Source organism: Glycine max, chromosome 9 (genome assembly GCF_000004515.6).
Source record: "Glycine max cultivar Williams 82 chromosome 9, Glycine_max_v4.0, whole genome shotgun sequence".
NCBI lineage: Eukaryota > Viridiplantae > Streptophyta > Magnoliopsida > Fabales > Fabaceae > Glycine > Glycine max.
In genome coordinates this window covers 11,433,490-11,505,578 of record NC_038245.2, presented here as the reverse complement: position 1 = coordinate 11,505,578, position 72,089 = coordinate 11,433,490, and the positions used below count along the sequence as shown (strand labels likewise).

At 33.9% G+C, this 72,089-nt stretch overlaps 5 protein-coding genes across 6 annotated transcripts in view; all 5 read left to right on the top strand.

The window, feature by feature from the left end:
- LOC100806592 (pentatricopeptide repeat-containing protein At4g21300) overlaps window positions 1–5,938 on the top strand; it is a 6,567-nt gene extending 629 nt beyond the window's left edge. The window contains exons 1-3 of the mRNA XM_006587056.3: window positions 1–2,362; window positions 2,544–2,637; window positions 2,737–5,938. The exon at window positions 1–2,362 is cut by the window's left edge and continues 629 nt beyond it. Of these exons, the coding sequence (XP_006587119.1) occupies window positions 1–2,287 (2,287 nt within the window). The 3' untranslated portion in view covers window positions 2,288–2,362; window positions 2,544–2,637; window positions 2,737–5,938. The remainder of the gene's footprint in view (window positions 2,363–2,543; window positions 2,638–2,736) is intronic.
- Window positions 5,939–32,976: 27,038 nt separating this feature from the next.
- LOC102663545 (GATA zinc finger domain-containing protein 13-like) lies at window positions 32,977–33,883 on the top strand. The gene is made up of 2 exons (XM_006588007.1): window positions 32,977–33,026; window positions 33,565–33,883. Exons 1-2 carry the CDS (start codon window positions 32,977–32,979, stop codon window positions 33,881–33,883), a joined length of 369 nt encoding a protein of 122 aa, XP_006588070.1.
- Window positions 33,884–34,608: 725 nt separating this feature from the next.
- LOC100786092 (regulator of nonsense transcripts UPF2) lies at window positions 34,609–50,895 on the top strand. Its single transcript, XM_003533797.5, has 18 exons — window positions 34,609–34,837; window positions 35,044–35,118; window positions 35,485–35,572; window positions 36,953–37,155; window positions 37,276–37,620; window positions 37,856–37,960; window positions 38,102–38,229; window positions 38,840–39,016; window positions 39,195–39,276; window positions 40,018–40,305; window positions 40,415–40,612; window positions 40,711–40,812; window positions 44,975–45,226; window positions 45,320–45,538; window positions 45,879–46,049; window positions 47,931–48,116; window positions 49,015–49,488; window positions 49,887–50,895. Exons 2-18 carry the CDS (start codon window positions 35,074–35,076, stop codon window positions 50,388–50,390), a joined length of 3,567 nt encoding a protein of 1,188 aa, XP_003533845.1. The 5' UTR covers window positions 34,609–34,837; window positions 35,044–35,073; the 3' UTR covers window positions 50,391–50,895.
- A 13,704-nt stretch (window positions 50,896–64,599) lies between these two features.
- LOC100803934 (uncharacterized) lies at window positions 64,600–67,650 on the top strand. 2 transcript variants are annotated; one of them, XM_006587055.4, is made up of 3 exons: window positions 64,600–65,096; window positions 65,664–67,061; window positions 67,287–67,650. In XM_006587055.4, the coding sequence occupies exons 2-3, from the start codon at window positions 65,709–65,711 to the stop codon at window positions 67,308–67,310; spliced, it is 1,377 nt and encodes a 458-aa protein (XP_006587118.1). In that variant the 5' UTR covers window positions 64,600–65,096; window positions 65,664–65,708; the 3' UTR covers window positions 67,311–67,650. The 2 variants fall into 2 exon arrangements, with proteins under 2 accessions (XP_006587118.1, XP_040860826.1); XM_041004892.1 differs by lacking the exon at window positions 64,600–65,096 and adding an exon at window positions 65,205–65,403 and having other exon boundaries at window positions 67,287–67,633.
- A 3,917-nt stretch (window positions 67,651–71,567) lies between these two features.
- Window positions 71,568–72,089, top strand: part of LOC100785563 (photosystem I reaction center subunit psaK, chloroplastic) — a 1,529-nt gene continuing 1,007 nt past the window's right edge. Inside the window, exons 1-2 of the mRNA XM_003533796.3 lie at window positions 71,568–71,795; window positions 71,975–72,058. Of these exons, the coding sequence (XP_003533844.1) occupies window positions 71,709–71,795; window positions 71,975–72,058 (171 nt within the window). The 5' untranslated portion in view covers window positions 71,568–71,708. The remainder of the gene's footprint in view (window positions 71,796–71,974; window positions 72,059–72,089) is intronic.

Genomic DNA, 72,089 nt, shown 5'->3' with positions numbered 1-72,089 from the left:
TTTGGGGCTGTATGTTCTTTGTGGTAGGTTTAGGGATGCTGGGAACTTGTTTTTCGAGCTCGAATTGCGCTATGCTCTTCCTTGGAATTGGATGATAAGAGGGCTTTACATGTTGGGGTGGTTTGATTTTGCCTTGTTGTTTTACTTCAAGATGTTGGGTAGTAATGTTTCACCTGACAAATACACGTTCCCTTATGTGATTAAAGCCTGCGGTGGTTTGAATAATGTGCCATTGTGTATGGTGGTTCATGATACGGCTCGGTCCTTGGGGTTTCACGTGGACTTGTTTGCTGGTAGTGCTTTGATCAAGTTGTATGCTGATAATGGCTATATTCGTGACGCCAGGCGGGTGTTTGATGAATTGCCTCTGAGAGACACCATTTTGTGGAATGTCATGCTCCGTGGTTATGTGAAAAGCGGAGATTTTGACAATGCGATAGGGACTTTTTGTGAAATGAGGACCTCTTATAGTATGGTTAATTCGGTGACGTATACTTGTATTTTGTCTATATGTGCTACGAGAGGGAATTTTTGTGCTGGTACTCAGCTTCACGGTCTTGTTATTGGTAGTGGGTTCGAGTTTGATCCACAGGTAGCAAACACACTAGTTGCCATGTATTCAAAATGTGGGAACCTTTTATATGCCCGGAAGTTATTTAATACAATGCCACAAACTGATACGGTGACTTGGAATGGGTTGATTGCTGGATATGTACAAAATGGATTTACAGATGAGGCTGCACCTTTATTTAATGCTATGATCTCTGCTGGTGTCAAACCAGATTCGGTCACTTTTGCAAGTTTCCTTCCTTCTATCCTCGAATCTGGGAGTCTCAGACATTGTAAGGAAGTTCATAGTTACATAGTGCGACATAGGGTGCCTTTTGATGTCTATTTGAAGAGTGCTCTTATTGACGTATACTTCAAGGGTGGAGATGTGGAGATGGCACGCAAGATTTTCCAGCAGAATATTTTGGTTGATGTTGCAGTTTGCACAGCTATGATCTCGGGTTATGTACTTCATGGACTGAATATCGATGCTATAAACACTTTTAGGTGGTTAATTCAAGAGGGAATGGTGACTAATTCCCTAACCATGGCTAGTGTTTTGCCAGCTTGTGCTGCTGTGGCTGCTCTGAAACCAGGGAAGGAGTTGCATTGTCATATTCTAAAGAAACGATTGGAGAATATAGTTAATGTGGGATCTGCCATCACAGATATGTATGCAAAATGTGGAAGACTGGATCTTGCTTATGAATTTTTCAGAAGAATGTCTGATAGAGATAGTGTTTGTTGGAACTCAATGATTTCAAGCTTCTCACAGAATGGAAAACCAGAAATTGCCATTGATCTTTTTCGTCAAATGGGAATGAGTGGAGCCAAGTTTGATTCTGTGAGCCTATCATCTGCTCTCTCTGCTGCCGCAAATTTACCAGCACTATATTATGGTAAAGAGATGCATGGCTATGTGATTAGAAATGCATTTAGTTCTGACACTTTTGTTGCAAGTACACTGATAGATATGTATTCTAAATGTGGAAATCTAGCTTTGGCTTGGTGTGTGTTTAATCTGATGGATGGGAAGAATGAAGTTTCATGGAACAGCATCATTGCTGCCTATGGAAACCATGGTTGCCCTAGAGAATGCCTTGACCTATACCATGAGATGTTAAGAGCAGGGATTCACCCTGATCATGTTACATTTCTTGTTATAATATCAGCTTGTGGCCATGCGGGCTTAGTTGATGAAGGCATACACTACTTTCATTGCATGACTAGAGAATACGGGATCGGTGCTAGGATGGAGCACTATGCATGCATGGTAGATTTGTATGGTCGTGCTGGTCGTGTGCATGAAGCATTTGATACCATAAAGAGCATGCCATTTACTCCAGATGCAGGTGTTTGGGGGACATTGCTGGGAGCTTGTCGGCTCCATGGCAATGTTGAGTTGGCTAAACTAGCTTCAAGACATCTTCTTGAATTGGACCCAAAAAATTCTGGATACTATGTATTGCTTTCAAATGTACATGCTGATGCTGGCGAATGGGCGAGTGTTCTTAAGGTAAGAAGTTTAATGAAGGAAAAAGGAGTCCAGAAGATACCTGGATACAGCTGGATTGATGTTAATGGTGGAACCCATATGTTTTCTGCTGCTGACGGAAACCACCCAGAATCTGTTGAGATCTATTTGATTCTGAAGAGTCTCCTTCTTGAGTTAAGAAAGCAGGGTTATGTTCCTCAACCTTATCTTCCACTTCACCCACAAATCATGGGCAAGAATTGAGTGAAGAACAATTGATTTCTTTCTTATTCTCAGCAACAGTCATATCAAATACTTCTTGATGCAACTCCTATCATTGTGAGATAACTTCTATAAAAACTTATGGGTATTCTTTAAGTTGGGATTGTTCTTTATCATATGAATTTTTTAGCACTTATATATAATTCAAGGTTATAGTTTCAATAATATCATTTAAATTTGGTATTTACTTGAGAAGCTGCTGTTTATGGTGACGATTTTTAACCTATTTTGTACGCAGAGGTTGTCAAATCTTTGAATTCATGACAATTTTAATTGCAATCTCTGTCAAGAAGTTGCTCGGGCATGTGTTAATACAGGAGCTCTTGATTTTGGTTTGTGCACTTTACTGGTGTCTCCACTTGTGTCTTTTCATTTGTGAAACTTAAAAAGATATGAGATATTGAGGCTATGTGGATAAAATGTGTATGCAGGAAAGAAGGTTTTGTGGAAGCATAATGTCTATGGACTGAGCCCAAATATTGCATCTGCACACCATTTACTGGTACTGTTTACATGTTAATGTTCTAAGTTCTTTGATTCTGTCCCTGTTTTCCAATTGGTAAGTTACTGTCAATTTGCTGCAGTTGTATGCTAAGAACCACAATGATACTAAACTGTTGGTGGAAATAATGAAACTTCTGAAGAAGAATGATTCACCATTATTTAAATTTGAATTACATTAAAAAAGAATATAGTATTAGGATAGATTTAAATTTGAATTAACTTGCATACAAATTTATATGCCCTGCATTTATAGTGCTTAATGCTGACTGATGAAACAATTGGTTCTTCTTACTTGTTAACAACTTAAGATATTTAATTTAAACATAATTACAAAGGAATATGACTCAACTCATATGTAGTTTTGGTATAGTGTTTCTTAATACCTTGAGCTATCAAATCTTTTGCTATGTGGATCTTGTGTTTTGGGGCAGGTATTTATTAGTTCAGAAGTAGTAACTAGTCATTTAGTAGATATAATTATTCTTAGGTGCTGCCTGGCAGACTCATTTCAAATCCTATCTTGTTGTCAAGGCTGGTGTAAAACTACGACAAACCTCATTTGAGACATGAATGGAATTTCTCAGTTTTCGAAGTGCTGGATTGATTAGTAATTAGCAGCAGTGAGGGGTGAGGGAGGCGAACTCAAGCATAAAATAGAATAGAAACAAGGGAACTAAAATAGGAAAATCACTCGAACACAAGAGTAGACTTTTACTCCATCATTCAATGTGCTAAGGGTCCTATTCTAGACTTAATAATTTTACTTACAGTTTAATTGGAATTTACACGGAGGAGGGGCTTGAGCTGGTGTAAAACTACGACAAACCTCATTTGAGACATGAATGGAATTTCTCAGTTTTCAAAGTGCTGGATTGATTAGTAATTAGCAGCAGTGAGAAGTGAGGGAGGCGAACTCAAGCATAGAATAGAATAGAAACAAGGGAACTAAAACAGGAAAATCACTCGAACACAAGAGTAGATTTTTACTCCATCATTCAATGTGCTAAGGGTCCTATTTTTGACTTAATAATTTTACTTGCAGTTTAATTGGAATTTACACGGAGGAGGGGCTTAAGCTGATTAAGAGTGATTGATTATTTTACTCCTTTTATTGGTTTTTGTAACAGTAATTTCTTGATATCTTCAGTCTTAAAAATGGAGGATCCTTTGTATGTTTGCCAGCATACCACACACACACACATCTTCTAAAATTTTGAACATATTTGCTTTGGTACTCAGATTTTTGCAGCAGAGGACCTGAGCCAATGTTATATTCATCAAATGGCAAAGCTTGGGCAATTTGCTATCCAAGGATATAGCTTTTGAACCCTTTTACTGTTTCTAAGTAGTAGCTTTTCCACGCTTTCACGTATTTATAAGCTCAACTACTTAGTTTTCAGTACTGCCTGATTTGGTTTGTGCTGAATGTCTAAATATGCATTGGTTCCATCTGCATCCCCTTGTAAATAATGATTGCATTTGTGCATTATTATGCAACTATATACTAATTCTTACATCCTAAATTTTATGCAAACACACTGTCAAAAATTAAAATGGCTGATCATGATGACCTTTTAGCTTCAGAGATGGCTGAGCGTTCGACCCCTCCAACTGCTGTCTCCAACACTGCTAATGTGTTACCACCTTGCACTCGAGGTCGTAGAAATCAGTCTCGTGTTTGGACTGTTAGTATAGTTATTTTTGCTGTGTGCTTAAGGTCATTGTTTCTTTAGGGGTATTTCTTAATTGATATACTGAGTGTTTGTACCATTCTCTTGACTAGTAAGAATTTGATTACAACATTCTTATAGTCTGGATGCATTCCCTATAGTTATTAGGTGGGAAGGAACCGTATCATGGTTAGATTTATATATGACAGGCGTGTTACAACTATGTAGTAGTTCCGTCGTGCCTGCACTATAACGTAACTCTGTCTCAATTGCCCTGCTTTAAGAGTCCCTGCTGTTAAGTATCAATTTTTCTTTTCAAGGGTTTATTTCTTTTCTTGTATTGGAGATCAGATTATATAGCTATAAAGTATACACCATGAACTTTATTAAACTGGTCGATCTTAACATTCTAGTGAAACACATTCTAGTGTTTTATTAACATAAAAAATTCGGTTTAAAATTGATTTGCAAAGAACCAATATTCTAGTGTTTATTAACATAAAAAATCCGGTTTTAATAATATCCAAACTGCTTTCAAAAATCCATATCTATTTAAATGGTTTGGATTTAAAATCCAAACCATTTAAACGGATATGATTTGGATATGGATTTGGATAAAAAAATCCAATCCATGCCAACCCGTAGGTTCATGGTTCAGTGGTCAAATACATTAACCTATTAATCTGGCTATTATTGGAGGCTTAGGTGGATTAGTCCATTCCAAGTAATTACTATTATCACAGGTTGAATGACACAATCAAGCAAACAAAGGGTCTGAAAGGGATTGTAGGCCAACAAATAGGAAAGTGAAAATTTTTGGAAAAAGGTAACTAACGCGGTAACCTTTCTGGTCCAGTTTTTATTTAGATCACAGGTTATGACTAATGATACTCTATATTAGTAACTTCAATGGTTTCCATCAGCTTCTTAATGTTATTGTTGTCAAAATAGAATAGCAGGAGTTCTATTTCTATATAAGAAGAAAATTTTTAAAAATGACTGGAGTTACTTAAAAGCATGAAGGTGTGGTAGAGGTGCTATAAAAATGTGGCGTCAAACTATCTTTTTTTTTTTTTTTTTAATGTTGGTGGCCTCAACTTTGAATTCTCCTTGCTGTATATCTATTAATTCGATGCTTGTAAGTTAATGGCATTTTCCATGATACTGACAGAAAGAACAAATTGTTGAAACACTGATGCACATGGATCCTTGAAGACAGGTTTGTTGAATGCAAAGCATACTAGCACTCCTATGAATCCTAATATCAAATTTCAACCAGAACAGGGACAGCCTCTGTCAAACCCAGGAAAATACAGAAGATTGGTCAGAAAAATAAATTACCTTGTTGTCACTCATTGAGACATCTCTCGCAGTCAGTGAAGTTAGTTAGCTTTTAAACTCTCAATGTAAGGACCATTTGGATGCTATGATCCATATCCAAAATGTATTGAAGGAGCTATACGAAAAGGTTCACTATAAAGAGCATACTTTCATATGTTGATTAAGTAGACCTGAAAAAATAAGGGGAAAATGAACATTATTGTTTTTTAGGCTAAATATCACTTTTGGTTCATTATGGTTTAATGTTGTTTCACTTTTATATATTAAGTTCTAAAAGTTTTATTTTGGTTCTTTTATGTTTTTAAAATTTTTATTTTGATTCTTTATGTTTTAGAAAGTTTCATTTTGGTACTTTAAGTTTTAAAAGTTTTATTTTAATCCTTTATGTTTTTAGAAGTTTTATTTTGGTCTTTTCTTCTAATTCTGTTAGCAAAGGTTAGTGTTATGTTAAATGTTAAAATAATTAATCTAAAATAGTTGCGGATAAAAATTGCTACTATCTTTAAAATGCATTCAATAACACCTACTTTCACAACCTTTGTCATCTTATGCAAATTCCATAGCCTCCACAATAGAACACTAAAGCCATTGTCCATTTAGATTCTCAACCTCCACAACACTACATCCATCATCAACAAAGAACTATTTGCAACCTCCATCTACCAAACAACGCCATTGTGTCACCTTTTTAGCCACACTGTGATCCAACACCAACATAGATAAAAAAAAACGTTGGGTTTTGACGGTAATGAGAAACTTTAGATATGATGTTGTGTTGGTGATTTTGGGTCTTGCTTTTGGGTCTTGGTTTTTTTTTATATGTAGGAATTGGACACGATATCAGATGGTTTACAACACTCACATAGTCACATATCATGCTTAACCAACTGAGCTAGATCCTCTTGCCTTTTGGGTCTTGCTGTGATTTTTAATTGTCACTATTTTAAAATTTAAGAATTAAAATAACTTAAACATTTGCTAATTAATGGAAATTAGAAGAAATGACTAAAATAAAACTTTCAAAAACATAAATGATCAAAATGAAACTAAACATAAAAGATAAAAAATGAAACTTTCAAAAGCATAAAAGATAAAAAAAAATGAAACTTCCAAAAACATAAAAGATAAAAAAAAAATGAAACTTTCAAAAGCATAAATGATCAAAATGAAATTGTCAAAAACATAAAGAACCAAAATAAAAATTTATGTACCAAAATAAAATAACATTACAAATATATACTAGTTCTAACCATGTATATACAAAGAAATAATTCCACCGTCATAGTTATAGGAAATAAACATGGAAACTAAATTACGGGGAAATATTTTGTAACATGATACACATGTCAAATATTCAATCATCACATTTTTCACATATGTAAGATTGTAACACTCATTCTCAACAAGTCGGTGTATAGATATCTATAGTTTCCAACTTTGGGAGAGATCACGGAAGCTCTTCATGGGTATTCCTTAGTTAATATATCTACAAGTTGACCACTAGAAAAGGGACATACATATGTTGCTGCTATAATACTATTGCCAATTTTCTATATGTTAGTAGTAAAAGAATGACCGCTTCCTCCATGTGTCACCGCTATCCGTTTCTACAAATTTTTTTCCCGTGACACCTGTTAGCGCTTCCTGAAGCTTACAACCACATGTTAGCGCTTCCAACAGCTCCTGCACAAGGTTACTGCATTCTGCTTCCTCTGCTTCTTTGTTCCACCATTTTCGATTTCCAAATTTCAAATTCAAATTCAAAAGTGCAGGCTATGGTTCGTCTAGGTTCCAAGCTATGCTGATTCTGTAGTCTGAGTTGATTGATTCACGTCGTTGAGCTATTGTCACAAATATGAGCCTATGAAACATTGTGCACTAGCATCCAATTTCCGATAAATGTGAGTAGCTTCTGATTTTACCTCATTTCTACATTCTAGTTGCATAAACCGCAAACTTCTGATTTCACCTCACTTCCACCGGTGTTGGTTGAAGAACCTCACTTCACTTGTTAAGGTTCTTTCTCATTTTTTTCATTCCAGTTGCATGTTCTGCAACCTAACCAAAATCTTGCATTTTATTCTCTGGTGTATAGAGGTTGTCACCTATGTTGGTTGAAGAAGCTCACTTCACTTGATAAGGTTCTTTGTATATATCGTCTCAAGCTCTATGCACAACCTTCTTTTTTAGTTTCTGTCTTGCCGTGCTTCTATTTGCGGTAACTTATCTGCTTTGCATGGTTCATGTTTTAATGCTTATCTATGTTAGTAGTTCATCATGGTACGTAAGCTCAACTCCATTATGGACATTATTGCTGAAAAGGAGACTTGGAAAATTAGTGTGTGTGTGTGTGTGTGACTAATATGTGGGTTATTCAAAGGGCTTCAAGGATTAACATTGAAATGATCTTGATGGATGAGAAGGTATAATATATTATTCATGTTTATTGTCAAATGATTGCAATTTGATATCACTTTTTGAATTTTTTCATAGGCTCATAAGATTGTTGCTCAAATTAAAAATGTTGATCCTGGTAAATGGAATGATGTTAAAGTGGGTTAGACATATATGATAGAAAATTTTGAAGTTGAAAAAGAATACTTGATAGTTTAGGCCAACAAAGCATGCCTTTAAACTAAACTTTGTTAATGCCACAAAAATAAAAGAGTATTCTGTGTCACAAATATCAGAGGATGAAGATCCAATTATGTTATTATTGAACAAACTTCCTACATATGAGGCCAATATAATTTATAATCTTTATGGTTTGTAACATGACAATTCTGAATATAATTGAATTTTATTGTTTTTTCAATTTAGCTCGTTGAATTGAGCCTGAAATGTCAGATTCGTTTATGAAGCAGAGAGATGATATAGCCTACACTGTAAGTTATGGTCAAATCTATGTTTATTAATACTTAACTTACAATTAAGGTAACGTCTGTTGTATTTATATACTTCCACAGTAGCAATCCTTATCAACCAGTGGAGATTTTGATCTTGAATCATCTAAGTCAGTAACTCTTGCAAAGAGAGAATTCTTGATCTCTAAATCTCAACTGGAATCAGTACCATTTGAAGACTTGTCATCAATTCAGTTATCTTATTCCAGATTATCCAAGCATATCAAGTCTAAGTAAAACATGATTGGATAAAAGGATTTTGAAGCCTGGTTATATTTTGGGTTGTTTAATGTTGCCTTTTGTGTGTTGTAATATGTCAATAGAAATGGTGATGGTTCACCAAAATTGCTATATTTTAGGTGTTGTAATATGTTAACACTTATGCTCTATGTAGAATGCTTAAATTAAGATATAAAATATGTTTTCTTGACTATGAAATATTTCATATTGGACGTGAGCTTATGTATTTCTCCTCCTGTATACCACTTTCTAATACAATAGAGGTGCCTTCCTCATACACCAGAGCTGTGTTATGATCAAATCGAAACAAAAGTCATCAGTGTTAATTGACCCACTACATTATATCCTCTGTTCTAAAACATGTGTTGTAAACCTTACGAAATCATTACAATATAACACAATTTGGTATTATTATGAGGTTGTCACTTGTGTTGGGATTAAAATAGTGCTAAAAATTTAGTAATGTTTAGGCAGTCTCTTGACATATAACGTAGTCAAAAAGACCACGAGGAATAAAATGTAAACATAAGAAGTGCTCAAAGTGTTTTTTCACGATACGAACATGAATATAATAATGTAACCAAACCAAATGTATTTGAATTGGTAATTGATATGTTAATATTTGAGCAATTGGTTGATAGTCACATAGATGTTCTTCATTTTATTTACAAGAATCGTAGAGTAATAGTGATAGACATGATGGTTTAAGTCATATTGCAGTCAAAGTTATTGATTTGTGCACTACATAGTTGCAGACGAAGATCTTTTAGCGACATGGGTGTAGATTGCACACAATAGCTAATAGTAGAGCCTACTAATTTTTGTGCACATGAAATGACAGGTTAACACTCTCGACATTACACGATGTTTAGCCAAACGAAATTCAAATGCAGAAAGCACAGAGCAGATGGCTTTGCTTATACACTACCAGTAATAGTAGTTGATTTTGTTACAAACCTAGCACACTTGTATTCGTGATACTGTTGTCCTAAGGCGATGGCAATTTCAGGATACATGTTAATCCTAGTGAAGGCTATTACTCCTTCTATTACATGTTGGGTTGTAAAGGCTCAAGTCAGTAAGTTATGGAAAATAGTTGACAACGTTAATGTTCGAAATGATTTTGTTTGATAGCCAGGTATGAAGTTATTGTGTTTATAGCTTATTTGTTTGATACCTATGGAAAACTGTGTTTATTCCTTAATCCGAGTTTCATTTTTATATGAAATAAGGGTGATCAAATTGAAATATCCATAAGAGAAGATATTTGGAATCTCCTAAGTTTAAATATGGAAGAAGGGAAGCTTTATATTTTGCACAATGTTAGTGTACAGAGGAACAATGCTGAATTATGCTTGGCAAATCATGAATATAAGCTTGAAATAACAAGATTCTATATTGTTGTCAATGGGATCTGAATCATTAAGTGAACTATATTTCCTGAAACCAATTCCATTATAAGTCATTACTGAATCTTTGAAATTCCTGCATATTGCATAGATATAATAGTTGTCTTATTCTAATAGGATTTAGTTATAATGTTATGAGCAAGTTTGTGATTTAATTTGTTGGATATTTTATGTAATGAAGACATAGCTGGTGAATTTTAGCAATATCATTAGTGGAAAACTTTGTAAAAAATGGCACTACTATTCAGACGATATTTGGTCACGTCACTAATGGAGAGTATGATTCACTTTTCTTGAAATTACATTTTGTATACTACACAGTGTTTAATATTCAGTTCTGTATTATTGTGCTGACATACTATTGAGCGTTAGTGATGGAGAGTATGATTCACTTTTCTTGAAATTACATTTTGTATACTACACAGTGTTAATATTCAGTTCTGTATTATTGTGCAGACATACTATTGAGTGTGTTTTCTGTGATGAATATGTCAAAGTTATAATAGACTTAGTGAGAGATAGCAATGTTTCTGCTTCTTTTTTGGCAATTCAACATAGCAGACTGCAAGTATGTGGTGCATTGATTCACAGTAGGCATTAATATTAATGTTGAATGTCGTTTTCACTTGATGATACGACATGCATTTGTAAATATATTAACTAAAAGCATATCAATGAAACAGGTGAAATGTATATTGAAACGGTGACTAATGTAACAAACATAATATTGAATCCAAACTTACCAACCATGTCTAATTCTGGAATAAGGTATACATTCATTTAATGTGTACCTACTGCAGTTGCAATTTTGGCCAAATGTGTATTGCCTTTGTCATTGGTCAAATATGCATTCGTTTAAGATTAACATTACATGTGCCATAATAGAGTTAAGACTGAAAAGGTGTATGTGATTAATCTTGGACCAATTCCAAAAGACGTTTATTTCAAATTCTTGATTCTTAGTGCCCATAAAAGGATTGTAGATTTGTACTTATTTGGATGGGTCAATGTTTTTAATCCTTCATATATAACCGTTTAGTTGGACTGTTGAAGTTGTTAATATGGTCTTCACTAATATATACATATGGTTCTTTTCACTGTGAAGGATGATTTGTGTGTAGTTTGGGCTAAAATTGTTGGATTCATGGATAATACACATTGATGGGAGTTAGAAAATGGCCATCAATTGGTAGAATATAATGACGCGGGACATTACCAAACTGAAGTTAGTGTTCCACTAATTTCGAGGTAAATGTACTTAATTCATACATTTTATTCTGAACACAAATCATTCCTATGATAGTGAATTACAAAATAAGTTTATGATGACATTGCATCTACTCATTAATAGCTCAAGTTTATGATGATTCAGGAACTACATGGTTTAAATGAACAAATGCTAATGTAGCAAAGTTACTCAATGAAGACTGACATAATCTTATTTTGTCAACTGAGTTACTTACAAAATTTTCATATACCTCTGATTGTTTCAATAGTTTAACCAATGCTACATAACCTGTTTTTTTGACATTTTCAAGATCCTGATCCGAGAGTGTATCCACCACAAGTGATGTCGCTTATTGGAAAACATCTACAGTTTTTAATAGATAGAGAAAGTGCTGAAGGAAGATGTCTTCGAGATGCTGTTAATTATCTTAATGGATATATGGTACATTATATCTGTCATGACAAGCAAGTGCTAAGGATGTTTCATGCCAAGGAGTTCATAACAATGGCACAAGAGGTATGTGAAAAATTCAATGTTATCATAATTTAATTGTGTCAAAACTGAGACTTATTACTAATAATTAAACCCATTAGTATTGCCAGTTAGGTGCAAAGATAGTTGCACACAAATCATCAATTGAAAATGCTAAGATGATTATTGCACAACCTGCTCCACTTGTAGTGTTAATTGAATGGATTAAAAAGCAAAAAGAGGACCTAAGATATGAAGGTTTTGGTGGAAGCAGGAATGATGCACCCCAGGCTACAGAAAATTATTATGATATGAATCAACATCTTCTTAAGTATTGTAAATTACGTTGTGCTCAAACTTGGGCTTTGTTTTGTAAATTTTGGGATATTACTTTTGTTTTTTGTTCAAATCAAATGCAATGCAGTGTTCCTAAACAATATCAAAAAGGAAATTCAAAATCCATGGCAATTTGGTATGTTCAAAATGTGATCACTGTCAAGTAATTGTCATATGACCGTTTTTAATATTTGCATAGGCTCATAAGATTGTTGCTCAAATTAAAAATGTTGATCCTGGTAAATGGAATGATGTTGTTAAATTGGGTAAGACAAATATGAACCAAAATTTTGAAGTTGAAAAGAATACTGGATAGTTTAGGCTAACAAAGCATGCCTTTAAACTGAACTTTGTCAATTCCGCAAAAATAAAAGAGTAGGATTTTCCAATTGTTTGTAGCCTGTAATCTTTAGCCTTTGTTGTAAAACATGTGTTGCAGACCTTATGGAATCATAAGAAAATCATCTATTGTATGAAGTAATTTCTGGACAAAACCAAAATCAATTTTAACTTAATGGTCTTAAACAGATCACAACAAAGCAGATAAGTGTCCAACAAAAATCACAGAAGAGTTGGGAGTTGACTTGTGGGAGGCTATTATCTAAAGCAAAAGAAGGTTTGCTTTTAAGTATGTTGGCAACCTATTACCCATTGGATGAGATATGTCTAAAATTTGTTATGCCATGATTATAGTATTTTTTAGGAAATAAAAAAAATAGAGTCATAATCTGCTAACAAGTGGCTACAAGGTAGCTAAAAGCTATACTAAGTCTACCAGCTACCAAAAAGGTATTGTTGCCAACAAAAGCATAACAATCAAGAGTACTAAGTCTTCCAATAAGTCATATTTTCTATTCTAACCATTGTACCATCTAAAATCCTAATGAAAAGCATAAGATTTTCTAATTAATGGAGTTTGTGTATCATTTTTCCTGGCTAAATTTTTTTTAAATCACTGTCACAGCTGGTAAGTGAATTAGACTTGATGTAACATTGATTTTCTTCTAACATATCTTCAGTTCCTTATTAAAGTAGTATAACTTCAAACAAATTTGCCAATCTTCAAAGACTCATTAACATTTTTGTTTTATCATATTCTGCTAAGACATCTTCAGGTCATTATTGAAACACTTTCATTTCTAGTTAATGATTCATGGAAGAAGAGAGCTTTAACGTGAGATTCTGCTAAATCTGCTAGATTAAAAAGAAAACTAATATTGCAAGGAAAATGTTTAAGAAGAAGTCAGAATGACACAGCCAAAAAGGCACACATATTCAATGAAAATATAGGTTTTGCATCTCTATACTAATATCCTCAAGTTGTACTGTTGTTATAAGGTGTATTGCTACATATGCTGTGAAGACTAAGCTTCTATTATGAATGTCACAGGAACTGTTAATGTAGTTGGAACAAGTGGCAACAGCCAAAGAAATTTTCAAATGGCATTAGCAGATGTCACTAATACTCAGCCAAACAGTCAACACGTGCCAACCAGACAAAGGAAAACTATCAATAACATATGTAGGCTTCATAGTAATTTGTACAATGACTTTGTGGCTGCATCTTCAACTTCTACTGGACTACTAAATAATGAAATCCATGATCATTCCTTTGTACCTCAACATGCAAATGATCCACTTCATCATACTAATGAAGCCTCTTTAGATAACAATACTGAAAATGCAGGTGACAATAATTTGAAATATTATACCAAATGAATTACTCATAAAGTAATAATCATAATGGTGTCACTGTTGTGGTTATGTAGAAACATATGACAGTGTACTAGATGATGAGAATGAGCTATCAGATTATGTTGATGATTCTACTCATGACATTAGCACAGGTTTTATTGTCAGCATGCATAAGTTTTAGCTTAACCACAATGTTATTTATGTCAAACTAAACAACATTTATTTTGTAGGATATGTTGATCTAGGCGACCCTTATGAAGCATGTGCATATTGCCAAGTTGCTATGTGGTATCAAGAAAGGACGAGGAAAAATAGAAAGCTAGCTAATCCCAAATATAGTCTTTGTTGCAGCATGGGAAGGATACAACTTTCTTTTCTCAAGAATCTTCTAATGCCTTTGCAACAACTACTATGTGATGAAGAATCATGTAGAAGCAGAAATTACCAACAAATATCAGGGCTTATAATATGATGTTTGCATTTAACTCTCTTGGGGCCAAGATAGATGCAAGTGTGCTCAAAGGAAAAAGTCCAGCAATTTATAAAATTCACGGACAATCATGCCATTTGATTGGATGCCTATTAGCAATGCCTGGGAAACCACCAAAATTTGCCTAGCTGTATATATATGATAAAAAAATGAGATTGAAAATAGAATTGGTGCAATCATGTAAAATGTGTTTTTTGACTTTGTTTGCTTTGAATGGCTATATGCTTGTTTTTATTCAATTGTCACACAGTTAAATGATGTACCCAATTATTTAGTTTATATCACTCATGACATTTTCTGTATTTGTGCAAGGCAAAATATACTTGATTCAGAGCTTATGTCGAAGTTAAAAGATATGCTTGATGAATAGAATGTGTTTTCTAAGTCTTTTAGGATGGCAAAAGACAGATATGATAACTATCAGACAAATAATCTTAACCTATAATTGATTGCAGACAGGAAGAAGGATGGAAGCATTTATAATTTGCCCACGGTTTTAGAGGTGGCTGTAGTTATTATTGGTGATGCAAGTCAACCTATTAATCGAGACATAATACTTGAAAATCAAAGTGGACGATTACAAAGAATCAACGAGCTTCATCCAAGTTATCTTAGATTGCAATATCCTCTGTTGTTTCCTTATGGTGAAGATGGGTACCGCAATGATATCAAACATAGAGATATGGATGATTCTCATCAAAGGAAGAGAAACAAACTAGAAGATTATTTCAACAATTTATTGTTGATGGTTACACAATGATGGAAGCAGAATGAATATTGTTTATCAGAACTCATCAAAAGCAATTGTGTTGTGTTAAATATGATACTTTAAAAAACTCACAACACCCAGTTCAAAATCAGCATGCCAGTTGTCGAAAGCGTATTATTTTACCTTCATCTTTTGTTGGTAGCCGTAGGTATATAGATCAATTGTACTTTGATGGAATGACCATATGTAGCACTGTTGGATTTCCGGATTTGTTCTTAACATTCACTTGCAATCCGTACTGGCCTGAGCTTCAATGGTCTGTTTCAACTCTTAAATTAACTACATAGGATTGGCCAGACATTGTAACAAGAGTTTTTAAACTCAAGCTAGAACAACTAATGTCTTACTTGAAATATAGAAAAGTTTTAGGCAATGTGCTTGCATGTAAGTTGTCCATTCCTAATGTTCTTAGTACTAAACTGACCATTGTGTGTATAGTTGTGATTAAACTAACCATATTACAACTATAGATATTTACACAATTGAATTCCAAAAGAGAGGTTTGTCACATGCTCATATCTTTCTGTTTTTGGATGCTGCCAGCAAGTATCCATCTCCTGTAGATAATGATGACATAATATCAACTGAGATACCAAATTCTATTGAACAACCACATCTTTATGAGTGTGTCAAGAAACATATGATGCATGGTTCATGTGGTCATGCAAACAAAAAGTCACCATGCATGAAAGATGGAAAGTGTTCTAAATATTTTCCAAAAAAATGACAAGCTAAAATTGTTGTTGACCAAGAGGATTATCCTGTTTATAGAAGGTGTAATGATGGTAAATATATTCATAGAAATGGTATAACATTAGACAATAGATACGTGGTATCATACAATCCATACCTATTGTTGAAATATTAGGCTTACCTCAACATAGAATGGTGCAATCAATCAATGTCCATCAAGTATTTATTCAAGTACATTAATAAAGGTTATGATCGCATAACCACGACTTTTATGCCTGTCCAAAATGAAGATGGAACAACTGAACAGATTGTTGATAAGATGAAGCATTATCTTGATGGTATGTACATTTCTCCTTGTGAAGCTTGTTGGAGAATATTTTCATTCTAGATTCACAAGAGATCACCTGTTTTTGAAAGGTTGTACTTTCATTTGCCTGACGAAAATTCAGTAATATTTGAAGATGGTGATGGCATTGATGTTTTGTTGTCCAAGCCAACCGTTAAAGAGTCTATGTTTACCTCTTAGCTGCAAGCTAACAGCATTTTCTAGCAAGCAAAAGATCTTACATATCTACAATTCATAAGAAAATTTACATACGTTGCCAAAAAAGATGTTGGAAGCCATGTAAAGGAGGCTATGCAATTGGAAGGCTTAACTGGGTGCCTCCAAGTACTTGCAAATTGTATTATCTTAGGATGATGTCGGTTGTGGTTAAAGGACCAACCACTTATGAAAAAATTCATACAGTCAATGGTCAACTATATTCTACATTTAGAGAAGCTTGCTTTGCTCTAGGCTTCTTGGTTGATGATAAGGAATATATTGAGACTTTAAGAGGAGCATGCTATTGGGGTTCTGGCCAATTCCTTAGAAGATTGTTTGTAACAATGCTCATATCAAATAGCATTGAGAGACCAAATCATGTATGATCTGAAATAGGGGAGTGCCTAATTGATTGTATCCTTCATCATCAGAGAAGGATAAAAAACATACCAGGTAACATATATTAAACCATGACGTCTTTTTTCAGTTACAATTATTGTTTAGAACTTAAAAATTCAATTTCTTTTTTGTGCCCAAAGATTTATAGTTGGAAACAAAGGATTTATAAAATTTAGCATTGCTTGAGATTGAAGAGATATTACAATCAAACAAAAAATCATTAAAGGATTATCCAACCATGCCTTTTCCAAGACATGTGGTGTTGTCACATTTTGGTAATATATATATATATATATATATATATATATATATATATATATATATATATATATATATATATATGTGAACAAAATTATGACAAGGCTCAATTACAACATGATGTCAAAACATACTTTGCTTCTTTAACAGGCTAGCAAAAACTGGTGTTCTTCTTAATTGACTATGTAATATCAATACAATAGAAACAATGATGGCTCATGTAGTAGCTACCTTCCTTTTTTTTGTATGCAAATATAGATGAATAGAGACATATCTTTGGTAGTATCATCAATGTTGTCAATAGACAGGCTGGTGGAATGTTTTTCCTGTATCGGTATGGAGGTACTAGGAAGACTTTTATGTGGAAGACATTAGCTTCTGCATTACATTCAAAAGGTGATATTGTGTTAATTGTTGCCTCAAGTGGCATAGCCTCATTGTTATTACCAAATGTAAGAATTGCACATTTGAAATTAGTTATTCCTATTCCTACATCAGAAAACTCAACCTATAATATCCACCAAGGTACAGAATAGGTTGAACTGTTAAAGGAAACCGAGTTGATTATATGGGATGAGGCTCTTATGACTCATAGGTATTGTTTTGAAGTATTAGACAAAACATTGAATGACATCATGTGTATATCTAATTCTGACAATGTTCCATTTGGTGGAAAAGTTGTTGTATTTGGAGGCGATTTCAGGCAAATTCTTCATGTCATACCTAGAGGAAGTAGATAAGACATAATGCATGCTACTATAAATGCCTCATATCTGTGAGACAATTGTACTATCTTAAAGTTGACAAAAAATATGTGTTTGCAGTCTAACCTCACATTGACAAATGCACAAGAAATCAAGAGTTTTCCCAATGGCTGATAGATGTTGGTGATGGGAAACTAGGCAAAGGTGATGATGGGTGTTATGAGATACAAATTTCACTTAATCTTTTAATAACAAACTTCACTGATCCTATTGAAGCAATTGTCAGCCATACCTACCTAGATATCTAGAAGAAGTATAAAGATGAGGAATTTCTCAAATCCAGAGCTATACTTGCTGCAACAAATGAGGTGGTAGACCAAATTAATGACTAGATATTAAACATTATCCCAGGTGAAGAGAAAGAATATTTTAGTTGTGACTCAATTGACATGACAGATGCTGCAACAACTGAATGTTTTGAAGCAGTTACACCAGAGTTTATGCATTCATTGAAGACATCAAGAATACCTAATCATAAAATTAGGTTAAAACAGGCACACCTGTTATGTTGATTCGGAATTTAGATCAAGCTGAAGGCCTATGCAACAGGACTAGGCTAATTATCTCTAGAATGGCCAACCATTTTATTGAGGCATGAATAATTTCTGGAAAAAATGTAGGAAGTTTGGTTTATATTCCACGAATGTCATTATCACCATCTCAATCTCCTTGGCCTTTCAAGATAACTAGAAGACAGTTCCCATTTATTGTGTCATATGACATGACAATCAATAAATCTCAAGGCCAATCTCTTCAATGTGTTGGATTATATCTTCCTCAACAAGTTTTCAGTCATGGCCAGCTTCATGTGGCATTCTCAAGAGTTCAGAGCAAAAGTGGATTTAAAATTCTTATTCATGATAAAGAAGGAAAACCACTAAATACAACAACTAATATGGTTTTCAAGGAAGTACTACAAAATTTTTAGTTAACTACAGGGTTATTAACTGCATTATAAGTTGTAACAACTTCATGACATCTACTTTTTGCATAATTTCACCAAGACAACATTCACCTCAGCTTTATCCTCCTAAGCTTGCAACATGAGTTCTATAGATATGGTTTATTTACTTGGTTTTAGTTTAAGACTACATGCGTTTGTTAGTTATTGTGTTCAATATTGTATTGACAATGTAAGAGTTTGTTGTTACTTATTGAATAAAAACATCATTTTTGTATGCCTAAGTAAATTCAACTGATATTTTGATGCAGCAATGCTTATCAGCCACCAGGTTTCAGTTTTACGCTGAATGCATGTATACTTCATGCAATGTTTTTACTTAGTGTCTTAAACAAATGTGGTATAAGTCAAGTTTAGTGTGACCTTGTATTAAATCCTCTCTTGTGGTTAAATGGTATGACTGTGTAATGGTGCAACTTTTAATTTTGAGTCATGATAATCAACTTTTGAGGGCTTTTTTACCAAAAGGGGGTAAATTTTTTCCCAATTTTCCAATTGAGGGTATCTTTTAAAAAATTACCCAAAGGAGATAAGTCATAACAGGTGTTACGACTTCTGAGTTAAAAGTCGTAACACTTGTTAGGACTTCTTATTTTTTAATTTTTTTTAACAGAAGTCGTAAAATTATTTACAACTTTAGTTGAAACTTTTTTTTTACGACTCTAAAGTTGTAAATAATTTTTTTTTTATTTTATGACTTTAAATTGTGAAACCTTTTTAATTTTTTTAATTTTTTTTAAAGGTTTACAACTTTGAAGTCGTAAACATCTTTTTTATCTAGTTTTTAAGTTTTTTTTTTAAATTTAAAATCTTTTTACACTTTTTTGTATTTTTTTTAAAAAAATTATTTAAATGTATAATAAATAATATTAACTTGACTTATTTATTAGTATATTTTTTTACGATTTTATTTGATATGTTATTAATTTATTTTAATGTTTTATTATTTAAAGCATGTTATATATTTTGAATATTGTTTTATTTAATTTTTTTATTTAAAGTTTAAATAATCTATTAATAAAAAAATTAAAAGCAGATATTAAAAATTTGAAAGACTTTAATTTAAAAATTGATCACATTTAAATAAAAATTACGCATTTGTTCATTTGAATCACAGTATTATTATGGTCATTACCAACATAATCAAGTTTTATTTAAAAAATATATAATTTTTATTTAAATATAATCAATTTTTAAATTAAATTCTTTCAAATTTTTACTATCTCCATTTAATTTTTTATGTTTTTTAATTAATAGAGTATCTAAACTTTCAATAAAAAAATATTTAAATAAAACAATATTAAAAATATATAATATGTTTTAAATAATAAAATATTAAAATAAATTAATAACATATCAAATAAAATAATAAAAAAATAAACTAATAAATAGTTCAAGTTAATATTATTTATTAAACTTTTAAATAATTTTTTAAAATTTTAAAAAAATAAAAAAAGCATAAAAAAATTGTAAATTTAAAAAAGACTTAAAAAAAAAAAGGTTTACGACTTCAAAGTCGTAAACCTTAAAAAAATTAAAAAATTAAAAATAAAAAAAGGTTTTACGATTTCAAAGTCGTAAAAAAAATTTAACTGAAGTTGTAAATAATTTTATGACTTCAGTTAAAAAATAAAAAAAAATAAGAAGTCGTAACAAGTGTGAAGTCGTAACACCTGTTACGACTTATTCCTTTTTGGGTAATTTTTTAAAAGATACCCCCGATTGGAAAGTTAGGTAAAATTTTACCCCCTTTTGTTAGAAAAGCCATTTCTGAGGCTAGTATCTATAAGGTATCATCAATTTGCATATGTGATATTTTGAACACGACAAGCTTCATGTAACTTAGTAAATTAGCATGGTTATACCTTTTCTGCGTATATGATGACCAATTGTGATAATATCAATACATTTCCAAAGCAATCGGATTAAGATCATCTGTAGTTAACTATAGGGTTATTAACAAATTTGCAAGTTGTAACAACTTCATGACATATACTTTTTGCATAATTTCATACATACCGAAATTCACCTCAGCTTCATCCTACAAAGCTTGCAACATGAATTTTTTAGATATGGTTTATTTTTTGCAACTTCAATTTAACACTACATGTATTTGTTAGTTATTGTGTGCAAAATTGTGTTGCCAATGTAAGAGTTTGGTGTTACTCATTGAATAAATACTTAATTGTTGTATGACTAAGTAAACTCAACTGATATTTTGATGCATCAATGCTTATCAACCATGAGGTTTCAGTTTTACAATGAATGCATGTATACTTCATGCTATGTTTATACTTAGTGTCTTAAGCATATGTGGTGTAACTCAAGTTTAGTGTGACTTTGTATTAAATTCTCCATTGTTGTTAAATGGTATGACAGTGTAATGGTGAAGCCTTTAATTTTGAGTCATCATAATTATCTTCTAGAGAATATGGCAGCTAGTGATCACGCCATCCTTCGTGATCGAGCCTACATGCCTACTAAGAAAAGCCTTCTAGAGCTCACTTCTCAAGATGCTATGTTGGCTCAAAACAAGCTCCTAGCCAAGACCTTAGAGACTCTCATATCCACTCTGAGTAATCTTCCTCAACAACTACATGTAGTGCAACCTCCTCCATCCAGGCATAGTGGGGGATGCAACATTTGTGGGGGTGCTCATGAGTCAAGTTCATGCATGGTCCAAAACAACGCAGCCAATGAGGTCAACTACATGGGAAGTCAGAATTGTCAAGGATTCCATCAAGGAGGACCATCAAGATTCTATCAGAGAGGTAATTTTTCGCAGGGCCAAGGTTGGAGATCCCATCCAGGGAATAATTTCAACCAAGGAGGTTCATCTCATCAGCCTCCTAGTCAAGAACCCAACCTACAGGAGAAAACCACCAAGTTGGAGGAATTACTAATACAGTTCATGCAAACTACCGTGTCACATCAGAAGAGTATTGATTCAGCAATAAGGAATCTGGAGGTACAGGTGGGCTAATTAACTAAGCAAATGGCTGAAAGGCCTAGTGGAACCTTCGGGGCCAACACTAAGAAGAACCCCAAGGAGGAATGCAAGGCAGTCGTCACCCAAAACCTGAAGCAGGAGGACACTGAAGCTGACAAAGTATTGCAGGATGCGGCCAAAGAGGAAGAAAAGGATACAAAGAGGGAAGAAGATGATGATGGGGAGAAGAACAATGATGAGGTCTTAATCCCTAAGACCAAGAGTCAGTTAGCTTGGGAGGCCAGAAAATAGATACCACTGGCCTTACCAAAAGAGGCATCGTACCCTCTGGTGCCATCAAAGAAGAATAAGGAGCACTACTTTAAGCAGTTCCCTGAAATCTTCCAGAAGCTGGTGATTACTATCCCTTTTAGAGAGGCCTTACAGCAGATGCCGCATGGTGGACATGGGGAATGGAAACTTAGAGTTGAGTGTGGATGATTAGAAGTTAACCTTCAACCTCTTTGAAGCAATTAAGCATCCCAGCAATAACAAGCCATGCTTCAAGGTGAAGGTAATTGAGCAAGAGGTGGACCACACTATGCAACACCTGACTACTCACTCACCATTGAAAAAGGCTTTGATAAATGCAATTGATTGTCTGACCAATAAGAAGAAGAGAGATCTGGAAGCCTATATAGAAGACTTAGAGCGATTAAAGGAGATTCATGCATGGGAAGATGTCGTTGAAGATTTAAAGAAGGACAATCCTCCAGAAAAGCCAAAGTTGGAGTTGAAGACCCTACCCACGCACCTGAAGTATGCCTTTCTAGAGGAGAATGAAGTCAAGCTGATTGTGATTAGTAGTGACCTATCATCAGAAGAGGAAGCTCGGTTGATGGAAGTTCTCAGGAAGCCCAAGAAGGCTATTGGGTGGCACATTTCAGATCTCAAGGGAATCAGCCCTGCTTATTGCATGCATAGAATCATGATGAAGGAGGAGTATAGACCAATGAGATAGCCATAGAGAAGATTCAATCCATCCATGAAGGAAGAAGTGACGAAAGAAGTCCTCAAGTTACTTGAGGCTGGACTCATCTACCCTATTTCTGATAGTGCATGGGTGAGTCCAGTCCAGGTGGTGCCGAAGAAAGGAGGTATGACAGTCATCCACAATGGAAAGAATGATCTTATTCCTACTTGGACTGTCACGGGATGAAGGATGTGCATCGACTTCCAGAAGCTCAATGAGGCCACAAGGAAAAACCACTTTCATTTGCCTTTGATGGAACAGATGTTGGAGCGACTAGTAGGACAATCCTTCTACTGTTTCTTGGATGTGTACTCAGGATATAATTAGATTGCAGTGGATCCCAAGGACCAGGAGAAGACAACTTTTACATGCCCTTTTGGTGTCTTTGCTTACAAAAGGATGACATTCGGGTTATGTAATGCACTAGCTACTTTTCAGAGGTGCATGCTAGCCATCTTTGCTGACATGGTAGAGAAGTGCATAGAAGTCTTCATGGATGATTTTTCAGTCTTCTGACCTTCCTTTGATTGTTGCTTGATGAATCTAGAGCTTGTGCTGCGAAGATGTGTTGAGACCAATCTGGTGATGAATTGGGAGAAGCGTTACTTCATGGTTCAAGAAGGGATAGTGTTGGGCCACAAAATTTCAGCCCAAGGCATTAAGGTGGATAAAGCAAAAATTAATGTCATCGAGAAGTTACCACCACTAGTAAATGCCAAGGGTATCAAACATTTTCTTGGACATGCAGGTTTCTATCAAGGTTCAACAAGGACTTCTCGAAGATAGCCAGAACATTGAGCAACTTGCTAAACAAGGATGTAGTCTTCAAGCTTGATGAGAATGCCTAGAAGCCTTTCAGACTTTGAAAGAGAAGCTTGTATCTGCCCCAATATTGGTTGCATCTAATTGGAGCAAGGAGTTCGAGCTAATGTGTGATGCTAGTGACTATGTTGTGGATGCAGTTCTAAGACAACGACGAGACAAGATATTCTATGCCAGCAAAGTCCTAAATGACACCCAGTTGAATTAGGCGACCTTTGAGAAGGAAATGTTGGCCATCGTCTATGCCTTAGAAAAGTTCTGGTCCTATCTGGTGGGATCCAAAGTTGTTATCTTCACAGATCATGCAGCCATCAAATATCTTCACACCAAGGGAGATTCAAAGCTAAGGTTGATAAGATGAGTCCTGTTGATTCAAGAGTTTGACATCGTCATTAGAGACAAAAAGGGATTCGAGAATGTAGTGGCTGACCATCTCTCCCGGTTAGTGAATGAAGAAGTGACCCAAAAAGAGAAAGAAGTCAGGGGTGAATTTCCAGATGAATTCCTTTTAGCTGCAGTTGACAGGCCTTGGTTCGTAGACATCGTCAACTACAAAGTAATTGGGGTCATTCCATAGGATCTCAATTGGCACCAGTGGAAGAAGTTTCTTCATCTAGGATGATCCATATCTGTTCAAAATCGGAGCAAATAACTTTTTGAGGAGGTGTGTAACTAAAAAGGAAGTCTAAAGCATACTTTGGCATTGCCACAACTCACCTTATGGGGCCATTACAGTGGAGATAGGACAGCTGCCAGGATACTTCAGGCTGGATTTTTCTGGCCGTCCATATTCAGAGATGCTTATGACCATGTACTTTGCTGTGATCAATGCCAGAGAACATGGGGAATTTCAAGGAGGAACGAGATGCCTTTGCAGAACATCATCGAGTTAGATGTTTTCGATTGTTGGGGGATTGATTTTGTAGGGCCTCTACCATCCTCATACGGGAATGTCTACATCCTGGTAGTTGTTGATTATGTGTCTAAGTGGGTGGAAGCCATAGCCACTCCACAAAATGATGCCAGGACCGTGATTAAATTTCCAAAAAAGAATATCTTCTCCCTTTTTGGAGTTCCTAGAGGGTTGATCAGTGATGGAGGCACACACTTTTGCAATGTACAACTGTAGAAGGTTCTGGGGCATTATAATGTCAGACATAAGGTGGCCTCACCTTATCATCCTGAGGCCAATGGTTAAGCAGAAGTGTCAGACAGAGAGCTGAAGAGAATCCTGGAGAAGACCGTCGCTTCTTCAAGGAAAGATTGGGCAGTGAAGCTGGATTATGCCTTGTGGGCTTACAAGACTGCATATAAGACTTCTATAGGCCTCTCACCCTTTCAGATGGTATATGGTAAGGCTTGTCACTTGCCAGTGGAGTTGGAGCACAGGGCTTACTGGGCCATCAGACTATTGAACTTTGATGAATCCTTGTCTGGTGAGAAGTGAAGACTGCAACTGTTGGAGCTAGAAGAAATGAGATTAAACGCCTATGAATCAGCCAGGATCTACAAGCAAAAGATAAAGGCGTACTATGATAGAAAGCTACAAAAGAAGAATTTCCATCCTGGCCAGCAGGTGTTACTTTTCAATTCAAGACTCAGGCTCTTTCCAGGAAAGCTCAAGTCAAAATGGTCGGGACCCTTTGTGATAAAAGACGTCAAGCCACATGGAGCAGTGGAAATCATGGATCCAACTTCAAGTGAACCAGAGAAGAGCTAAATCATGAATGGACAACACTTGAAGGCCTATAATGGGGGCCACCTAGAGAGACTGAAGAGCGTCATCTATCTTCTCGACCTATGAGGGATCCAGTGTCAAGCTAGTGACATTAAAGAAGCGCTTACTGGGAGGCAACCCAGGAATTTTTGTTGTCTTATTTACTGTTTTGTTTAACTTCGAAAAAAAACTTGTTTTTAGAAAAGTGAGGATACTAATCAATTTGAGTGATGTTGTAGGATGATGAGGGAAAACTGTGATGAATTTAAGAAAAAGCTTCAGGCACTAAGCGCAACAGCTCGCGCTCAACGCGCATAAGGCACAGACCCACTAAGTCCAACCTTTCTGCTAAGTGCCAAGACCACTAACTAAAGGGAAGATCAAGGGACTCACACCTATCAGGTGCTAAGCGCGTCCTTCCCACAAAGCGCCAACACCAGTAATGCAACTGTAATGTTAGGTTGCACGTTAAGCCCGACGTGTGCGCTAAGCGCGGGATTTGTAATTGAAGTTGAAAAACCACCATATAACTTCCTTCTTCTTCTTCTTCTTTTTCTTTACTACATCTTACCCATTTCTCTATCTCTGCTTGCATCTAAGAGAAATCATTCTGCCTTCCCATATTCCCCATAGTGCCTATAGTGTGTGCTTTATTTATGCTTACTGATCATATTAGGTATGCATAAACTATGTTAATGGTGTTGTATTTGAATTTGGGGGTTGCTTTAATGTGTTGAGTCTGGGTCATAATGGTTACATTCATGCGTTAATCTTCAAACATGCATAATAGTAAGTAAGAAATTATGTGTAGAGTGCACTCGTTAAGCCCACCTTCATGGCTTAGCGAGTTTGTACGTTCAAGGCACACACAGGGTTCCTGGGTTTTTGATGAACGTGCTAAGCACCCACTGGCGGCTTAGTGCGAGCTCAAGTTCTAGGCTCACTTTTGATGAACGCGCTAAGTGCCCACTGGCGGATTAGCGCGTTTTGAATTTATGGAAAATTTGGATGAACGCGCTAAGCACCCCTATTGCACTAAGTGCGTTCATGAGTCTCATAAATTTTTTGGTTTGTGTTCAGAAGTTCATGCATGGGCTTAGCGCACGTCCTCGTGGTAAGCCCCAGTAATGCATTAGCGCTAAGTGCCCACTAGCGGCTTAGCGCCCAGTCATTTTTCAGTTTTCTTTTGTCACCTTAAATTTTGCTAAGCACACCCCCTTTTTGCTAAATATTAACAAAATTTTGTTTTTTTTTCGTGGTTTTCGCAAATGGCTTCTAAGAGGTGATGAACCAAACGAAGCCAGACATATGGAGAGGATTCCACCTGGGATTCCTCTCGGTTCATTTCAGAGACGACATGACACTGGTACCAAGAAAACGTTCATCTCCAGAACATCCTGTCGGAGAAGAACATGGAGCTTACCCCCAAGGATGTATGACAAATTTTATGGCGAGCTCCACAGGTGCTACTGGCACAGACGACTCACCAACCCTTGCATTTGAGGCTGATTTGGTCTGCTAAGCTGGCCAAGGTTGAGCTAAGCTAACTTCAATTCGATCTGAATTCGGCTAAGCTTCAGCCTAATCGCGAAGCGACATCTTATCCTTGGCTAAGCGTGACCTATTGTCACCAAGCGCAATTCCTATCATCAGCTAAGTGCGCGTATCCGCTAAGCGAGCCTTATTGAGAAACCAAACGTCTCTCTGGCTCGCTTAGCGCAGCATTCCGCTAAACGAGAGTGTCGAAATATACTTAAGTGAGTGTAACGGCAGTTACACTCACAATTGCCAGATTTCACCAACTCCTCTGCACTCTCTCTCTCTCCAAAAATTTACACATTTTGCATCTATGCTTTCTCTTCGTGTTGTCTACTTCCAATCCTAAAGCATTAACAATCCAAGTAAGTTCCTTGATTCTTTTTCTCTTTTTCTTGTCTAAACTTTAGGGTAGAAGACTTCAACTGTAGTTTTAGATTTTTAGGGTTTTTATGTTTTGTTAGAATTAGTTTAAGATTAGGGCTATATACGCTTCTATACTGAATTGAGTATGATGCACACATTGCATGTCTGATATGCTTTTTAAAGGCTTGAAAAGTGCAAGAAAATGAACTGCATTTTCTGCGTTTTCTAGAAAATGCGATGAACTCGCTAAGCGAGTATGCTGCGCTACGCGAGTTCATCAATACTCATTGTGTATAAAGGCGTTCTCAAAAGAACTCGCTAAGCGCATCTACCGCGCTAAGCGAGTTCATCCTTTGAGGATAAACACTCATCCTCTTGCTGAACTACCTGTGGCTAAGCGAGGCTGAATCGCTAAGCCCAAGTAACTTAGACAATTTTTTTTATAGTCGCGCGCTAAGCTAAGCTTTCCCGGGCCAAGCGCGATTTGTTGCGGCATCCGTTGAGCTAAGCGAGCTTCGCTCGCTAAGCTCCCAACACTTAGTGAAATTTTTGAAGAGTTGGTGCCGCTAAGCGTAGCCTTTAAGGAGCTTAGCGCATATCCTTGCGGCAAGTGTTCAACTTAGTGGGCGCTGTCCAGCTAAGCCAATTCTACAGAAGCTAAATTTCTGCAACTTCCGCTAAGTGGCTTCACATGTCACTAAGCGATAGTGTTTTTTTTTTTACAAAGGCCAGCTAAGCGGACCATGTCTCGCTAAGCGGCCAGTGTCTTTTTCGGTTTTTGAAATTTGAATAACTCGTGTCCTGATTAATTGTTTGGTTCCTTTGTTTGCATATGGCTTCCAAAAAGAGAAAGAGTATTGGTACAAGGCCCACATATCAGTATGATACAAGGAGGTTCCACTCCTTTGAGGCCTGGACCCGATACACAAATAATGTTCTAGGAAGACATATACTGCCTAAGAGGAAGGTAGAAATATACCATACTGAGCTGGACGAGTTTAAGGCTGAATTGGAGACGTGTAACTTCCATAAATGCCTTACCAATTTAGTTGACATCAGCATAGATCTAGTTTTGGTGAAGGAGTTTTATGCCAATCTTTACAGCCCTAAAGGACCTTCACCAAAGCAAGTCAGGGTCAGAGGCCACGTGGTGAAGATTGATGTAGACAACCTCAACACCTTTCTAGAGACACCTGTGGTACTAGCTGAGGGTGAAACCTTACCCGCATATTCCAGATATTGCAGGTTGCCCGCTGATATTAGAGAAATTGAGGCTGCCTTATGTATCCCAGGTCGGGGATTTGTTTTAAATGCTGAAGGCCACCCTGGGAAGATTCTCAAGTGTGGAGTGTTCTCTCATACTCCAACCTGGCTCCTACTTCCCACACCCCGGACCTGACAGTAGATCGAGCTAGGCTAATCTTTGGCCTAGTTTCTCATATGGACATGAATGTGGAAGCTCTCATCTCTGGTCAGATTACATCTATGACCCAGTCTAACTCTTCTAGACTTGGGTTCCCTGCTCTTATCACCGCTTTATGTAAGTCCAGAGGGGTTGCTTCTGACAGCCTAGTCTTTGAACGCCTGAGCCCGGTCATTAACTTGGCATATATCAGGAAAAATTGTTGGAACCCTGATGATCTGACAGTTACTATCAGAGGGGCCAGGAGAGTGAGGACAAGGCCAGCTAAGGCCCTTTCCACATCTACAGCTCCTCCTCCAGCACGTACCCTAGCAGTTCCTTCTGCCTCAGCTCCTGTAGATCTTCAGCATTTTGAAGTCATGCTTCAAAGCATCCATCAGGGGCAGATTATCTTATTATAAAGTTTACAGATGGTGGCAGCTCCAGACTCTATTCCTTCCGTAGAGCAATTTAATGAGTGGGTAGCCTGGCCCGGAACTCAATCTTCTCTTCACAGGGTAGATGAAGGTCCCACAGCCCAGGTACCACAGCAGATGGAGGATGAGTCATCCGAGACTACCACTCCAAAGCCCTTGGTCAGAAGGAAGAAGGCAGCACAAGAAGCTGCAGCCACTTCTGAGAAATCTCATGAGGCCACTTCTGAGCCTTCAGAACCAGTGGCAGATACAGCTTCAATTCAGCAGGCAGCAGACCCCTCCACTCCTGAGGATCAGACTACACCAGTTCTGTCTCCGAACACCTCTCCTACAACTACCCATGTGCTTCACTTAACAGACGAGGAGGATGTTCAGACACAGGATACTCAGGACCGATCACAAGATTTTTAAATTCCTGATGATATTTTTGTGCCATTTAGTTTATTATTATTTTAATTAGGGTTTTAGTACAATAATTCCTTTTTGCTAGTTTTATTTATGAATAGTTGGTTTGCTTATTCTGAAGCATTTTGAACAGTTTAACTTGGTTTTTAATGATATAACAGTGAAGCACTTTTATTGACTTATGAAAATGGTTGTATGCTTTTATTTTAAATTAAGTGCACGATTTTGATGGAGTTTGTGTTTCTTTTCATGAGTTTGAGCAAGTGTGTATGTTAGACAAAGAAAGAACAAGAATGTGAACTTGCAATTACAGTATAAACTCTTTAAATTAATACTCGGTAAATTAATAAACTCTCTAAAATAATAAATTTGTCCGGTCCCGACTTGGGCCAATGTAAAAAATTGAAAAACTTGATAAAATAGTAAGATAATAATTTTTCGTTAGATCCCTTTATAATTTTTGGTCCCAAAAAAATCATAAATTAATAATTCATAGAAACTGAAAAAAATATATTACACTTTATTGAAATATGATTTAATAGTTGTTTGTTTTCGGTCCCTCTTGTTTACATTTATTGTACTTCAAAAGTCATTATTGATTTCCAATGCATATGAACATAGTAGTTACTAATTTACGTTGAGTCCCAAGGTTCGCTGCAACATAATTCTAAGAGGCATAGACTAATTTGCCTTTTTGTTTGGTATGTACAGTATAATTACTTAAAAACTCTTTAAATAAATAATTATTAATTTATCGATAAATTAATAACTCTCTAAATTAATAAATTTCTTTGGTCCTGACATTATTAATTTATAGAGTTTTAACTGTAGAATTGTTAGTCAGTAGACAGATTGATTGTGAAAGAAAAGCTTGAACCAAAACCAGTGAGAGTGTGACCTTAAACTATGAGTGAACGACTAGCTGTGAGTAATAATCTTTGCATGAATCTCCGAATTTTAGAATGAAATGTATAAATGAGGACATGATGAAAACCATGATTGTACATACATAAGCCTTTTGACCAAAAAGCTTACCTTGAATGATAATTATATCCTTTGCACCCTTTTTGAGTTGAAAGATTTCGTCATAAATTGAACCCTGAACTTAAATAATTATCTCCTGATACCTTGTTTAGATTCTAGGAGAGCATATAGTTCAAGGCAAATTTACCCCAAATTTGGGGGAGTGGAACTAATTGGGATGCAAAGAAAGAGAGAAAGCATCAGCACACACAACACATAAGTTGTATGTTAAAAAAAAGAAAATAAAAGAATAAAGTGTGTTGATGTAACAAGGTCAAAAGCAAATGAAAGTGAAAAGCTAGTGAGCAAGCTAAGCGCATGAAAAAGACCATTGGGATAAGTCTAGGATTTGTGCTCTCTTAGAATCTAAGCCTTTGAATCCTAGAAAAACCAATGAATTTTTGTAGCCAAGCCTCACTACAAGCCTAAGAAAGCCCTTCTGATTCTGTTTATACATTTTTGACTTTATGGCATGAGATGAAATTCAAAGATTGGACCTCTTGCTAGTTGTTATTAATGAATAGCTTAAACACTTGTGCTTGAGTGAAACAGTAGCCGTGAGACTATGGTTTAAGCTACTTTCCTTGATATCTGTCTTATGCCTAACTCCATCTAATTGTTCAGGTTACATTTTATTCTTCTCTTTGGATAACTGCATACCTTGTGAAAAACAAGTGATGAGGGCATTTTACTCCATTCTCTTATCATGCAATCAGTAACTTTTGTTGCATACACCTTTGTACATAGTCACTGTATGTCATTGTCACTTGAGGACAAGTGAGTTGTTCTCTTTTTGCTTGAGGACAAGCAAAACTGTAAATTTGGGGGAGTTGTTAGTCGGTGAAAACGACTAACTTTTGTGTATAAAACTTGTGTAAATTGTATCAAACTCTTCCAAATTATGGTTATTTTGTAGTGTTATAAGTATTTTCTGTTAAGTATAGGTAATAAATACTTAGTACTTCCATTTTGTGTGTTTAATAATCATTTTCTCTCAATTTCAGGTTAATTAGGCAAGCTTTGAAAAGTGTTGTTTTTCACTTTCTCGCTAAGCCAATCTGCTAGCTTAGCGAGCGTCCGCTAAGCGCAAGGGAGACTCTGGAAGAAGATGAGCTATACAGGTTCGCTAAGCACACCGTTTCATTTCATCCTCTAAGTGAGAAAGGCGCGCTAAGCCAAAAATCACTAATGTGTGCTAAGCGGTCCATAAGTGCGCTAAGCGCACGAGCACAAACAAGGCCACCTATTTAAGCCTGAAATCAGATTTTAGAGGGAGAGTTTGGACTGGGATTCAAAGCTTTGCATGTCTAGGGTTTCTAGAGAGAGAAAGGTCCAAGTTCCAGAGAGTTTTGAGAGATTTTGCTATGAGAAGATCTGCAAAGACCAGAGCTTGAAGTAGGAGTTGGTTTGAAAGCTTGAGATGAGTTTGTGAGTGATTGTGAGATCCTAGAGGTGAAGGAGACATCCTCACCACTTGTATTTTTGCAATCTTTCATCCTCAGTACAATTATATATTTCTCTTGCTCATAAGAAAATATATTAAATTTCTTACATATGTCATGTTTTTGAAATTTAATTATTCTTTTATAAGTTATGATATTTTAAGTTGCTCCGTTAAAAAAGAAATCTTGGGTCTACCCTTGATGGGGGCTATAGGTGCCTTTCAATTTGGTGGAGTTTAGTGATGTGGATGAGTTTATTCAGATGTCAACAAAATCCACCCTAATTCTAAACCTATATTTACTTTAAAACCCAAATCTCAAGTTGTGATTTTGTTCTAATTTGCATGTCCAATCTTGATATGTTTATGTGCTGATTTTTTTGCAACTCACATCATTTTTGCTACCATAACACTGCTGATATAGTTGTGATTCATATATGAAATTTTGGAGTTTTTCTAGTTAAGTATGGTGTTTGTTGTGCGTTAGTTTAAATTCAGGCTTTTTTCTTATGTATGGTGTGTTTTTTGTTTCATATTTATTTTCATGATTTCTTTGTGTGTTTGTGTTCTTCATTTTGAGGGGACTTCACCTTTATATGATAAAGGGGAAACACTATTGTGTAACAAATTCTGACAGTAAAAAATCATTTAATACCTCTCGTTCAAGTAATTTTTGGCAATTTTGAATCACTAAAAAATAAACCAATAAACCACCATAGAGCATAATAAAATAATGGGTAAATAGTCACGTTTGTCTCTCAATATGTAATTCACTGACAAACGCATCCCTCTCGTCTTTCATGGACTAATTTGTCAGTGGAGTGAGAAGACGAAAAGTCAAGAAAATATTATATGACAAATATGTTCCTATATTGACAATTAGAGATGGTCACATTGATAATCATTTCAGTAACAAATTTGTCCATGTGTGCCACGTAAGATATTTTATTAATAGTGACAGATGAAAGTTAATGGTCGAATATATTTGTTGCACTTTTTACACTTTCGAGGACTAAATTTTGTATTTTTTTATCTTTGTCGCACTTTTTACCCTTTCGAGGACTAAATTTTATATTTTTATCATTCAGGAACGCATTTATTGGTAAATTACACATTTAGGGGTTAAAGTGACTATTTACCCTAAAGTGATACTAAAACTAATGTCATCATTTAATGGTGATATTTGATGCATGGACTAAAAACATTAATAAGACAAAAGTTTAAAGATCAAGACAATTCAAAATGTTTTGTTTTGTTTTTCTTTACTTTAAATAGTGCAAAATGTTGTTTAGACTAAAATTATAAATTTGAAAAAAGTTTAATGTCTGATCGAGATGGTTTTTAATTGTAAATTTTTAAATTTTAAAAATTGATAAAAATTAGTTTTTTTTTCTTTCTAATTTTTAGTTCCAAAATAAATTAGTTTTTTTATCCTATTAAAATTAGTTTAATAGTGTGTTTGGATGGTGTTAGTTGTGCCATTGATGATGGTAATGGTAGTAATAGTGATGACGATAACGGTGTTGACACTAGTAGTGTTAGTAGTAGTGTTGATGGTGATAATATTAGTAGCAATGATAAGAACAATGGTAATGATGACAATGTTAATGACGATGATAATGATGGTGCATGTGAAAGTAATAACAATGTTAGTGATGATAATAATAATAGTGACAACATTGATAAGAGTGATAACAACGACCATAATAGTAATTGTGATATTAGTGATAGTTGTGGTGATAACGATAATAATTGTGGTAACAACAACGATATTATGAATTACTATAATTGAAGATAATAAATAGATATTTTTTTAAAAATTAAAATCCAAATTCATCATTATTCTTTTTATTTATTCAGAAAGTGAATGCAAAAGTGTTTTAAAATCGAGTTATGAGTTTTATTTTTAAAATTGGATTTGAAAATAAAAAATCAACAAACTTGCGACCACCTCAAATGAAACCTGAAATTTACATAATAAATATTATTCTAATATAAGTAATATTCAAATTAATAAACATATATAAAAGTATAAATTTTAGTCTAAATAATATTATAAATAAAATTCATACTAATAAATAAGTATTTTTGAATATATAAATTATACTTTATATTTGTAATGTATAATTTAAATTATAATATAAAATAATGTTTAACTACTGATATTTTTCAAAAAGCTATTAGTATTTATTTAATTTAGAGATAAAATAAATTAAATTTCAGCTAAAATTATTCATTATAAATTTGAAAAATATATTTTATATATTAAATTGATTAATTAAGGGAGTCTAAATTAATGGGTTGAGTAGGATGCACGAGTGTTGTAGGGTCTGATATCGTGTTGAATTCTTATGAATAAAAAAATATTTTATTAATAATATTATATATATGTTAAAAATATTTAATTATTTTTATAAATTTTAATTATCTAAAATAAATATTTACCGGGCTACAAACACATTTTCTAAAATCTAAACTATTAAAAAATTAACGAATAAACTCCTTGGCTCACTCGTGTGGTACGGTGGTTTCCCACACCAACAGTGGCGCAAACAAACGAGACCTCAAAAACAAAAACTCACAAACCCATCATCTCTCGCATTCGAAATTTCATCTCTCAACAAAACCCACCGTTTTCTGCGAAAATCAAACCCACACTCACCACTCTCCAATCTCCCATTCTCCCCTCTTTCTCCAACTCAGCGCAACCGTCACGATTGCGCCCAAAATCTCGATCTTCACTGCGGTAATTTCATCTTTGATTCGTTTTTTTCTTCTCTCTCCCTTAATTTCATGCCTGTGTTGCGTTGGGTTTCGTTTTAACGCTACTACGTTTCACCGATTTGATTGCCGTTTTCTTCGAGTGTTATTGGGTGTGGTAAAACAACGTTTGTTTCTCGCGTTGAACCCTAGTGCTTGCTAATTCGTGTTATTGTTGCTGCTGCTGTGCAGAGGCGTGTTTTGTGAGCACGGAATACGAATATGGATCACCAAGAGGATGAAAGTAACAGCAAACAAGACGATGAGGTTGCAATCATTCACCTTTTATGTGCTACTTTGTTTGAAATATGATATATATATATATATATATATATATATATATATATATATATATATATATATAACTTGCATCAGTGGCTTAGGTTTTTTTGACTATATGCTACCTATGTTGGTTGAGTAGTTTTCTTTTCTTTCTATGGAAATTCAGCTAAGAATTAAGTAGTTTTGAGAAGGGTAACTGTATAGATTGTTTGCCTATTTTGTGTGGATATGTGGTTTGTATTGTCCTTTGCTTTCAATGGTGAATGAAACATTGTGTAATGGAAGTTCCTGGGTAGATTTTTCGTTGCAAGCAGACTTATTTGAGGCCTAACTTGTCTAATCTTTACACAGGAAGCTGTTGCTCGCCTTGAGGAAATAAAAAAATCCATTGAGGCGAAGCTGGCTTTACGGCAAAGCAATTTGAATCCAGAAAGGCCTGGTTAGTTAATGTTCCTTTTGATTTGAATAATAATATATGTGCTAAATATTTCTGTGCAGCTGATAGGAATGGATAAAATTCTTCAAATTACCTGATCTCAGGATTGATCCCTAGACATAATATTAGGTCTTATACCTTCTTTATAACAAAAGAAAAATAAACTGACCCTGCAAGATGAATAAAGTTTTACTTTCGTAAATAAAAGTTCTTTCTTGTTGCATGATGTTTTAAACTTGATTGGAAACATGCGCAAGACTGATGTTTGCGGTCAGAGTGATCTTGGTTTCATGTTATTAATATAACACGATTCATAGCTTTTAGAACATCATAAAATTATGAATTACACTTAATGTCATATAACCCTTAAAAGATCCTTCAAAAGTCAAAACGTCATTGTGTGAGCCTTTTTTTTTTCCTTTGATTTTCTCCAAACTAGTTTGACCTGTTCTTCATTTGATTTTACTGATTTTGCTCTAATTTTTTGCATAGCCTGTTTTCTAGGTTAAATGGACCGTGCACTTGACAAATTCATTAGTTTTCTAGTCAAATTGGCTAGTTCAGTCTATTTGCAATTGGTGGTTCCTTAGGAGATTTTCATGTGGGATTAATTTATTATTCAATGTGTGTTTGGTTGAGCGTTGATAGAAGTAATTTTGATTGGAATTGATTTTGGTTAAAATTGATTTTGAATTATTGTGATTTATGTTTGGATGTTTTTATCATAAAAGCAAGTTAGGAGTAAAGCTCAACATAATTTTTTTTATCCAACGCATAAGCTACTCAAAGTTGCTTCAACTCATAATCAATTATGAACTCAGAATCAATTCTAGGCTCTTTTTTGATGTGAAACCAAACATGTGAAAGTTTATCTAAAATCAATTTTGGACAAGGAATCAATTCTCCAAAGTGTTACCAAACACGCACTCAGAGTCAAGACTCTGTGGTTGTAGCTGGAACTTCATTGCTACCTGTTGCTTTAATCTATGTGGTTGTTATATCAAGGTTTAAAATATGCTTTAGATTGTGACACTTGAGGATGTTTCAGTATGAAGTAGAGAGACTGGGTAATTAGTAATATTTTTCCTGGTGAGAAGAAGGGTGATTGACAATTGAAATTTGTAACTCTTCCCTCCCCTCTTTCTTTGTTATAACCATTAGTGACAAAGAAACCTTAATCTAAATGGTCTCTTAAAGTTTGACCTTGAATTGAGATCACTGTTGTATAATCCATGTTTTGCATCCCACATAAAATTGGAAAAAAAGGTTTGGTTGTTGTTTTAACCCCATAGAGCATGTGTTTGTCTGTTTTCTCTTGTATGTGTATTGTATTGTTTCAATATTTGTTGCATTAATAATAATACAATCTGCTCTTACATGCAGACTCAGGATTTTTAAGGACATTGGATTCTAGCATTAAGCGCAACACTGCTGTTATTAAGAAACTGAAGCAGATTAATGAAGAACAGCGTGAAGCTCTGATGGACGAGTTGCGAAGTGTCAACTTAAGCAAATTTGTCAGTGAAGCCGTGGCTGCTATATGTGATGCCAAGCTTAGAAGTTCTGATATACAAGCTGCAGTTCAGGTATGGGCTTTGCAGTCCCCCTGGTTTCTACACATTTGAAGCTGTTTCTATATTTTATATGATGTTACCTTAAATACTTGACCCCTGATATGCGGCCATCATTTGCTTCTTTTTGGAAAGATCTGTTCTTTGCTTCATCAAAGGTACAAGGACTTTGCACCAAGCCTGGTTCAAGGGCTTCTGAAAGTCTTCTCTCCTGGAAAACCTGGTGATGAATCAGATACAGACAGAAATTTGAAGGCAATGAAGAAGCGCAGCTCTCTAAAGCTTCTACTGGAACTCTTTTTTGTTGGAGTTATTGAAGATGGTGGCATTTTTATCAATATCATAAAAGATCTTACCAGTGGGGAACAGCTAAAAGATCGGGATGCTGCACAAACAAGTTTGACCCTTCTTTCGAGTTTTGCTCGCCAAGGGAGAATTTTTCTTGGACTTTCTGTTAGTGGGCCGGAAATTCATGAAGAGGTATTTCTTTCATTAATCTTCATTAGAATATTCTCATGCTTTCTATTATTAATTTTTGTCCATTTTTCCATTTTAGCTTTTCATTGACTGTCATAATCTATAGTCATTTTTCATCATGATGGCAAGTTTAACTTCATCTTTTGTTTGTATTTATATATTATATTATTTTGTATCAAGGCTTGTTCTCTGTTGCTGGCTGCGTTTTATATGTTCCTGTACTGACATTCTGATACAGTTTTTTAAAGGCCTTAACATCACAGCAGATCAGAAGAAAGTTTTACGGAAAGCATGCTATTCCTTTTATGATGCTGCAGCTGAATTACTTCAGTCTGAGCATTCTGTAAGAGTTTCTGCCTTTGTAGACACACAAACACTAATATATATTTTGTCTTCACCTCTGTTCGGGTCTCTTAATTCCATCAAATCTTGCACACCAATTGTTTGCCCTTTGTGATTATTGATCAATTTTGTTTCTTGACAGTCACTTCGCTTAATGGAGCATGAAAATTCTAAGATTTTGAATGCAAAAGGAGAGCTCAGTGATGAAAATATTGCTTCATATGAAAAGCTTCGTAAATCCTATGACCATTTGTACCGTAACATCTCATCGTGAGTTGTTTTGTTTACTTTTGACTATTTCATTACCTGTTTACTGAATCTGTTCTTGGTGTATATTGGCTTAATATATTCTTGAAATACTATGAACCCCAGTTTAATGTTTACATGTGTAGCTGCACATGCATATATTGATCCATTACTAGCATGTATGTATATGCTAAAAGGTTTGATCTAACAAGAGACACTCGGTCAAGCAAATTTGAGGCAAATATGGATATGATTTTTTGCTGGTTAGGATAGTTCGTGAGATCTCTGTTTTTTGGAAACATAAAATGCTTTCAGGTTCCTCTGTTCCTATATATTAAGATCTTGTTGTGTCTGAGATGAGCTGCACCCTCCAGCTAACAAGGATGTGTTTCTTTGCTGCTTATCTCTCTTTACCTGGTACCCCAAATTGATTTAAAAAAAGAATTTGTTATGTCTTTGTATGATAGCTCTGCTTCATTACCCATTAAATTTAGATTTTTCTTAAATTCAGTCTGCCACTCTCTTCTGTCTAAAGGGGATTAAAAGTCAAATCATTCGAGTTGAATATTGCTTTGATGTCAATAATTATTCCCTTTAATTCTTCTATCCTGTAATTATGATTGTCGTGTTACAGATTAGCAGAAGCACTTGATATGCAGCCTCCTGTAATGCCAGAGGATGGCCACACAACTAGGGTTACCAGTGGTGAGGACGGTATTTCTTCTGCTTCTGGTAAAGATTCTTCTGTTGTTGAACCCATATGGGATGATGAAGATGCAAGGACTTTCTATGAATGTTTACCTGATCTTAGGTTTGTATTTCTACAAAACATTGCTGTAGCAAATATATTCATCCATTAGTCCTTGATTGCCGTATTGTTTCTTGTTTAAAGTTTTGATGTAAACACATCAATGGTTTAAATTTTTTCTTTAGTTGCTATACCAGTCTTTTACTTTACATGGAACTTTATCCTGCATATTTTTCTCCAGAGCTTTTGTTCCTGCTGTGCTTTTGGGAGAAACAGAGCCTAAAAGCAGTGAACAATCTGCGAAGAATCAAGACCAAACAACTGTAAGAACTCATATTGGTTAAAGTTTTTTTTTTTTCTCTTAAAAAAATTATTTCAGGATCTTCTGATTTTTAGTTCTTCATGCTTATTTAAATGCTTCCTGTCAACTAATCAGAGTTAGGTAACATCTAACTGTATCCAATTCTTATAACCTTAGGTCTTTCTATCTCTTCTGGGATCACTCATGATGCTTTGAAACCATTCTAGTTCTTTAAATACTTGATGGTATTATTCTCTGTTTTCTTATGGTAGTGTGACTTGGTTTACTTTCAATATTTTAGCTGTTTAGTCATTCTTTAAATACTTGATGATACTATTATCCATTATCCATTGAGCCTCTAACTAGCAGTCTAAGCATTTAAGAATGTTGACCCTTGACAAGAACACCATCCATTCTGTATATAGTCTGGAATGGGCGATTCTTTCAACTACTTTGTAGGCAGCAGCATTGATAGTTGATACATACTCTTGTTGACATGTCATAAAATGCATATAATTTACTTATTGTTTCATATTTCTTGTATCTTGTTGTCCTTGTATTGGAGCATATCTTATTGTCTTCATTCTTGTAATAAAATACTTTTTCTATTAAGAGACCTTCAGCAACTTTAGTCACTACGCCATATAGTTATGTGAGAATATTTTTATTCATACAACCATCCTGTTGGTGTTTTTTTTTTTCTCTTTACCAAGCCTTCTGCAACTATTTTACTGACTTCAAGATATATGATTTGATTATCAAGGAAATATTACCTGAATCAGACAAAGGTCAACAGACCACCCATGAAAGTGGAGAGGTCTCTACAGAGTCTAGTGCTTTGCCAGAGGCAGAAAGCACAGAAAGAGTGAAGGATAAGGAGGAAAAAGACAAGTCTAAAGAATTGGACAGAGAGAAGGAAAAAGAAAAAGAAAATGACAAAAAGGGAGAAAATGAAAAAGACAAACTCAGAAGTGTTGAAGGGACAAATTTGGATGCTCTACTGCAGAGGCTTCCGGGTTGTGTGAGCCGGGACCTTATTGATCAATTGACTGTGAGGATATCTTATTGTGTTCTATACTTATTCTTAGATTGCATTGTTATTTTTGTTGTCATTATTTATTATTATTGCCTTTTTGTTGAACTGTTGGACAAAATATTAGGTGGAGTTCTGTTATCTAAATTCAAAATCAAGTCGGAAAAAGCTTGTGAGGGCTTTGTTCAATGTACCAAGGACATCTCTGGAATTGTTACCATATTATTCACGCATGGTTGCCACTCTCTCAACTTGTATGAAGGATGTCTCGTCCATTCTTTTGCAGATGTTGGAGGAGGAATTCAACTTCTTAATAAATAAAAAGGTTAATTTTTCATAATTTTGTATTGACATCGTTTTTTATTATCTGCTTTAAATTCAGCTAATTACATTTGTTATCTGGTTTTTGAAATGTGTTTACAGGATCAGATGAACATTGAGACAAAGATAAGGAACATCAGGTTCATTGGAGAACTTTGCAAGTTCAAAATTTCCCCTCCTGGCCTAGTCTTCAGTTGTTTGAAGGTACAAGAGATTAATAATTGAATTATAAATGAAGGCTAAATCCTTCCAATTATAATTACAATTTTTTATTGTTGCAACTTATGTTTTGGAGCCATTCCTATATTTTCGATAGGGTTCAGTTTCACCATGACCATACATAGTGTTTTTAAAACTTCTGTTACTTTCTTTTTTTTCTTTGGATACCGAAATCTTAAGTATTGATAAGTTATATTCAAGTATGAAATATACTTTGTTAACCTCCATTTTTTCTGACTTTTAGATACTATATATTTTTGTGGATTGAATTCCCTTTGCCACCATAGTATTTCCTTGTATGACAATTAAAATATGTTTTCATAGTTCTTAGGTGCAAAGACTCCTTTATTCTTTATAATTTCACAAATTGAAAGATTCATTCTAAGTTCGAAATGTAAAATTGTCAAGGAAATTTGCCTCATTTGATGAGATATGACCTACTTTATTTGTCTTCCATAAGTTTTCCCTTTTGTTTACATTTAATTTATAGATTTCGGGGGGGGGGGGGGGGGGGGGGGTGGCTATTACGATGATGGTAATGATATTCATTCTCCAAAGTAGAAAATTCTAGGGTTGTCCCAAACCAACCTTTTGAGACAGAGCACCAAACCAACCTTTTGACAAAAAAATCTTGCTCAATGTACAGGTATTATTTTTTTTTTCACTTTGTCCACTGTCACTTTGATATAAACCTTAGGAGAATCACTTTGTAAAATCTAGTCATTGTGGTAAGTAATGTTGTCAAAATTGAGATCTTACCTAGGAACGGGAATAAAGTGAAAAATTGTAAATTGTGGGATCATAACATGGATTGCTAGATCTCACCAAAATGCAAATTAAATTAATGTTTATATATGCATAGAAATAACACAAGAAAAATAACCTCTAAATCACAATATTTAACTAAAATTGTATTGAAAATTCATAATCATAAGGCCATGTGCAACTCATAATAAGTCACATAGCATAAGTTTTTAATACACAGCTAAAGGCCTAAAACATAAGAAAATAGTCCAAAACTAGCACCACTAACTGTTTAGTATTTCTTGGCACTTTAGGACCTCCATTCAAAGCAACTTCACTGTTGGACCCAATACTTGCACTGCCACCACACCCACTAGCACCAGTACCAACACCTATTTTTGTTACAACAAACCAAAATAGAGCAAAAGCAAACCAACAAAGGGGGAGAAACTGAAGAAGAGGTCAGAGGTTGAGGCAAGGGCTTGAACACAAGTTTGAACCAATGGCTGCAAACTAGTTTGTGATGGGAAAGATGGAAAGAAAGGTGCAAAGGAGAGTCAATGTTTTTTTTTGGAAGGCAAAGATAATTTATATTATAGAATAAAAAGTACCAGAGGTACTACATAGTACAAAAAAAGGGGGTCCTGAAAAGCCAGGAGATACAGCACCCTACACAATTGAATACCCTACTAACAGAAGCTTTAACTAAAAGCTATAGACATATTTGAAGACCAACAATAATAAGGAATCTGGAAGTTCCTTTCCCAACCCCTCAGCCAGGTCCATAATAGGAACAAAGTGCTATCTGTCAGCCTAGTGATATCAAAAGTTTGATTCTGGAAAATGATATCATTTCTGAGCCTCCAAATTGAACTTGTAGCTGCTATCCACCACATTGTCCTTCTTGTGTTAGAAACCTTTGATGCTGCTGAGGAATAGTGCTGGAGAAAATTATCCATTGGCCTGCAGTGAAACACCTTGTCTTCCTTTACCCAAGATAGGAATTCCCACCATAAAGGCATAGTTTTGTCACAAGTGAAAAACAAGTGGGATGCAGTTTCAGGTTGACTATGGCAGAAGGGACATAGATCATTATCCACCTGAGGGTCAATGTGGTCTCTGAGGGTTGTGTATGCAACAACACTAGGGTAATCAAAAGAGGGAAAAAGGGTCTTTTGAAGTCACAGAAAGAGGGAACAGGGCTCTTTTTGAAGTTGGGTTACAGGACCGGAACCAAAAAAATTGTGGGTCCAGAGCTTAGAAGAAATACTGCAATCCCTTGATTACAAGATCTTACCTGGCAATCCTAAGCAATCCTCCAAATTTGTGATCTAAGGCAGGATCAAGAATGGAATTATGGAGAAAAATCGTAAGATTATCGAATCTAATGATCTTACTCACAAATTTGACAACACTGGTGGCAAGAGTGCCCTAGGCCATATAAATTTTCATCAAAATTCCATTCATCCGATTTGGCTTGTATCTTGCATTCTTGCTATTGGATCCTAACTGTTGGGAGTCTCAAGTGTGAGTGAAATTCCATGTTGTATATAAGTGGACAATTGGAATAATAATAATTGGCAAGACTCATAAACCTAATTCTTTAAGGTTTTGGGTTGGATGTAGTGTTCATTTCACTTTTGCAGTTCTCACTTGGTTTGTTGATGCAGATCCCTCTAGTGTTTAAGGCTCCCGTTGTGTCCCAAGAACACTAAAATTCCACCATGCTCCATAGTCCTGGTGCCCACGTAGGCAGGCTTTGCAGCATCTTTTTGACTAGTCCCAGGGTATACACACGTGCTGCTCATTTGTAAATGAAAGGCTTGGTGGAAAGATCTGATACCAATTGATGAACCTCAGGATAATTCCAGCATAAAAGCTGACTATTGTAGTGGGAGAGCCCAATGCCACATAAACCAAAGCCCAATCAAAATTCTATATTTTTTATGTTAAACTCAAGTTCCATACCTTGCAATTGAATTCCAGCATTCGCATTTCTTGAATCTGGAACAAGGCTACCATCCACTGTTCCAGCTTGATTTTCTCAAAGCTAGAACCCAGCTCTGCTCCAATTTCTTTATGACACATCTGCACCTTTTGGTGATTGCAACTATATGAAACAATTTGAGAAGTTAGCATCTTGACTGTTTACACATTGAAACGTAAATTTCTTCTGCCAACTTGTTTATATCATCACTTCAAAATTTTTTCCCAAGACTGGTGTTCTAGGTCTTTGTATAAAGGAAATGGAAGTGGACCTCCCTATTTCAGAACTTATTGTCTTATCCTATATGTTAATTTCTTTCAGAAATCCCTTTTTCTGACTTTAATGTCTCCAAGAACATTCTGGTTCCTCTATTTCAACTTGCCCTTGAAAATTCTTGATTCTCATTAACTTTGACTCTTTTAGTATTCTCTCCCATCAACTCTTTTCCCTAATATCTTCGACAAAAGAAGAAAATAAATGGTAACTCAAACTGCGCTTAATGTTTTAGGATTAATATATTATAAAAAAGTGATCTGAGACTTGCTGTAGTAACCTCTCTTGAATAAGATTTGGAAACATAGCCTTCCAAGTGCTGGGGAAAAATCTGTACAATCTGGAGTATAGGAGTATACTTACTCGGTCTACTTATCTTTTTGTTTTTAACTGATCTGTAAAGGCTAAACTACAGTTAGTAGTTAGTCTATAGTCAGTTAGTTAATCTGTTAGGACAGCTGTGTGACAGCTATCACTAACTAACTCAGGTCAGTTGACAGTTACAGTTGTGTAACTGTATATATATACTGAGGTGTAACTAATTTCTCCTTGGGTTGAATAATATCCCACTTCACCTCAATTCTGTTTGTGATATTTTCTCTCTTTCTCTCTCTGAGATTTCTATATGGAGGAAACAACTAATCTGTATCCTCATAATTGACAAAGTCAAACAGGGTATAACCAAATGATCTTGAATCAATTAGTTGGTTTAAATATCTTTTTAGTCCTTGCAATTTAGCACTTTTTTGCTTTTCATCCTTGCAAAAATATTTTTTTGTTTTTAGTCCTTCCAAATTATGTTTGTTTGATTTTTAGTCCTTAAAGCACTTTAGTTAACGCTTTGAACAGTTAAAAAAAAGTTTTAGCTATAAGGACGAAAAACAAAACAAACTTAATTTGCAAGGACTAAAAACAAAAAATTGATTTTACAAGGACGAAAAGCACAAACAGCTCTCAATTATAAGGATTAAAAAGGTATTTAAGCCTAATTAGTTTTATATTTCCCCCTTACTTGCTTCAAGTCTAAATCCACTTGCATCCTTGCACTATTTGTTGAGAGATGTAAAGAGAATGAGGTTATGTAACCTTGATATTTTCATATAGTATATTCAATCCTTGATTGATGTTTTGTTGTCCTTCCAGGCCTGTTTAGATGATTTTACACACCACAACATTGATGTAGCTTGCAATCTTCTTGAAACATGTGGCCGTTTTCTGTATCGGTCTCCAGAAACTACTATACGTATGGCTAACATGTTGGAGATACTGATGCGGTTGAAAAATGTAAAAAACTTGGATCCGAGACATAGCACTTTGGTGGAGAATGCATACTACCTTTGCAAGCCACCAGAAAGATCTGCACGAGTAGCTAAAGTTCGTCCTCCATTGCATCAGGTGAGATTTTTATTTTGATTTCTTTTTCCTTCTCAGTTTCTCTAATAACTTTCATAAACTCAGTTAATATTTTAATTGGTGTCTTTATTGCAGTATATCAGAAAATTACTTTTCTCTGATCTTGATAAGTCTACCATTGAGCATGTGCTGAGGCAACTCCGTAAGTTACCTTGGAATGAATGTGAACCATATCTTTTGAAATGCTTCATGAAGGTCTACAAAGGAAAATATGGTCAGATCCACCTGATTGCATCTCTTGCTGCTGGATTAAGTCGCTATCATGATGAGTTTGCTGTAGCTATCGTTGATGAGGTAGTTATGTTTGATATATTACTCTTGATTTGTGATCTCTTCTTGTACAGTAAAATGATGTGTAGTTTGAGCAGTGCCTACTTGTTTGCATGTAAACTTGGTCAGACTAAACAAGTGTTGCCTCTCGATTGGAATCTGCACACTTATTTAACATGTTAAAACCAAATTGCTTTCATTTGTTTAATATTGGAAGTTTTAAGTTTACTATTTCAAGTTCTAGAATCAACAGTAGTTCTGAGGGAGAAGGAGAGTTTTTCTGGCGAATCTTTTATAAACATTTACTCTACAAACAGTTTTGAGATTTTGGGGTGAAATTGGGATTTTAGAATATGATTTTCAGGTACTGGAGGAGATTAGAGTTGGGCTGGAGTTAAATGACTATGGGATGCAGCAAAGACGCATTGCTTACATGCGATTCTTGGGGGAGCTTTACAACTATGAGCATGTAGACTCATCTGTTATTTTTGAGACACTATATCTCATTCTCATCTATGGCCATGGGACACAAGAGGTATTGATTTTACACTGGTTACTTGTTTTTAAGAGAAGGAATTAAGCTTTTGCATTCTTCTGTATTGCTAAAACCTGAAAGTATGTTTCTTTAAAACTAGGCGGCCACTATATGTACCAGAATTTCTATATTTCGTTTAAATTTTTCACACGCCTTCCTTTCTACAATCAGTATGAAAACATGTTTCCCCTTTCTTTCATTTTTGAATCACTTGAACGAACTTCTAATACCTGCTCTACTTTTGGAAGACCTTGTGTTATATCACCCGATCTCAATTTTTCATAGATAAATGTAACTAGTATATCTTCTTCAGAAAGTTTCCCCATAATGGCCATGAACTGTTGCTCCAGTTTTTTTTTATCATTATTAAAATTCCTTGCCCATTTAAGTATTTCTTTATTGTCTGGACATGACTTACGAGATGGTGAAAATAAATGTAACACCAAGGTACAATAAGGGAAGGATGAGATATGCTTCAATTTAGAAAGGATTTGAGGATACAATATTGTTGGTTTCATTAGAATTTCATTTAGCCTTTTGCTATCTGCTATGTAAATGTAAGATATATTTTATTTATATTGTCTTCACTATTCAACTATCAACAACCATAGGTTGAAGGTACCAGTTAGCTCTGCTGGTAAAATCCTTTGCAGTTGATTGCAGGGACATGTTATCAAATCCTGCCTTCACCCATTCCTCTCCATGTTGTGCATGAATGAAAAACCTTTTAGTGCCTGAAATCTAAAGTATATTTCAGATCAATTATATATGGACAAAATAAAAATTATCAATTAAAGCTTATTCCTTTCGCTGGGGTTGGCTACATGGATGAGTTGATCCCTTTGATCTCTATCAAAAGCCAAAAGTTTCAACAAAACATTTAGATCAATGTCTTTCTTAGATGTTTCTTGTCTCATGGAGTTTTTTTCAATCCTCTTCTACCCTTTTTGTCAGACTCTCTTACATTTAGTTCACTTTCTCATTAGATTTTTGGTCTGTCTCACATGTCTAGATCTAGACCATCTTAGGCTTATTTTTGTTTTCATCTTATTCTCATTAGTTGCTAATCCAACTTAGATGCAGTCATTCTTAATCTTGTCCACTCATCCTCATCAACATTGTTATTTGGGTTGCACATAATTTTTGCTTCCCACTATTCACTTTCATCTTTTGTTAACCCTCCATGCATTTTTTAATTAGTTGTGTCCATCATACATAACCTTTATTGTTCATATATATGTAATATGAATTACTTTTTTCTTTAGTTCCATCCCTGGTACTTCTCATGGTATTTATTGTAGGCCTTTACTTGATAGATGAATGAGTGGTTCTGCTTTTTTTTTTTTTGGCATGTTCCTTTCAAACCATGAAATAAGTATATATATCCTCCGGTATGGTTGATTTGGTATAAAACCAAAATAGGTTTCTTGTCTTATTCCACTGTTAAATTACTTCTTCCCGTAGTTTTGTAGTGTGGCTCATGAGCTTGATCCCTTCATAATTTCTACAACTTTGTATGTCATTTACACTTTTTGTAGGTATCAAACTGCTTCTCCTCCTTCATTATACAGCATTTTCGTAGATCTTATCATCAAATTGAACAACATACTAAGCGTAATTGTACACTCCCCCCTAATCACCCTTAAACTTAAATGGGTATACTATTTGGTTTGTTATCATTATTCGTCTAGTACTTCCTTTACCTCTTTTTGTTTAACACATTGTTATTACGAAAAAATAAGCAGTAAACAGATTACATAATTTTGTTGTGTAGCTTGAATATAGACATGCTTGAATATTTTAATTTTTCCATTAATTTACTTATTTTGTATGTGAGAGCCTTCTCGTGACATTATGGAATTCATTCATTAATCTTGTCAGCAAGATGTACTGGATCCACCTGAAGATTGTTTTCGCATAAGGTTGATCATTACTCTGCTTGAAACTTGTGGGCATTACTTTGATCGTGGCTCTTCTAAGAGGAAACTTGATCGATTCCTAATACACTTCCAGAGGTATATTTTAAGCAAAGGGGCACTGCCTCTGGACATCGAATTTGACTTACAGGTGAGTCAGGCAGCCTTTATTTGACTGTATTTCATTATGAGGGTATGGTTAATATGTTGATTCATGTGTTTATTGATTTGGTTTTGCTATCCTAGTATTATGTTTACTTCAGTATTAATGTTGGGCTACTAATGCTGTAGACATGGGATTGCTTTTGAGTGTCCTTTATATTCCATATTTTATGTCTTTGCTCTTTTGGATTGCAGCTTACATAACATTTGGATATTTAGAATTTTGATGTGCAGAGAGATTTAGTAGCTTTACGCATTCTAGCTTCTTTCTTGAACTTTATTGTTATTCTGGTTTTACACTTAGGAAGATAACCTATCGTTCTTTATTCTTGTTTGGTTGAAGATATTTTGGCTTTTCTTGTTTATTCTTGCTTTTAGTAGTTACTAATGCCATCTGAGTGACCTTATCACTATGGAATATTTTTAGATGGCGGAATTAAGTATCAGTGTAAAATAGGATTTGTTTATATGACTAACATGTTGTATTGTATCTTCCAATTTGACAATTTCCAGTAATAGAATAAGGTTACATATGGGGTGATGTTTGGAATGAAAATAGAATTTGCATGTTATGGCCACCTGAGAAAACATGGTAATTTTATAGAAATTTAGAATGCTAGATGCCAAAAATTTACCCCGCCCTATACCTAGCCCTCTCCATATTCTACTGCCCATGGACTCAAGTATTTCTTTTAGAATTGTTTATTAGGCAGACTGACAGTAGATCTTAAAAACTGTCCCACTAACTAAAAGGTGGCGTTCTCAAGTCAACCTTTTCCCTGCAGTAAAATCATTTTAAGTTAATTTTTCATTATATATATATGTGTGTGTGTGTGTCTTCGTTGTCTTGCATTTGCTATTTTTGGCTAATTATAAGCTGTGTGCAGGATCTGTTTGTGGACTTGCGTCCCAATATGGTTCGTCACAATTCTATTGAGGAAGTGAATGCAGCTCTCGTAGAACTCGAGGAACATGATCGAATTGTTTTTGCTGATAAGGCCAGTAGTGAAAAACATTCTGACACTGAGAAGTCTTTAAGTAGGACCACTTCCACTACTACAGTGGTTGGCAATGGACAAAGCATTGATAATGGTATGGAAGAAAATGGAGTGCAAGATGATAATGACAGTGAGACTGATTCAGGGAGTGACACAATTGATGTTGAGGGACATGATGATGAAGAGTTGGATGAGGAGAATCATGATGATGGGTGTGAAACTGAGGATGATGACGACGACGACGATGATGGGCCTGGACCTGCTTCTGACGAGGAGGATGAAGTCCATGTGAGACAAAAAATGACCCAGGTGGACCCTCTGGAAGAAGCCAATTTTGATCAGGAGCTCAAGGCTGTAGTACAGGCAAGGGTTTGCATAATTTATTATACTTGCTCCTGCTACATTTCTGCAAAATTTGATGTTTCCTTGTGAGTTTTGATTTATTTTGAGAAAAATATTTCCTGGGAATCATACTGCTATGCTGATATGGTAAGAAAAAAAAGAAAAGCAAATTTCCTCTAATCTAATACCATCTGAATTAAATAGATTGGGGGCAATTCACACTTTATATCACTATTATTTGGAGACCTTTTTTTTTTCCAAATATATTCTGTCTTCTCTCTTTTCCATCCAAACCCTAAATTTAACAATATTTGGTAATTTAAGATTTGACTTTGGAAAGAAAAAACATTATCTTGCTGTAAGTCATGTCTAGCTGTATTTCTAACAATTTCAAAGTTCTTGTTTCGTAAATTTTGCAGGAGAGTATGGAACAGCGAAGGCAGGAGCTACGAGGTCGTCCTACATTGAACATGATGATTCCAATGAATGTATTTGAGGGATCTGCCAAGGATCACCATGGGAGGGGAGTTGGTGGGGAAAGTGGTGATGAGCCCCTGGATGAGGATACTGGAGGAAACAAAGAGGTTCAGGTGAGAGTTCTTGTGAAGCGTGGAAACAAGCAGCAAACAAAGCAGATGTTCATCCCACGGAATTCCTCACTGGTGCAGAGTACAAAACAGAAAGAAGCAGCAGAGCTTCAAGAGAAAGAAGACATCAAGAGGCTTGTCTTGGAGTATAATGACAGAGAAGAAGAGGAGCTTAATGGATTAGGGACCCAGGCAACAAACTGGATGCAGAGTGTAGGTTACAAGGGTGGTGGCCGTGGCAGCAGTTTGGAAGGAAACAGTGGCAGGGGTAGTGGATCAAGACATCGGCATCATAATTATTCTGGCAGTGGAATCTATTACAGTAGAAGAAAGTGAATGGTACTTGAGTGAATACTGAAGGCAGATATTTGTTGCCTTCTGCTTCCCCTCAGCAAGGCAGATATTTGTTTGCCACACTACCACACTACCACACTTTGCTGTTCAAAAAATTCATGGCAAAGGCAAGTCTAATAGCTTATCTTGTTGGTAAGTGGTGGTTTCGAACATAGAGTGTTGGAGATGCTGGCAGGGGTTATAGAGTGGTGTACACACCACTTTGGTTTCCTGATCTTAAGCTGACATGCAGGATGTAAGATTGTGGGTTGCCTGCATACATGTAGCAAATGTAGTCCTGTAATTTATATCACGGCTTCGGAGCTTCCTGTATAGCTATCTGTATGGAGCTAAAATCACAATGTTTGGTTTTGGTGGTGTCAAGTTAGCCAAAGGTTGGATTATATAACGTGAAGAAAGAATAGGCAAAAAAATGTCTTGATGCTTTGTTAACATATCAAAAACCCTGTCAAACATCAGTGTAAGAATCGATCTCTATTGTTTACAAGTTTGTATTGCCAATCATCATCATTACATTCTAGTTCAATGAGTAATTCTTGTATGGGCATTGGTTTGATCCCAGACTGCTCAATTGGAGATCTAGCTGAAGATTGTACCATAGTTTGCCATTGGGAATGTGTTAAGCTTTTTCTTGTAGAAACTCCTTAGATGTGATGGGGTTTGGTACACCATGAATATTTATTATGCGTGAAAGCATAGATGATGCAAGGGGTATTCATGAGTTGGTTTGGTTTAGATTTAGTGATTTACGTAATATAAATCCAAATGAATCATATGTAATTGGGTTAGTTTTGTTTTGTTTGGGTTATCAGATTTAAGCTTAAAGGTAAATTATATTTTTTAACTTTTTAAATTAATTTTTCTGTTACAAAGTAAAAAGGTTCTTTAATGATTTTAGATAATAAATTAAATTATATATACATATGATATTATTACTCATTAATATGTAACATTTTTTACAGCTATAAGTTTTACGCAGCTCATTAATCTTTGTTTGAAATGTGACAAAATAGTTAGATAATAATTAATAAACATAACTTTAGATACTTTTAATCACAATTGTGGATAGTTTGCCTAGCAAAAGATTTTAAAACCATTTTTTTCTCACCTTGTTGGGTAATTGTTAAATGTTAAAGGATTTATTGAAGTTTATACCCATAATTTGTTTTTATTTATAGAGTCATGGGCCCATTTGACAATTCATATTCGGGAATTGCTTTGTGCATCTATTTTTTTTTCTTGTGCGTCCAGTAATTTTTTCAAATTCCAAAAATGTCCCTTGCTAACTTCTTCCTTTTGCCTTCTTCACGCACCATTCATTCTGTTGCTTTCTTCTTAGACATTCATTCTGTTGCTTTCTTCTTTGATCTAGTTTTATACTAATTTGCAATTCGTGTAAAATTTACAGATTGATAATCCGTAATCTTTATAAAAGTTACGGAATGATAATTCGTAAGTTTTATATAACTTACAGATTAACAATTCATATGATTGTTACGGATTGACAATCTGGATATTTCTTATGCATTAAAGATTGTTAATTCGTAAGGTTTATATAAATTGACAATTCGTATAATTTTTATGGATTGTCAATCCGTAAAAAACATGTGGATTGTCAATTTGTATGGTTTTTACAGATTGTTAATCTGTAAGGACCTTTCGTTTTTAATTTTTTTTAAAAAAATTATTTTATTATTTTTTAATATAATTAGTTTTATTATTTAAAATATTTTTAAATAGATATAGTTTCATAATTTATATTTTTTAGTTTTTATAATTTGAAAGTGATATTTATTTTAAAATAATTTAGACTTATTTTATTTTAGTCGTTTTATTTTAAAATTGTTTTTTAGTCCTTATAATTTTATGAGTTAGAATTAATTACAAAAGTATTAGCAGGAAGTAATTTATCGTAATATAATTTGTAATAAAAAAGAATTGATATTTATAACTAATTTGTAGGTAATTATTTGTGTATTTTGTTTTGTAGCAAAGGTAAGTCCCTAAAAGAGTTGATATTTTTTTTTTGTAGCTAGTACTCGATGAGTATTCAAACATTTATAATATTTGTGTAAATATTATTAAGTTAACTACTTTATGGAAGTCAAAAAATAATTATATTGTGTCATATATTAGTTTATGCAAGTCTAAGTTTTAATATATATGGTTATAATTTTTAATGTATTATATTATTAAATGCAATAAAAAAATTAAAAAATTGTGTGATAGTATATGTATGGTGTCGTTAGGGGTCGTTTGTTTATCATTGAATTTTTTTCAATATTTTGTTAAAATGGACGAAGATCAGTGGATGTATGACAATACAATGTTTGAAGAAATTGATATGAATGAAGAAAATGAAGAGAAACCTGGTGTGAATGAAGAGAATGGAGAGGAATCTAGTGTGCATCAACATGTTGATTATTTTAATGCCTTCAATACTTCTTAAGTATTAATATGATTTTTTTTAAAGTAAGTAAATGAATGTTCCTTGACGACTAAACATGTATTATCCATATTGTAGGTGTTTGCTACCCGTGATGATGTTTTGCATTGGGCTTGATCTATTGTGTATGATATTGGTTTTGGTGGTAATTATGAGGTCAGACACATGTACTGAAATTAGAGGAAGGACCTCATTTATTTTAATAGGTTGTGAAAGGAATGGAAAATATAGAGTCAGGAAGAAATATTTAGTACGAACAATTACTGACAATAGAAAATGTGGGTGTCCTTTTAAGCTGCAAGCGAAACTAGTGGTGGGAGGTGAAGGATGGATGATGAAGTTAATATGTGGGAGTCATAATCATGTATTGGCTAAGTCATTAGTTGGACATCCATATGTTGATCGATTGACTAAGGATGAGAAGATTATTATTGTTGATATGACAAAGTCAATGGTCAAACCAAGAAATATTCTTCTAACATTGAAGGAGCACAATGCCAACAGTTATACAACAATGTGATATATCCTGCAAGTTGCCTGGTGGATTTCTTTGACGCATCATTCAAATTGTCATACACATGGACTAGTGCAACTGCTCCCTATGAATAGCTTCCAGATTAGCTTAGGTCACGAAATGCGTCCAAGAATAACACATGCACATGTGTGACACTCTTATTAGCAAATAGTGTGCAATCAAGTATATGCAACAGATATGCTCAAGCTGCTACGGTCCACTGTCTTGCGTCACATTTGCTGCGATAAATGTCTCGCAGCCAAACTAGTCGAACATATGCCCCATGACATTGAAATGTCTCATCTTTTGCTTCTTGTGTACTAACTTCAAGCAACTAAACTAACAAGTTTGCGACTTGGTCTACATGAAGAGTATCAAAGGTATGGAAGACGCCTGTAATGGCCAGATGTAGCAACGATGCCACATCATCGAGGGTGATAGCAACCTCTCCAATCGAAAGATGGAAACTACTAGTTTCCTTGTGCCATCTTTCCACAAAAGCAAATATACGTCCTTTATCACCGGTGTCTAAGAAACATGAAATCAAATGACTTAATCCTATGGCGGCCACTATTTCTTCAATCTTTGGACTAGGCCTTTCAAATTTATGTACCTTCCTTCCATGAGAGGACAATGTCAACTCAGGATGTTCCTGAAAAAAAAATATTAATCACTTCAAGTTAAATGAAAAATAGTTATGAAAATATTATATAATTCAAGAAATAAGTACCTCTTCTACCCAAGCTGTGGTTGTCACATGATGAACATATTCTGTCAAAACTGATGTATCATGGGACCCGTCTGGAAAACCCTGGGCATCAGCACGTGCATCATCAGTAACTCTCTCTTGAGGCTGGTCATGAATCTCGTCAACTACATGAACCACATGCTCAACATTTTTAGTAACAGGTGCAACTGCTTGTTGTTTATGTGCAGATGTTGTCGGCCTTCGACACTGAGGGGCTTCATCCACATCACCACTAACTTGGGTCCCTAAGACTTTTCCAATAACTCTACTTAAAGCCCAACGCAATCCTCTGGTTCTAACCATAATATGCACATTTAAACATTAGTAACAATTAATGTTATCATTCAAATAATAGTTGACTTTCATAAACTAACTAACAAATTGACTAATAAATAAATTCAATTTAAAATATTGAATAAATTACATTTTAATAATTCATAAATAAATATTTAATTATTTTTTAATTAACTTTTTTAATACTTGTATATATTCATAATCTGCACATGTAAACATTAGTAACAATTAATGTCATCATTCAAATAATAGTTGACTTTCATATACTAACTAACAAATTGATTAATAAATAAATTTAATTTAAAATATTGAATAAATTACATTTTAATAATTCATAAATAAATATTTAATTATTCTTTAATTAATTTTTTTAATACTTTTATATATATTCATAAATGGATATAGATTTTTTTTAAAAAAAAATTATAGACTTCATGTCACTAATACTACTAAACTTAAAAATATGATCCAAATCTAAGTACAATTTTGTTTTTTTATTTCTAATAAATGACTATTTCATTTTTTTTACAAATTAGTATTTGAATACTTTTAAATATTTATAAAAAATGAAGAAATTTTAATTTTATACTTCTAAACATTATTTATATAAATATTTAATACTATTAGTGTAATAATATTTATATGACTAAATCAATAAAAAAATTTGTCATTTACAAATTTAGATTTTCTTGTTAAACTAATTTGTACAATATATACCTATAAAAATTGGAATTAATGATATTTAACAAATTTTTAAATAAATATTTTAAATATAAAATAATTAAATTTCTTATATTTTAAAAATAAATAAATAGCAATAATATTTATACATTCATTTTTAAATAAAAAAAATCATAAATTATTTATTAAAAAAACTTCAAAAAACAAATATAATCAATTAAATAAATACATATTAAAATATAAAAAAATATTTTTTTATTCAAAAAATATTATAACAACAAAAATATTAATTTATTTCTAATTAATAATAATTTATTCAATTATTATTTTATTAAATATTAAATTTTAAAAAATAAATAATTAATGGATTATACAGATTGACAATTCCTATGAATTATATGGACGGATTGACAATCCTTATAATCCATACAGATTGCTAATCCGTATGCATTATTCGGATTTCCATTCCTTATAATGTAGCAGCAAAGTCACATAGCATAAACTGAAACCAAAATACAGCAACAAAGGGACTCACAATGACGGCGACAGTGGCAGCGGGGAGTGACAACGACGACAAAGGCACCAACGATGGGGTGTTGACGGCACGACGTGAAGAAGCAAAAATGAAGAAAGAGTGCACCAACAGCGGGGTAGGGTGAGGGAGAGGAGAATATGGAGCTTTTAAATTTTTAAGTGAAGGATATTTTTGTCATTTAACTTAAATTGTTGGGTGCACAAGCAATTATGCTGGGTGCACGAAGCAATTGCCTTCATATACACTTCTATTTGATATTTGATGGGCTCGTGAAAGAATAATTTGAGCTCAACCAACAAACCTAAAATCATAAAATTATAAAAATTTCTGACTTCTAACGTAATGTAACACTTGCACTAGTGTAACATCCTTATTTATGCTTGTATATCTTTTACCTTGTTTGGATGAGGAATTTCAAAATTTCAGAAAATTTAAAATTTCAGAAATTTGAATTGCTTTTATTTTAATTTCTATCATTTTCAAATGCATAGTTTGGATAAATCAATTCAAATTTCTTAATATTTTTTGTTTGGATAAGGAAATTCTATTTAAACCCTAGCTGACATCGCCAAAAATCCTAGTTAATGTCGGCCAAAAAAACCTCAGCACACGTTGGCTAAAAATAGTCATGGTCGATGTTGACCATAAAAATCCTAGTTGATATTAGTTAAAATATCCTAGTCGACATTGGCCAAAAAATCCTAGCGAACATCGAAAAAAAAAACCCTTAACTAATGTTGGCTAAAAATAGTCATCGTCGATGTTGATAAAAAAAAATCCTAATTGATGTTAGTCGAAAAATCGTAGTCGATGTTGGCTAAAAATAGTCTTGTTGATGTCGTCTAAATAAATTCTAGTTTGTGCTGGAAAAAAACACTAATTGACGTTGGTAAAAATATCATAGTTAACATTAGCTAAAGATAGCTTTGGTCGACAATGTCTACTAAGAAATAGCTTTGACCGATGCCGGCTAAAAAAACCATAACCGACTTCAGCTAAAAAATAGATCTTGTCGATGTCAACTGGAAAAACCTAGCCAGTGTCAACCAAGAAAATCCTAGTCTATGTTGGTAAAAAAAATCCTAGCCAATGTCAATAAACAAAATCCTATCCAACGTCAATATAAAAACCCTAGTAGACATTGGCAAAAAAATCCTAACTAATGTCTACTGAAAAAACACTATCTAACATCGACCAAAAAAATTTAACCAGTGTTGACCAAAAAACAACCTTGATTGACATTTTTGAGAGAATTTGAAATCTGATTGTTTTAGTTAATCAAAATGATTCATAAAAATACCAAAATTTTAAATCACCTTCAAATATTCTATCCAAATAAGTTATTTTATAATGAATCATTTGAAATGAAATAAATTAGTAAAATAGTTAAAAATTAAGAAAAAATTATAATTTAAGTTGAGAATAATGTTTTTATAATAAAAATCATCTTTTTGGAATTGTTTTAAATTATTTGAAATTTTTGTACTAAATGACTAAAATGCACCTACCTAGTTGACGATATAGGTTAAACTAGTGTCATTTTTATACAAAACAATGGTAGAATAATTTTATAAGTTAAATTTTTAAGTGTTGGATAATTTGTTGAAATTGTTTTTTTAAATTTCAAATTATTTTGAATAAAATTAAGTGAAATTACAATTATAGCCTAATTAAATTGAAAGTAACAAAGATACTTGTCTGTGTGTGTAAGGGTCAAAAATAAAATACTTTTGGAGTATGACTGAATAATATCTTAATCAAACGATTATTTTTTTGCAAGTCATGCATGGTTATTTGTAATGGTATGGAAAAGCTACCTTATTGCCCCCAAATTCCTGCCATTAAGGTGCCATCAGCCCATCACATGAACATCATATATTTGATATTAGCCATAGGAGAGAAATACAAGCTTGGAAAACTTGCAGAGAAAGCAAAAGAGAAAAGAAGAATAAGCTTGACTTGTTATTGAAGTGTAAAACTTAGTTAGTTACATGCTGTTATGGCATCTATATATACACAAGTTAGTTGGAATGACTAACTTTTAACTAACTAACTAACTAACTAGAGTTCTAGCCATTAACCATGATCAAGCTAAACTAAGCATCTAACTATGCTAAGATCCCCCCTCAAGATGGGAATGGATGTTGGACATTCCTAGCTTGGAGTATAAGAACTGAAAAGCACCAGGCATGAGTGCTTTGGTGTATATATCTACAAGCTGATTGGCAGAAGTTATTGGAAGCAATTTGACAAGCCCTACAAGGATCTTCTCTTGAATGATATGGAAATCAATTTCAATATGTTTGGTCCTTTCATGAAACACAGGATTTGAAGCAATATGTAAAGCTGACTTGTTATCACAATACAGAACAACAGGTTGATGGAAAACAACTTTGAATTCTTCTAACAGAAAGGTTAGCCATTGCAACTTCTGAAGAGCTTCTAGAAACAGGAGCTTGCTTCTTAGATTTCCATGAAATTAAAGAAGAACCAAGACAAACATTGAATCCTATAATAGATTTTCTAGTGTCAATATAGCCAGCCTAGTCTGAATCACTAAAGCCTTTCAATTGGATAGAACTATCTGTTGAAAAGAAAATGCCTGCACCTAGAAACCCTTTGATGTATCTTAGAATTCAGGAAGCAGCTTGTTAATGAGCCAAAGTTGGCTAAGCCACAAATTGACTTAAATGTTGAACAACACATGTGATATCGGGCCTTATATTTGTTAAGTAGATTAATCTACCTATCAATCTCCTATAAGAAGAGGCATCTTCAGCTGAGAGAGGAGAACTAGAATGTTGATGCAATATGGTAGTGTAATCAGAGGGAGTGGATACTAGTTTGGAACCCAACATGCCAGTATCAGTAAGAATATCTAATGCATACTTTCTTTGGTAAAGATTGATACCAGTAGAAGTACGAGCCACTTCAAAGCCTAGAAAGAACCTTAGATCACCCAAATCCTTAATTTTGAAAGCATTATCCAATAGGTGTGAAATATTCTGAATCTCAGTAAAATTGTTTCCAGATAAGACTATATCATCCACATAAACTAGCAAAGCAGTGATATAATTGTGTTGATGTTTTAGAAATAAAGAATAGTCAGAAGCACATTGTTTGTAACCATGAGATATTAGAAAAAAGGATAACCTGACATACCATTGCCTACTGGCCTGTTTCAACCCATACAAAGACCTTTGAAGTCTGTACACTAAACCTGGCTTTTTTGGATTCATACCTTGAGGAATCACCATGTAAACTTCTTCATTTAAATCTCCATGTAAGAAAGCATTATTTACATCAAGCTGCCTTAAGTGCCATTTGTTAATAGCAGCTAGAGCAAGTAATAGTCTGACTGTAGTCAATTTAGCCACTGGAGAAAAAAGTATCTAGATAGTCCCGACCCTCCACTTGAGTGTATCCCTTGGCAACTAATCTTGCCTTGTATCTTTCTATTCAACCATCTGATTTATGTTTTGTTTTATAGACCCACTTACAACCAATGACAGTCTTATTTGGAGGAAGATCAGTAAGTGTCCATGTATGATTAGCTTCTAATGCCTGAATCTCAGCATTCATGGCTTGAATCCAATTAGGATCTTTGGATGCCTCAGTGTATGACTTAAGGTTCAACTTGTTGAGTGGCAGATAAAATTGCACTATGATAAGATGGAGATAATCTACTATAAGAAAGTACAGAGCTTAAGGGATAAAGACTACCTATAGAGTGACTGGCAACAATAGATGGTAAATAACTAACATGAAAATCTTTATATTTGCATGGTCTTTGAATTTGTCTTTCTGATCTTCTAAGAGTTTGTGGTATTTCTGTGGGTATAGAGGCTACAAGAGAAGAATCAGGTGGGAAAAATGGTAATATGGAAGAAGTGGAGGCAGGAAATTTAATGTCATCATGAAAAGAAGAAATTGGTATAGGCAAAATAGTAATGAGATCATGAGAATCTTGAACATTGAAATGAAAACAATCTTCATAAAAGATAACATTCCTGGATACACTGATGACCCTTGTTTTAAGATAAAAAATGACATAAACTTTTGTATGTGACTTGAAGCCTTGAAAAACAGAAGTTGTAGCCCTAAGATCAAGCTTCTTCCTATTTGCAAAATGTGTGCTAGGGAAACAAAGAAAACCAAAGACTCTTAGAATGGTAATGTCATAGGGATGTCCATAAAGTTTCTCATAAGGAGCTTTGTTGTCAAGGAAGGGAGTAGGCATACAATTTATAAGAGTAGCAAATTGAATAAGAGCATAGGACTAAAAGACAAGAGGCAAGTTAGACTGAAAGAGTAAAGGTCTAGTGACATTAAGTAAATGTTGATGTTTTCATTTGAAAATCCCATTCCGTTGGGGAGTTTCAACACAAGAAGTTTGATGCATGATACCAGATTCATCATAAAATTGTTTCATGATGAACTCTTAACTATTATCTAAGCGAATCATTTTTACTTTTGTATCAAATTGCCTTTCAACAAATGCAACAAAAGACTTTAAATGAGATTGAGTTTCTGCTTTAGATTTCATAAGAAATATCCAGACAAATCTTGAGTGATCATCCACTATGGTAAGAAAATATTTATGACCATTTAAAGAAGTAATATGACATGGACCCCAAATATCAACATGTATAAGAGAAAAAGGGGAAGAAGAATGTGAATCACTGCTAGGAAAATAATTTTTTCTTTGTTTTGCATGATGGCAAGTTGGACATACAAATTGTTTGTCAACTGAAAGTAAAGGATGTGATTGCTTCAACAATTGCAATCTTTTAAAAGAGGGATGTCCTAATTGAAATTGCCAAATATTAATGGGTACTTTATTACATGAGTAAGTAGAACTATTATAAGAAACATAAGCTGTGACAAAAACAAAATCAGATTTCTTCATGTTGAGCTTATAAAGACCATCCACCAAATCAACTGTACCAATCCTCTGGAGGGTCTGTACATCATGAATAAAGCAAGTGTCAACCACAAAGGTTAGCTTACATGGAAAGTAACACAATAACTTTGATATAGATATTAGATTGAACTGAAAACTTGGTATGCATAATACATCCTCAAGGTATAAGGAACGAGAAAATCTAATAGTGCCTGCATATGTTGCAGTAACTGTATGACCAGTGGGAAGTTTAACAATAATGGGACTTATTTGTCTACATGAAGAATACAAGTGAGAAAATGATGTAACATGGTCTATGGCACCTGAGTCCAATATCCATTTACTCTCACTTGCCCTGCTCATACTACAACTTATTGATGACACATTGCTTGTAAGTACATGACCAGAATTGGTCATTGTGCCAATCTGATTCACATGTGAACTATTGTGAGTTGAAGATCCTTGTTGTTGCAGCAATGTCATTAACGCTTTGTATTGTTGAGCAGCCAATTTGACATCTGAACCTTGCGCCTCTTGATTCTACTCTACATATGAATTTGCATTTTCCTCTTTTACAACATTTACATGATTGACTAATGAATCTTGAGGCTTATGATATTTATGACCAGGAGGGTATCCATGATTTCTATAACATTCATCAACAATGTGATTATTCAAACCACAGTGAATGCAAATTTTATTGCCTCTTCCACCTGAATTTCCTCGACCAAAACCAGTTGAACCACTTCTTCCTCCTCTAGAAGATGGATTATGAGGAAAACCATTTTTTCTGTAACATTTATCAGCAGTATGCCAATCCTTACCACAATATGTACATGAAAAGGGTGAGTTTGATGAGTTAGTGTTTGCTGCATTAATCAAACCAGTGCTTCCTAATGCATAATTGTTGTTAATTTACCTTTCTTGTTTTACTGCATATGAGAAAACCTTAGCTATGCTAGGTAGTGGATCCATCATCAAGAAATTAAATCTGACAGTACTAAATTGATCATTCAATCCTCTAAGAAATTGCATCACATGATCTTGTTTCTTCCTCTCTAAAACATTACTAAATGTGTCACATGAACATTTTGGATTACAAGCATATATAGGATTAGGTCTATAGCTCTCTAACTCGTCCCAAATTACACGTAATCTTGTAAAATACTCAGTTATCGACTTGTCACCTTGTTTAATTGATGCCATGTCTTGCTGTAATTCTGCAATTCTCAAAAGGTCTCCTTGTGAATATCATGATTTTAAGTCTTTCCAAATATCTTGTGCATCATCCATCCATAGTATGCTTTGTCTAATTGAAAGAGAGACTGAATGAATCAACCACGAAACCACCATATTATTGCACCTCTTCCAAGCTGCATGAAGTGCATGATCTAATGTAGTCTTTGAATAGAGCCATCGACAAACTCAGATTTGTTCTTCGCGCTTAATGCAGTAAGCATAGATCGACTCTATGAATTATAATTGGACGAATCAAGAACCGGAGAAACCAAAGCTATTGCTAGATTTCTCTCGGATGAAGGTAATAAGGACTGTGTACATTGAGTGATTGATCTTGTTGTTGTTCACTCATGATGTAAGAATGAAGGATATGATAATCGAGAGGAAGAATGTGAGTAGCGTAGCAAAGCTCCTTAAAAGAAGAGAGCTCTGATACCATCATAGATTTGATATCAGCCATGGGAGAGAAATGCAAGCTTGGAAAACTTGCAGAGAAAGCAAAAGAGAAAAGAAGAATAAGCTTGACCTATTATTGAAGTGTAAAACTAATTAGTTAGTTACATGCTGTTATGGCATCTATATATACACAAGTTAGTTGGAATAACTAACTTTTAACTAACTAACTAGGTTCTAACCATTAACCATGATCAAGCTAAACTAAGCATCTAACTGTGCTAAGAGAACGCTCCAAAGATTTTTGTGACCAAATTCCTGCCATTCAAGACTAATTATATGATATCTTTGAGAAAGCGAAGTCAAGGTCAAAATTTTAAGTTAATGTAATAAAAATGTAAAATTAATGAATTTAATGGTCATGTAACAGTCTAAAAATTCTAGACTGTCATTTAATCACAAATCATCTACATAATTTTGAAGATAATTATTATAAAAATAAATAAACTTACCATATATTATAAGTTGTGATTGAATGATTATGTAAAATTAAGAATTATTGCAGATGACAATTAAGACGAAATTTGTGATAACTAATACAATGCCCATAGCAATGTTTTAATACGAGACTATTTTTTTTGTCCTAGGTTAGAGATTATAGGTATCCCTCAACCTATTAAATCAAAGATTAATTCTGCTTGAGGTGCGTAATTACCGTTGGCCCAAGAAAATTTTATACACAATGGTAATCAAACATATACTCTCCCGCTAAATAAAAATGAGTATTTCACAAAAGATATATAATAAAGGGACTATGAAAAGGGAAGTTCATACAATTATACTCAATGCAGTATATTAATATAAGTAAAGTTCAAACAACAATAACTACAACTTTAATATTTTTTTGTTAAATTACAGTCACATGATATTTGAGCTTATAGAATACTTACAGTTTAGAGTTGAGTTGAAAAAATTGTTTGATTCTAACTAATTTATAGATTTAAAATAGTTAAATTTAAATTTTGAATTTGATGTTTTGTTTAAAAAACATGAAGGTTGGATTTGAATAACTTAATGTATTTATGACTTAATTTCGTTATTAATATAGTCTCTGATTTTTTTTTTAACTTTATAGATTTAATATTTAACATATAACATCAATGTTAATAGGTGATGTAAAAAAAATTAGTCCTCTTGATAATACATTATAATTTATACACAATTATGAGATTTTGATAACAAGGTTTCAATTGTACCAATTGAATCTGTTAAGTTTCCTTCGTGTTACAACCAAGTTTTTTCGTCAATTATTTCATTAGAAATTCAACGAATTTTACTAATGTGGCATTTGATAATGTAACACAAGATATAAAAGTTAATATGTATTCTAATGTGACACTTATGTGTAATGATGTGACATGCAAATCAATAAAAAAAAGAAAAGAATTAACAAAGTGGTACTAGTAGTCTAGTAGAATCAAATTCTTTAGTGTATATAAATTAGTATATACAAAGCCTAAATGGGATTTGAAACTTCACTCTTAGTAGTAATAAATATGTGTTATTTTGGTTGTTATACATATTATTAATTTTAATATTATTATTATTTATTTTAATTACATATATAGTATACATTTATGAATATTAATTTTAGCATTAGTAGTTTATATGATATAAAATTATTTAATTAGGTAGTGGGTGTAATTTTAGTCACTCATTTAAGTTATATATATATTATAAATGTTTTAATTTGCAATTACATGTCAAATTAATTCATTAGTATATTAGTTGTGCTGTTGCTCGTTTACCTGGGAGAGAGGATGCTTGATCCCTCCTAGTGACTAGTGTCATTATATTAATTCATTTATTAATTTTGCATGTCATCTTAGTGTCGTATATTATCATCACCTAAGGTTCAGGTAAGTGTCACCTTAGCATATATGTCAACTCATGTTATTTTTTACATCCGTGTTGTGTTATTATGTTTGTGGTATATTATCATCAAATGTCATGCCAATAAAATTTATTAAATTTTTAATGAAAGTCAAATGACATAGTTCACAAAAAGAAAGTCAAATGAAAAAGTTAAATGAAAATTAATATTAATTTTGGGTAATATTAAGAAAATCAGAAAAACATCATAGAGAAGGAAAGAAAAAGTCAAATGAAAAATCTGAATCCATTACCTACAAGGAAATGAGAAATGAAATGATTAATCACCGCCCAAAACTTAAAAAAAACGGGAAAAGAAAAAATGAATGTGGGCATTAAAACCAAAGCGTAAACGTTAACGAACCGTGATTTTGTCCGTAACTGCAAACAAAGCCACACTCTGCACAATAGCAGAAGCCAACCCAATAAAGTTCGTTTTTTTAAGAGTCCTGAATTTGAGGGGATGTGTTTTTTTTTCTTGAAATTTAAAAATATTTTTTTAATTCATGAATTTTGAGAAATTGTTAAATTGAAATTTTGTAACGATTTTTAGCGTTTAAAAAACCCGCCAAAAAAAAAATACTAAAATCTATCATAAAATATTATTTTATTACGTAAGAGACTAAAATTTCTTTTTATTTCTTCTTAGTTGTGAAGATTGTGGCACAAGCAGAGTGAGTGGCCCTTTGATACTTGTGAGTGTGATCAAGATTGTTTCTTCACGCTCCGCTGCAAGATTTCCATGTTTGTCCCATTTCATTTCCACCCATTTGGTCTGAAGTCTTTTTCCTTGTTTGAAAAGCGTGTCCAGTTTTATACACTCTTTTTTCATTTCCCTTTATAAGCAAACCAATCTTTTTTATTAAGTTTACTTCCCCTAAATTTCCTTTTGGCCATACACCCCTTTACTACAACAAGATCCCATTCTCTCTCTCTCTTTTTTTTTTCTTCTCACAAACGATTTCTCATTTTTGGTCGGGTTCAGATTCTGTACTGGTAACTGGTAAGTGGTTGCTTTCTGTAATAATTTTCTTCTTCCTTAGGGATTATATATATGATATATCTGTTAATGGATCACCTTCTTAGTCATATCATTTATGATATTGTTAGCATTCTTTTGTTACCATGACATTGGAACAAAGTATTCAATTTTGCCGATGATTAATCACCATCAGGAATTTGGCTGATCGCTTTTAGTCGAATTTTTGTGAGACTCGTTGGAATTTGACAATAGGATTTTATTTAATGCCAAAATTTCGTCTAGGTGACTTGTATAGTTGTTCTGTTTCTGAGGCACGGCACATGTAGTGGTAGTAGACTTTCAAAACTAGATTCCTTAATTTTCGTGGGTTTTGTGCGTTTATTTATTTATTTATACACTATGCTCACATGCCTTAGTGACAACATTTTCTCTCGCAGATAATATTTTATCTAAAAAAATACTGAAATTGATCCATAAAGTCTACTTTGATAACTATAATTTTCCCCCTATGGTTCTTTATGATTGCAATTTGCAAGTTCAAGGGTGATTGTGATATACTGAAATTGAATTTCTATGTTCTGTGTTCAGGTTTTGGTGATAGCTTCAAATTCAATAATCAATCAAGGCTGTAGTATGGCAGAGAAAAGCATAAGGTGTTCTGTGATATCTAGAAGTAAAAGTGATGTAACAGCAATGAGGGACACGCTTCTTGCGCAGCAGCAACTTCTGGAAAAGCTATATGCTGAATTGGATGAGGAAAGAGAAGCTTCAGCGACCGCAACGAGTGAAGCATTGGACATGATACTGCGTTTGCAGGGAGAGATTGCCGTGGTGAAGATGGAGGCAAGACACTACAAGAGGGTGGCAGAGGAGAAGATAGGCCATGCTGAGGCCTCTCTTGAGGCTTTTGAGGAACTAATGTATCAGAAGGAAATGCAAATTGCGTCTCTCGAGTTTCAAGTGAAGGCTTATAGACACAAACTTATGAGCTTGGGGTGTGAACTCCAAGAGGATCTTCTGCTATTGAATAGGAGCGATCAAAGAAATGGAGAAAATGGGGGTCAGAGTAGCTCTGTTAGAAGGCTGCAATCAATGCCTGCAATTCAGTTTCTGAGTTCTTTAAGAGCTGCTGCAAAGAGGGGAAGATCACCTAGTCCAGTTCTTGATGTGATCCCTAAGATAATTGAGGAGAGTAATACTGACAAAGAAGTTGATCAACCTGGCAGTGGAACTCTTGATTCATATTTGAACCAGATAAAGGAGTTGAATGAACAAGTGAGGGTGATTTCAGATTGTGCTGAAGGAGAAAAGAGTGCAAATTTGAGAAGTAGAAGAGGGAGGTCTTGTTCAATTTTACCACATGCTAGTGCTAAGATGACATGTGATCAAACACACAGATTGATCTCTACTAACTTAGATGAAGTGAGTCAAGGTGAAAGTACATACAATAGAGGAGTTGCTAATGATTCTTCTCGCTTGCTTAATGTTCATGATGTGTATGAAGTCCCACAAACTAGTGAAGATCATGAGGTCAGTGAACATGGGGAAAAGAGGGTTGAGAATTGGAGTTCTGATGCAGAGAACAACAGATTAACAAAACCAGATTCTGTGTCTGAGGGAATGGTTGAATCACCTCTTAAAAATGATGCAGAAAAGAAAAAAGGTGTGTTTAAAGTACATGGTGAAATCAAAACTCCTTGTCTTAAAGATATGATGATGACTATCATTGGCCAGAAGAAAGGGGGGATGTGTGTGGATTGCAATTCTCAAGCCGAGTTTCAAAAGCTGAATCAGAGATTTGAGAGGCTTGAGAGGGAGAGAATTAGTGCAAGGCAAGAGATTATCAATGAAGGGAATGGTGAAGAGCAGTTGAGGCTGTTAAAGGACATACAAAGTCAACTCCAAATGATACAATCAGGGATGAGAAGCTTGAAAACCAAAGAAGTCACTCCTAAGGATGATGTGTCTTTGGCTTCTCTCCAAGAGGTAAAATATAATATGGTGTTTCTTTCCTTCATTTTGAGACAAAATTATGTGTATTGATTGAATGAGTCTTTTTCTTTCATTTTGTATGCATACACTCTATATTTGGCATTAGTTTTGATGTGGTAAGATAGATAGGTTGGGACTGGCTTTTGATGAAGAATTATTTGTGCTCTTTATTTCTGACATTTGAAATAAGAATTAATGATAGTAAATTTCTATGAACAGGCAATGTTGCACTTTTGGCTTTGATGAAGTACCTGCAGAATGACCATCTTAGACGACCGATCAACTCACTGCATTACATGATGTACAATTGTAAATACAGTTTGTATACAGAGGATTGTTTCTTTTTGTTACCAAAAAATGTATACATTTCAATAACATGTGGTATATACTAAGCACTAGTATGACGGCAATTTGAAATTTTTGTAGGCTTGAATATGGTTTCCCTTGTCTTTTTTCTTCTTGAGATTGAGGTTGTGGTAATCATAGCTATTGGATTAAAAAGCTTTCTATAGTGCGAAACAGATACTGTATGGTCACAATGTTACATTGAAGGGGAAGTAAATGAATGCTCTCAATAACTCAATTCCTAACGTTGTTTATGTATACTTAGGAAGAAAAGGTTTTTCTTTAAAAAAAAAGAAAAAAAGGAAGAGAATGTTTCTGGAATTTCTCACTTCAGTTTCACCATTTTTCTTTTGCTAACTATTAACAAGATATTTGATTATGTTGTGAATAGATGAAATTTTATTACATAACTGTTAACGTAACTATATTGAGTTTCCTTAGTTGCAAAAGTGTTAGGTGATACTAAGGGGCTAGTCTTCCATACATGAGAGATTTGAGAACAGTGAAAATAGATAAACATAAACCATGCATGTGAAAAGGAATTTTCTTTTTTTGTTGAAACCGGGGTATTCCTTGGCCGGCAATTAAATAGTAAATACTCTTTGAAAGCATTGAGATTCATTTAAAAGATTGACTTTCTTCTAATATATGTTTTTCTATATGCACTGACCTGAGATCGAATTTTCACCACATGCTTAAGAGACAAAATTGTCTGTCAACCATTCCAGTTAATTAGGTATATGTATAATGGGATATTTTGTTTTGCCCACTTGTTGTTCTTTGCCTTTACAACAGATTCTGAATTGTGGTCTCCATTAGCACTGCATACTAACGAACTACGTGAAGGCATAGGCTGAAAGTAGCTCAACATGCAAAAGGAAGGAGAAAATAAGGACAAGAAAATGAAATCTAGCCTAGTAGAAAGTGCATCTTGTATGTTTTTTCTTTAATTTTCTTAAAGAAATCATGCTGCATAATTTGTATGGCATGTTTATGATATAACCAAAAACACACGGGAATCAACTTTTTTTTTTGTGTGTGCATGAATATATGAGAACAAAATGAGAAATTTTTTGTCTATAACTAAATAATACCCAATTAAGAAAATAAATATACAGAATAACTGAATAATGTATTTGAGTCTAAGTAAATAAATGATGATATCCAACGATAATTAGTCTTACGTCTATGCCTGAGATGATATCTTATCAGAGATAACAAAAAAAGTAACAAAGCGGATAAATGACATTCCTAAATGCGCAAATAGGGTATTTGGTCTTGAAAGAACTCAAATTTTGATGTAATCTTTAAATTCGTAAAAAGTATGAAAATTACGGACTGTTGTTAAGTTTCACAACCATTTTTTTTTTATTAAGATGTAATGTTCAAATGCAAATTTGACATTAAGTTGTATTTGTTAGTCTTGTGGAGAAAATTATAAAGAAACAGAGGAAAGAAGAGAGACAATACCTATGCGGAGAAAATAGAATTATTCTATTCTAATTTAAATTGTTCTTATTAGTAAAATAGAATATTAAAACTAACTTGCTCCTTAAAGATAAGAACCACTTATTGACTAGCCTAATCCATTAAAATTGACTTACTCATAAAATATCATAAAATATAGGAAACCAATTTATTTACTAAATCCTATTTTAAAATCTGAAAAATAAAATATTATGCAGTTACAAAAGTATATCTTCAATAGTATTTTTATAATTAATTTAACATGAAATTGTATTTTTTAAGGGTTAATTTAACATTAAATTGTAGATCAATAGGACTTAATTAATCCACTTTTTGAACATTTAGGAATTCAAAATTTGTCTTTTCAATAACTAAATTATCACTTGATTAGACAATCAGATATCAAAATGATCATTTTGATTTTTGGGTATGTTTTTATTTATTTATACGTGGCTCTTCACACTAACTCATGAACAACATTGATAGATCATCCTACCCCAGTTTGGAACCTCTACGCATTTTGTTGCTGCAGTGCATGCATGTAGCAAGGTTGGTTGTATTTCGTTGCTCCACCCAAGGCTGATTGCTTTATAAAAATGACTATTTTTGTATTTTTTATCTGTCTTTTAAGATTGTTATGTAGAAATCAATAATTACACCAAATTTTATGGCCATCAACAAATCATATTATCAGAAAATTGCACTGTCATTGTTAAAACAGACACATAAAGTTGATGCTGTGGGAGTCTCCATAGCAACATCTGATTCTAAACTTACATGCTTGTGCTTGCTTTTTATCTGAGCCACCACATGCTTCAATGTCGATTCAGTAACCTCTGAATTCAAACTAGGATAATTTTCCACATTAAAGTTAGCCTCAGCTTGTATCATCAACTTTTTTCCTCTAAATCAAACATTATAAATGTGAAGTGAAAAAAATAATAACAGGTTTTTAAACCAATACTGTCAAATGTGTTTGATTTTAATAAAAAAAAGTTAGCCTCAGCTTTCAGTTTGATGGTACAAGCTGAAGTTAAAACTTAGACATTTTTTTCGTCAAATGTGTTTGATTTACAGTAAAAAAAAAAAGTTTTAAATTGTGTATGAATATATCTAACTTGAGGCCTAGTTGGGTGTGTTTAGGGAATTATTTTTAGAGATTATCGTGATAATTAATTATAGACACAATTCATTATTATATAAATTAATCCTCTGTATATATTATTTGGCATTTGGCAAACACTGAAAGGGACAAATAATAACAGGTTTTTAAACCAATACTGTCCATTTTCTCATCAAGCACCGAAGTTGTTTATTCAGTGCAGTCAGTTTCTTTATCAAGCACTTAATAGTTACAGACGAGGCAAAGAAAATGATACATTATAATTATAATTTTATGAGAACAAAAATCACGAAAATTTTGTAGGAATGAAATCCAAGCTTTTAACAAATTTACAAGGAAGAAACCATTTAGCTGCGACTAATGTTGGTGATGGCGTGCCTTCCCTTTTGGTGTTATTAGACTTTGACCCGTATAGGTGTGGTTGGAGTATATGTATAAATTCTGCACATAGTTTTAAAAACCGGTTTGAATGGATCAGTTGAAATGAAAATCGGTGATTTTGTTGGATGGGACATGCCATCGACTTGGGGTTAATTAACTTGAATTGAACCGATCAAATTTGTTATTGAACCGGTGAATTTTGATAGAATAACTTATCATTATACTATCATAATTAATTTTTAAACTTATGCCACCGATAATATATATATATATATATATATATATATATATATATATATATATATATATATTTATATTTATGTTACTTATACGAATTCATATGATTTAAACAGTGATCCATCATCTCATTGCCTTTGAAACTAGTTAACAAACAATCCAATTTTAAAAATGTTGTATATACTATTTTTTTTTATTTAACAACTGTCGAAGGTAAACTAAAGAAGGGTTTTTTTTTTACTGGATGATAGAGGAAATTTGAATGCATTTGGTATGTTGCCAAAGGTAAAGTTAAAATACTTAACTAGTAAAAGATAGTACCAAAGTTAAATTTAGGTATTGTTTGATCTAATTTTTCGGGAGCTTTTTCTTTTTTTTAAGGGAAAAAAATTAGGCTTAACACTTTTTCCGAAGTTTTTTTTTTAAAAATTAAACAACTTATTTTTATTAAAGTAAAGAAAAAAAAAGCTTTTCAAAATATTATATGAAATAACTTTTTCCTCTTTCGGATTTTTTTTAAATTAAACAAAAATAATTTTTATTTTATTTCTAAACATTTTATTTAAACTTTAATTTTAAGATAACTTTTAATTAAAAAAAAAAAAGTTTGATCACAACATAGCCTTAGGCTTGACATGCTTAAAAAGGAAGGAAAAAAAAAGTAGACACTGAAAGAATCAACTCAACATTTTTTTTTTTGAATATTCAACTCAGCATTTTTACCAATAAATGAAGAGTTATTATTGAAAATAAGGAATTGTTGAAAATCTACTAATCTAGAATGGAGACACCTAAATCCCTCACACAATATCCAATAGTACACAAGATATAAAGCAACCTGGCAGCTAAGACATTATCCATTATCCACTCCACCAAATCAGATAATGCCACGTCGGAGTCATGTATCTTTGGCCATCTCATATTGGCTTTCCGAGGCCACAAATTGCTCATGTGGCTGCCATTAGATACGCATATTGCATGTTACATCATAACCGTTAGCAACCAAAGAAAAAGGAGAGTGCTTAGAGACAGCAGAACATATTATCATTTCCTCTTTTTTTTTTTTTTTTTTTTTTGAGTTTTAACAAATGGCAACAACCACTGTGATCATGACCACTCTCCCCCAATTCAGTGGTCTTAGACCTCAATTCTCAGCTGCCCCTGTGAAGAACTTGGTTAGCATAACATAACACCCTTTTTGTATTTCCACATTTACCATGTCTTTTTTGTTATGTTAGACACAAAATTGATTTGAACCTGATCTTGTTACTTTAATTAACCATCTCACATCTATTGCTTTCATTTGCAATATTGTAATTGTGATGATAACTTGTTGATTTTGCTCATTATTCAGGTTGCTGTCCAACAACCTATGAGGCCCAAGGGGAAGGGTGCTTTGGGAGCTCGATGTGACTACATTGGTTCATCCACTAATCTGGTAGGATCTTAATAGTTTGAGTCATTTCATT

Coding starts and splice junctions, on each gene's coding strand:
- LOC100803934 (XM_006587055.4), top strand. CDS start 65,709: ATGGCAGAGAAAAGCATAAGGTGTTCTGTGATATCTAGAAGTAAAAGT. Junction 67,062..67,286: donor CTTTGGCTTCTCTCCAAGAG/GTAAAATATAAT, acceptor TTCTATGAACAG/GCAATGTTGCACTTTTGGCT.
- LOC102663545 (XM_006588007.1), top strand. CDS start 32,977: ATGGTCACATTGATAATCATTTCAGTAACAAATTTGTCCATGTGTGCC. Junction 33,027..33,564: donor AATTTGTCCATGTGTGCCAC/GTAAGATATTTT, acceptor GGATGGTGTTAG/TTGTGCCATTGATGATGGTA.
- LOC100786092 (XM_003533797.5), top strand. CDS start 35,074: ATGGATCACCAAGAGGATGAAAGTAACAGCAAACAAGACGATGAG. Junction 37,961..38,101: donor TACTTCAGTCTGAGCATTCT/GTAAGAGTTTCT, acceptor GTTTCTTGACAG/TCACTTCGCTTAATGGAGCA. Junction 45,227..45,319: donor TTCGTCCTCCATTGCATCAG/GTGAGATTTTTA, acceptor TCTTTATTGCAG/TATATCAGAAAATTACTTTT.